Source organism: Pinus tabuliformis, chromosome 9, assembly GCF_031772625.1.
Source record: "Pinus tabuliformis cultivar Carrire ecotype Pingquan chromosome 9, CPIR1, whole genome shotgun sequence".
NCBI lineage: Eukaryota > Viridiplantae > Streptophyta > Pinopsida > Pinales > Pinaceae > Pinus > Pinus tabuliformis.
This window is the reverse complement of record NC_142307.1, coordinates 1,817,244,675-1,817,316,763: the sequence shown is the minus strand read 5'-3', so window position 1 is coordinate 1,817,316,763 and position 72,089 is coordinate 1,817,244,675. Positions and strand designations below refer to the sequence as shown.

Genomic DNA, 72,089 nt, shown 5'->3' with positions numbered 1-72,089 from the left:
ATTGCAAAACAGAAAATTATAATCAAGTACGAAGACATATGAAACTTCTTTTTTTGAGTGAAATTTCGAAGCTAGTACTAAATTTTGTTAGAAATTGTATGAGCCTAGTAGAAAATGGCTCCCTCTTGTAAAAGATAATGTAGAATATAAATAAAATATCTAGAAAAAATAAGTGAATTATTGACCAAGAATTCTTTAAAATAACTAAGAAAACTCCCTATACAAACTATCCAGTGTACATACCTTAATTTTGTTGGCATCAATCAACACCTTGGTAGGTCATTTTAATAATTTCTCGAGAAGAACCTTTTGTCCGTTTTGGTTCATGAGGAAGGCAATAGCCTATGCTATCTTAAAAACTTAGTTATCTCTAGGAGGTATAAGCATCTTCGTGAATAGAGAGTTATAGAGCTAGGGTTCTTGTGAGGTCTTGTGAGTCCTATACATATCTTCTTACTATTAAATTTATCAGCACATAAGGGAACCAACTCTAAAAATTAAAATACTTAAGGAATACAACCAATGTGTAGAATGGATGAAGTCTAGGCCTTATTAGTACTCTTCTCTTCTGGATAAATTTATGAATACCATCAGGAATCCATGTACCACTAGAAATTGTGATACTATCTCCCAAGTATATTAATAGTATCTTTAGAAAATTCCTCCCTTATTATGCTTGACATCTTTGTTTGGTACTTATAGAAATGTTCAATGAAAGTGTCGTTTTAACTGATTTTATTTGAATAAATGCAAGGAAAGGTGGTTCATTAATAACAGATACTAATTTAGTTTAGATATATAACAATATATTAGTAGAATACACACCTCATTTAATATAATAGAGATTTTTGGTCATGTGAAGTATGCACTGCCCTAAAAATTTATGATGTCTTGAGAATAGGTGGCATGAATATAACAAATTTTAAATGTAGGATAAGATTATCGGATAATGTCAAGCAAGTCCTCCCGGATGTCGATTTAAGAGGAATGGTTAAGTATGAAATGAATAATTATGGATCCATACTCAATAGATTCATGTATGCTTCATTATGAAGGGACATAAATAAGAAAATATTTCCCATGACCTACATAGAAATAAAAGTGGCTAAGTATAGAAAGGGGATATGAATTCTAGGTTACAGAAATGCAGGTGCAAATTGAAGAATACAAGATGTAGGTGCAGGATGACTTTGGGAAAAAGAGTCTACAACTAGCATAGATGAAAATGAATATCTATGGTAGATGTGTTGGGTATTGAATAATGTAGGCAACAACTATGTAAAAATGTCTTATGTAACCCACATATGTGAAAAATTGACTAAGTGCCTTAAAAGAAATAAATTTAGTTGTAGTAAGGGGTCAAAAAGATCAATGAATGTTGCTTAGCACCAATCAAAAAAGAAGGTATGAATTAAAGCACTTCAAAGAATTTTCTTCTAAAATTCCATACATGAATAAAGATTACAAGATCGACCAAGTTCAAAGCCATTTAATATTTATATTCATATTGGATTGAACCTAAAGGAATTAAGTAGAAAAGTTATTCATTATAAATTAATGTGAGATCAACCAAGAGATTATTCAGGCAAAGAAAAACTTAGATTGAAAAAATATTTTATAGTGCTTTGCATTGAAAAAATAAAAATAATAATAATTGTACTATGGTATTAAAGGAAAAACTTACTAAAGGTAGGATAGTTACTCATTTTGTTGCAAAAACATTCATGAGACCTAAAATGATTTGTGAGTTGCAACTTCGATAGCTCTATTTTAGGGTTAGACTAAGGAGTAATGAAGGAGATGCAACCATAAGTCTCATTGTGGAAATATCCTTGTAGACATTGGAAAAGAAAAAGCACGGAAGACAACTCTTGAGTAAGAAGCATACAAAGATGATGCAAGAATACATAGTACATGGACAAAGATAATGCAATGAAAAATGATGCAGTGGTAGTGAGAAGAAGTCGAACCTTGCAAGGACAATGGGAAGAAGTAAGTGAAGTCTTAACAAATACATTAAGGACTTAAATGGATGATTTAGTGGCTTGTGAAACTTACCATGTGCACAAAAATACACAAACAACAATTAGGTAATTGGGTGCATTAGGAGGTTTATCATGTGGCTTTTCATGCAGAGAGAGTAGTGTACATTACCCGACAATTAATGTAAATCATGATTAACCCACACAGTAATATCAAAAATTACATCATTGGTCGAGAAATAAGACCTCAATATTTATAACCAATAACATCAAAGAGAAATAAACGTTTTTCCTTTTATTTTGATTTAAGATCCCTAAAATAAACTTCAACTTAGTGATCAATCGATCACTTTACTACCCCAGACTAACAACAAGGGCTAATAATAAATAGCTATATGGTACATGGTGTTTTCGTTTGTAGTTTTAAAGTGATTAGCCTAATTGCAAGGACTAATAATAGATAGCTATTCGGTATCTGATATTTTTTAGTTGTAGTTTTAAATAAAATAACAAATTAAAAGAAAACGTGGAATAGTACATTACTAAATATCAATAATATTTGTATGGAAAATTAAATTTGAATCTAAAATTGTTGGTTATAATTAAAATTTTTAGTTAAAAAATATTTAATTAGTATTTATTAGTTATAAAATACTTATTTAATTAACTTTTATTAATTATACGATTTAGCCTTATTTAAATAAAAATTGTATTTTATTTGTATTAAATAAAATAGAAAATTAAAGGAATACGTGGAATAATACATTAATAAATATTTGTGTATGGAAACTTAAATTTGAATCTTAAAATTTTGGTTATAGTTAAAATTTTAAGTTAAAAATTTATTTAATTAATATTTATTAATTATAAAATAATTATTTAATTAATTTTTATTAATTATACAATTTGACATAATTTAATCAAAATTTGTATTATAATGTAAAAATATAAGAATCTTTACATTTTCTTAATGGTTGGTTAACTATGTGGATGATATCAATAAAATGTTTCTCATAATAAATTTATATGTTTGGATTTTATAAGCATTTGCATTATAATTTGATTTTACCATAACCATAATTTGCAACAAATTTTTATAATTAGTTTCCAAATTCAAGTTAAGTTTAATGTTTTCCTCTTAATGCTTTTGTGCTTAATACTAATTGTTATTCCAATTATATTGGAATAAATTTTGATGGGAAATTTTAAATTGTCATGGATAATTTTGATAGTTAAAAGCATATAAAAAAATTATCTTCACTTTTTTTAACCATAACTAAAAACATTGTATTGATAAAATATGTTTCTTTTAATGCAATGTTACATGAGCGTTACAAAAATTTTCTTGAAGGCCTACTAGAATTCAACTATTCAAAATATGAATAGTAATGACACGGTTGTAAAACAAAAAGAAATAAAAAAGAAAAAATGAAACTAAACTATAGATCCAAGTAGTATAAACACAACAAAATACCCCTAACGTCAAAAAAAATGAGGCTTCCCTGTGGTCATTACAAATAAATAAAGACACACGAGAGTCAATGTGTTCCATGTTAGGAGTAGTTCGAATCAGGCCTTCCATGAGAAAACCATAAGCATTTACAAAATCAATTACATATATATAAGATTGGGTACCAACTTCAATAACATGTTGTAGTTCTGTAATTTTCAATCAAAGGTTGTTTATCTCATCTTCGACCACTTGGAGATTGAACTTATGTTTGATTAAGATATACATAGTAGAAGTGATCCTAAAGACTAGCTGGTTGTGTACGAGTTGCAATTACAACATGGAAACCTCAAGATCTTAACTTCCTATTCTAAGGGAAGGGAAAAATTATTTATATCCATACTAGTAGAAGGGGAAGGATTCCCTAAAGCCTTGAGAAAGAGGTGCGTCCAGAGAGACATCTCAAACTAAGTAGTGAAGGGCAAAGACCATGTCTATAGAGAGCATAAAATGTCAAGTAACAAAATGAAAGGTCCATGATGGGAAGAGGTTATAATAGGTTGTTTTTACTATCCCTAGTGCTATAAGAAAAAACATCTCCACACCAATCAAATTTCTTTGTCCATGCCTGAAAATAGACTATGTAATACATACCAACCCTTTGCAAAATGCTTTGAACTCTATCCTTCCCTGCCAAAGCATTTTGGCAAAGGAAACTTCAATAGAAGAACAAACAGAAATTTAGTATACCATTAAATTTTACAAATATAATATATTATACCATTAAGTTAACAAAGGATATTGATGTCAAATTCCTACCCTATGCAAATATGAAGTTTGTTAGGGGAACAACAACCTCTAACTAGTATAAATTGTAAGATATTTTGGATACTTCAGTTTAATATGTCAATGAAATGGAGGGCCAAGTTACATCAGCGTTACAAAAATTTTCTTGAAGGCCTATTGGAATTCAGCTATTCAAATATGAATAGTGATGACACCATTGTAAAACCAAAAGAAATAAAAAACAAAAATGAAACTAAACTATAGATCCAAGTAGTATAAACACAACAAAATACCCCTAACAATAGAGAAAATGGGGCTTCCATGTAGTCATTACAAGACACGAGAGTCAATGTGTTCCATGTTAGGAGTAGTTGGAATTAGGCATTCCATGAGAAAATCATAAGCATTTACAAAATCAATTACATACATATAAGATTGGGTACCCACTTCAATGACATGTTGCAGTTCTCTAATTTTCAATCAATGGTTGTTTATCTCATGTTCGGCCACTTGGATATTCAACTTATGTTTGATTAAGATATACATAGTAGAAGTGATCCTAAAGACTGGTTGGTTGTGTACTAGTTGCAGTGACAACATGGAAACCTCGAGATCTTAACTTCATATTCTAAGGGAAGGAAAAATTTATTTATTTTCATACTAGTAGAAGGGCAACGGTTCCCTAAAGCCTTGACAAAGAGGTGCCTCCATAGAGACATCTCAAACTGAGCAGTGAAGACCAAAGACCATGTCTATAGAGAGTATAAAATGTCAAGAAACAAAATGAAAGGTCCATGATGGGAAGAGGTTATAATAGGCCTTTTCACTATCCCTAGTGCTATAAGAAAAAACATCTCCACACCAATCAAATTTCCTTGTCCATGCCTGAAAAGAGACTATGTAATAGATAACAACCCTTTGCAAAATGCTTTGAACTCTATCCTTCCATGCCAAAGCGTTTCGGCATAGGCAGCTTCAACAGAAAAACAAACAAAAATTTAGTATACCATAAAATTTTACAATTATAATATATTATACAATTAAATTAACAAAGGATATTGATTTCAAATTCTTACCCTATACAAATATGAAGTTTGTTAGGGAAACAACAACTTCCAACTAGTATAAATTGTAAGATATTTTGGATACTTCACTTTAATATGTCAATGAAATGGAGGGCCAAGTAAAATTATATCCAATATTATTAGGATACCTTGTAGCTAATACAAAGTTGGGGAGGAGGTGAAGGAATTCCCTCCCAATGACCACAATGTGGTCATTCGCCATAACTAACTATTTGATGTTGTAATTAGTCAATAATGTAATGAATTGAACATCTTTGTATTAAGTAATCCTTGTTGCATAAATGCCATCCCTTTGTAGTTGTATTCTCACAATTGTTGGACAAAGTGGTACTACTCAACAAAAGCATTTCACTGAGATAAGTAGATTTTGTCAAATATTTTTATGAATTCTCTTTAAAAGAATTAATTAAAAAATATTAAAATGACATATTTAAATTGTTAAATTTGTATAAATTGAGTGTCTCACAAATTATTTATAATTCCAAATCTATATATATTTAAATATATATATATTAAATAATAAAAAATAACAATTTGATTAAAAAAAAATCTTAAATTATTAAGGAAAAATTAAATTTCACTCATCATAATATATCATGTTAAAAGACACAGCCCATAAGCTCCATAAAAATGTGTAAATATATTTCCTAAAAACAGTAACATTGTGATAGAGGAGTAATTATTATAATATATCATGTTCAAAGACACAGCCAATAAGCTCCATAACAATGTGTATTTCCTGAAAACAGTAACATTGTGGTGAAGAAGTTATGAGCTTTATTCAAAAATTTTAAATGGAATTTTAAAATGTAAATTTTATGGTATCTAAGAAGTAAATAAATGAAAAATGGTCATTTTCAGTTTTTTAAGCAAAACTTGCGAGAATTGTGGGCTCCATATTTGCCGTTTATAAAGACTTTAGTTGTTTGAGAAGTCAATTGTGGAGTCCATATTTGCCGTTTATAAAGACTTTAGTAGTTGGAGAAGTCACTCGTGAAAGGAATTCTGGATTCTGAATTTGCCTTTTATAACGACTCTAGTTGGAGAAGGCAACTTTGGAGGCCATATTTTCCGTTTATATATATTTTAGTGGTTGGAGACGTCAACTTCGATTCGGTGGAGAGTGCCCTAATAAAAAAATGAGTTTTGTCAGACTTTTATTCTGTGCTCTTTTGACTTGTGCATTAAAGTTCCAATATTTGTATCCAGAAACATCGGTGTGTAATGGTTGACATAGAGATAGAGAGACTCTTTCCGAACATGACTTCCGTTTGAATATATTATTTATGTAGTAATTCGTCTTTTCAAATTTCAGTGAGCTTTTTCACAGTTTCTATCAGATTTGTAAACGAATTGTTGAAAGTCGAAGTTTAAATGACTGAATTGCAACGTGGAATTGCTCGACATTTCTAAATTACAAATTTTATTACTGAAATTGGGATTTTCATTATCAAATTTACCATATAAGCTGCATTAAAAAAATTAAAAAGTTCGTCCGAAATCTGGAGTTTTGAATATGGTTAAGACATCATGTAGCCGCAAACCTTGAACCTAGACAGAAATGATAAAAGCAGAAATTTGCGCATACAAACCGCCGATCAAAGCCTGCCAACTTCCAATCCAATCTTTACATAAAATCATCTGTACCAAACACAATACGCTCAGCCAATTCTTCCTGGTGTGAACACAAACTTGAAAAGCAGGCGCGCCTGCAATATGTTGGTCGTATAGAGTATAAATTGTCGAGCAACAAAATGAAAGGCCCAGGATGGGAAGAGGTTATAATAGCCGTGCTATAAGAAAAAACAGCTCCACAACAATCAAATTTATTTGTCTATACCTGAAAAGAGACTATGTAATAGGTAACAACCCTTTGCAAAATGCTTTGAATCTCTATCCTTCCTTGGCAAAGCATTTTGGCATAGGCAACTTCAACGGAAAAACAAACAGAAATTTGGTATATCATCAAATTGTAAAAATATAATTTATTATACTATTAAATTAACAAAGGATATTGATTTCAAATTTCTACCCTATTGAAATATAAAGTTTGTTAGGGAAACAACAACTTCCAACTAGTATAAATTGTAAGATAGTTTGGATACTTCAATTTAATATGTCAATGAAATGGAGGGCCAAGCAAAATTATATCCAATATTATTAGGATACCTAGTAGCTAATACAAATTTGGGGAGGATGTGAAGGAATTCCCTCCCAATGACCACAATGTGATCATTCACCATAACTAACTATTTGGTGTTGTAATTAGTCAATAACGTAATGAGTTGAACATCTTTGTATTAAGTAATCATTGTTGCATAAATGCCATACTTTTGTAGTTGAATTCTCACAATTGTTGGACAAAGTGGTATTAAGCAACAAAAAGCATTTCTATGTAGATTTGACCAAATATTTTTATGAGTTTTATTTTAAAAAATTAATTAAAAATTATTAAAATCACATATTTAAATTATTCAATTTATATAAATTAAGTGTCTCAAAATTTGTTTATAATTCCAAATCTATCTATATATATTAAATAACAGAAAAATAACAATCTGATAAAACAATTAATCTTAAATTATTAAAAAAACATAAATTTTAGCATAATATATCATGTTAAAAGAAAAAGATAAAAGATAATAAGCTGAATAAGGTGTAAATAGATTTCCAAGAACAATAACATTGTGATAAAGTTGTTATTATAATATATCATGTTCAAAGGCAAGGATGATGAACTCAATAACAATGTATAAATAGATTTCCTAAAACAGTAACATTGGTATAAAGAAGTAATTATTATAATATACCATATTCAAAGGCAGAGACAATAAGCTCCATAACAATGTGTAAATATACTTCCTGAAAACAGTAACATTGTGGTGAAGAAGTTATGAGCTTTATTCAAAAGTTTTAAATGGAATTTTAAAATGTAAATTTTATGGTATCTAAGAAGTAAATAAATAAAAAATGGTCATTTTCAGTTTTTTAAGAAAAACTTGCGAAACGGAATTGTGGGCTCCATATTTGCCGTTTATAAAGACTTTAGTTGTTTGAGAAGTCAATTGTGGAGTCCATATTTGCCGTTTATTAAGACTTTAGTAGTTGGAGAAGTCACTCGTGAAAGGAATTCTGGATTCTGAATTTGCCGTTTATAACGACTTTAGTTGGAGAAGGCCGTATTTTCCGTTTATATATATTTTAGTGGTTGGAGACGTCAACTTCGATTCGGTGGAGAGTGCCGTAATAAAACAATGAGTTTCGTCGGGCGTTTGTATTTTGACTTGTGGATTAAAGTTCCAATATTTGTATCCACAAACATCGGTGTGTAATAGTTGACATAGAGATAGAGATACTCTTTCGGAACATGACTTCCATTTGAATATATTATTTAGGTAGTAATTCGTCTTTTCAAATTTCAGTGAGCATTTTCACTCAGATTTAGGTAGTAATTCTATCAGATTTGTAAACGAATTGGTGAAAGTGGAAGTTTAAATGACTGAATTGTAACGTGGAATTTCTCGACATTTCTAAATTACAAATTTTATTACTAAAATTGGAATTTTCATTATCAAATTTAACATATAAGTTGCATAAAAAAAAAAAATTTAAAAAGTTTGTCGGAATCTGGAGTTCTGAATATGGTTAAGAGTCAAGACATCATGTAGCCGCAAACCTTGAACCTAGACAGAAATGATAAAAGCAGAAATTTGCGCATAGAAACCGCCAATCAAAGCCTGCCAACTTCCAATCCAATCTTTACATAAAATCATCTGTACCAAACACAATACGCTCAGCCAATTCTTCCTGGTGTGAACACAAACTTAAAAAGCAGGCGCGCCCGCAAGATGTTGGTCGTTCCTTTGTCGATACAATGGCCCACATCATACATGATCTCCGGAATCATGGATTGTCTTCTCAAACGGCCATAACTTTCTCATCATCTCCATCAACTTCCTACTCTCTTTGGCCGTTGTCTTGCCTATATAAACCCTCGACTCCTCTCTCCCTTACCATATCCTCATCCTCGGCCTTTCTATTGGATTTTGTAGAGATGGCAGGCACTATTCATCATCGTCTTCCTCTTTTCCTTCTCATCGCTTTTTACATGATCTGCTCATACGCTTACTCTGACATCCCACATCCTCCAACTGCTCATCCGCCCTTCCATCACGATGACAAGCCTTTTCCAGGACATAATCCTTCATTACCCCGACATCCTCCAACTGCTCACCCGCCCTTCCATCACAATGATAAGCCTTTTCCAGGGATTAATCCTTCGTTACCCCCACACTCACACGACAGGCCTTCTCCTATCCCTATTCATAAACCTCCGCGACACCACATGAAGCCACCTACTTCTCCCCCACATCCTCTGGATTTTGCCCACCCTTCATCACTGATTTCCAAAGCCCATCCTCCTCTGGTTGGGATACATCAGCCGGTACATGATGGACGCCACCCATCTCCACCGGGTAAACCCCATTATCCCATTAAGCCTCCCTCACACTCTCCCCACTTCTACAAATCTCCACCCCCTTATATTCGCCATGGTGGCATCCACACCGCCCCTCCTCCCGTTCATCACTAATACAGTAAGTTCTCTGGCTTCCTCTACTTCTACACACCAAACACTCATATCTCTCTCACGCATTCTGGAACTTTTATGTTGCATGGTATATCTAATGCTAACTTTTGTTTATTATATTGCAGGATGATGATAGAGACGCAGCGTGTGTACATTATATAGAATAAAATGGAGTGAATGTAGGTGCATGACATGCGGCTCGATTCTACTGAGATATATAGACATATTTGATAGACAGATCGTGGCATCCTTCCAGTGCTATGCTAAGATCAGATCAGACTGCAGATCTGTCTTAAATAATTATGCTAAAATATTATGTATAAATGGGAAAATTATATAGCATATAAGGTGTGGTAACTGCATTGTTATGATAGTTCAGTTTTTCATTTAATATATGAGTTATGCAATCGTTTCACAACATATCTCATGCGAAAGTGATCATCTTATATAAAGTGTGAGAGGGTAGATTTAACTTTAATATCAAATGATACCATGACTGGTTGATACTTGAACAGGCTGGTTTTACATTTAAGCGCTTACTACTTTTGGTGATTGCATTTATTTTTAATATATCATGTGTGCGATGTTAGGGTAATTTCGCTTCTCTCCTCCCGTCCTTTCCTTTTATCATATCCAAGCAAGATTGTGAATAATGTGATAAAAAAAAATACATATACACGTTTGAATCAACCTATGTTGAAAAGCGCTCAGTAATAACGTGTTTTTAAGTATGTGTCTCCATTCTTCATAACGTGTTTTTAAGTATGTGTCTCCATTCTTCATGCTTGTATTATTTATATTTATAGTTATGCTTAATATGCCTATGCAGAGTTCTATGTACATGAAAGGAAAGAGGGTAAATGGTTCTGCAATAGTTGAAAGAGCCCATTATTTGATATACTCGTTTGTATTATTTATATTTATGGTTATGCTTAATTATGTGTATCCAGAGTTATATGTACATGAAAGTAAAGAGAGTAACCGATTATGAAATAGTTGAAAGAGCCCATTATTTGATATACTCCTTTCTAGTAGCAACAGGCACATAGCTTCAACAAAATCTATGGATGTTGAAGACCTAAAAGTTTAAAGTTGTAAAGTAACTTAAATTTTTAAAGTAACCTTCCATTGCATTTCAAAAGTTCCTTACACCATAGCACTTACTATAATTCAATATCCATAGCACTTACCAGAATTCAATATTTCTCTAGTATAGGAAGAGGATTGTCAGATTAATGTCTAGTTAATTCCTCACGTTACTTATTTTATTTCTTTCCAGCATAAATTTGCAGTTACTTCTTTCATAAGGTTGCTTAGATTGTTTTTGCTGCATTTCCACTTAAAAGTCTGTTTTGAATATTAAATAATTTTTTTTTTTTTTTTTTTTTTTATATATTTAGCGTATAAATCTTTAAATTGGATATAAATAAGTGGGTTTATATAAATTGGATATAAATAAGTGGGTTTATATAAATAAATTATTTACGAAAGTAAATGTTGTAATATAGGTTAATCATTGTTTAATAAATTTAACGATATATAATAATTAGTTAGTACAGATCTATTTTAAGTATAGATTTACTATGAGCAAAGAGGGATCAAATATGTTCACTCAAAAAAATTTCAGAGTGCAAAATTTAATATGTACTTTTGTGTTGTTTAAATTGTATTTTTTAATGTTATATACAGTATATAGGGAACTTTCAAATGTTTTGATATTGACACCACTTCAAATGTTTTAATGGTAGGAGATTATTTTTTTCATGATATATACATAATTTTTAAAACAATATATAATATATAAATAGTTGGCACTAAAATATTTTACATAACATGTACATATTTTTTAAAATTATAAAGTTAACATTATTTTTGGATTTAGAGTGTATTTTATTTTTACTTTTAGAGGGACACAATTGAGCACATAAATATTTACACATCTCCTCGTACTAGGGTGTAGGATAAGCCTCCACACTCAATAAAATTTTATATATCGGCATAGATTCATTTTAAATACAGATCTAACATGAGCAGAGAGGGATCCTATTTCTTCACTTGCAATTTTTTTTTATGAATAGATATTATTTAAATATTTTGTATAGTTATTTAAATTTTATATATATATATATATATATTTTGGCTGACATAAACAAAATTTCTACTTGATGACGACAGACATCCTTACATGTCATATTGGGATGTAAAATGAGCCTCTCAGTTCAATAATATATGAGTAAATTTTCTTTAAAAAAATTATTTATCGAATAACAAAAAATAATATCATTTTACTAGTTAAAAACATTAAAAAACAATAATAATACAAAAAACTAAAACCCAGACAACAAATTCATATTATTAAAGATAACAAATTATTTATATTTATTTATATCTTACTCAAAAGCTAATGTAAAAAGCAACATTAGAATAGATATTCACATCACTATTGTTTCTAAAAGCTCATGCCTAGCATGCTAACTTTCTTCCACACAAACTAAGCAATAACATTTATTAATGAAGTCCCATAATATATATGGTTTTCCATTACTATTAAATTCTTTAAAATTATACATTGGAGACACAAAACATGTCTATAATATCGTTTCTAAGACTCATTCCCAACCTGCTAGCTTTTCTGTGCACATATTAAGCAATGACAATTATTAATGGATTTCTGTAGTATAATGGATTAATGCCATTGGACAAATACTCTAGGTCTACAATGACTCTTATTAGTCCTTTTCATGGGAAACATGGAATATTACAATCGATTTGTGTTGAAATCTGAGTCATACGTAGAATGAACACTGAAAGCGTTTGTTATTATTATTAACTAGTCAACGAATCTGAGACCTTATTTGCGCTTTTCTCGAGCAGAAGAGGTTCATAACTTAGGTTTAAAATACATTTGAATTTCAGAATTCCTGTCAATCTGGACTAATGTTAGAAGAGGTTCATAACTTAGGTTTAAAATACATTTGAATTTCAGAATTCCTATCAATCTGGACTAATGTTAGCGTTTTTGTAGCATTAGGTAGCTAAAATTAAATACCTTAGTTCTTAGGTGGTTCTTCAGTGGAGGGTAATCCAAAACTTCTGACCTCTGGGACACGCAACTTCACTAGGTCTGGCAAAAATCTTCTAAACCCTGGTACACGCGCCTTCCTTCCTGTTCTTCTACTAAACGACTTCCTATTTTTCTTCACATGTTTCTTTCACTGCTTCAAAAAATCCTATATCAGAGCCTGCCAGGAGTCGACCTTCATCAGAGTTTTGCGGATTTCAGAAACAAGTCAAACGTTGAATGGTTATGATCACTGAATGTTAAAGCCCGAGTCCATCATGTTGTTGTTCACATTGAATAAAAACGATATCACTCTTTGTGAGAAATTGGTTTTGCATGCATATCATTGACCAGTAAGTCATATTAGTAAGTTATTTTTGAAAGAATATGAGTAACCAATAAATCATTTTAGTAGGTTGTTTACTACTGTGATTTACTAGCATTTTGTAATAATACTCTAGTTTACTACCAACACTCGAAACACTTGGCTCGTGAGGGAACATGTTGGATTCTCTAGTTTTTTCGCTACTTTCTTAGTTTCATAGTTCTGAGTTAAGTTTTGCTAAGCAAAGAGAAGAGAGTCTCAATCCTTCTGTAAACCTTAATTTCATCGGTTTCACGTAGCCTTGATTGAAAACAGATGTTTAAAAAAATATATATGTAAGAGTCACTTAATTTACCTTACCTCACCCTTGTTCGAGTTGTTCGAGAAAAGGACCAATGACCCTCGTTTTGTTATGTTCTATTTGACTTCCACTAAAGAGAAACCTCATTTTGTTCTGTTTTATTTGACTTCCAGTGTAAAGAACTTGGTTGTGAAAGCAAGAAGGACAAAGGATTTATAGTATTGTCCTAGTTTGACCTTAGTTAATCAATGGTTAGACTCAAACTAGGTTCATCTCCATTAGTAATCTATTTAAGATAGAGAATCATTCTTCTTCTCTCACGACCAAATTAGTATAGCCACTTTGGGAGGAAAATAACCAACCATATTTAGATTATACTCACATATACAAGAATATACTTTAGATATACTCATAAATGAATAGATGAGTGAATCCCCCTTCCAAACGTAGCCCTGGGGAAACACCAGTCCCACCAGGCCAACCAGTTCCAAATCATGAACAAATATTTCACTGTGAATAGGCCTATCCTTTCAATAATGTTAAAGCACCTAGCCTTAACAACGATGCCCAACCAATGAATCACATCATGCGGATAATAGAAAAACTTCAATGAATGCCAATTTTGATTACAAAAATTCCATTTGAGTACTGACAATGAGTTTTCTGTCTCATGTTCGATTAGGGATATGTCGGTCAGGAAAATCCTCCCACACCATCAGTCGCATGAAACCTAAAATAATAGCTTCCAAAAATAGATTATGGATTCACACTCATTCACAATTTATTATTTTCTCATGGAGGCACTCAGAAAGAGGCGTAGGAAAACTAAGGACCTAGACACTTCGGTATGTGTCGGATCGGTGAGAATTTCTAGTGCTGGCTGGGCTGGTAAAGCTAGCGGAGAGTTACCCTTCCTTATCCCTCCCTTCCAAGTGAGAAAGAGGAAATGGTCTCTATTATGACTAAGAAGAACAAAGAAAAAATGATGGACTCTACTAGGAGTAAAAATAAGACAAGCGACAGTTGTAAATGACACTTGTAATCCATGCAAGTGTGTTGGCGTTTGCAATTTCAGCTACAATTAAAAAATAATTCCAGAGTTTTGAACATTGTTTAATTCCACCAACCATTATAATTTTTATTTTTGGCCAAGTGTCTATCTTAAGAACTCAGTGCAAGTGTAAGGTTAATTTTTAGAACATGTACCTCTCCTCTACTAATGAGGATGGAAGAACCGACATATATCAGATTAATGCTTTTTTCTAGGATTCAACACATAGTTCTTCCAAGGCATTGTTTATGTACGTACATGCATGAGAGAGAAGATATTTGAACACACCTAAGAAATTTCTATGATCTAGTAGGTTTGTTGCTTACATTTCAGGCTTAGGACTTCACTTCTATTAATTTTTCTGCCATAATAGGATTTGTTGTTGTCATTTACATAAAGACCATCATCTTGGCATAGACAGGAAAGGGTTCACATTAAACTAATAAATTGATGCCCCTAAGTATCAGTCAAAGTGAATGTAAAGCCTCGTATCAAAGCACCAAGGTGAAGGATGCAACTTCCTATTTTTCTTCACTGTAGACCCAAGGTGACGATGGGTAATATTGGTTCATGTTTTTCAAATAAAATTAGATTGATTGGATTTCCCAAATTGTAGAAAAGGCTAAAGATTTCCAAAATTGCAAGGTAGCATTAAGTTCAATTTAGGAGAAACCCTCCTTAGTATGCTTTGTTAGGTACTCGAGTATTGATGTATCCTTAGCAGAGCTAATATTCTCATAAGTTACCCAACATTTCCTTAGAAACCATAGCAACTAGTGGAGAGTTGGACAATCTTAGGGTAATGAGGAGGGTTTGTAAACCATCGACTTGGTTTTGTAGACTATTGATTTTTTTGCATTACAATTAAACAAGATAAGGTCTTTCCCATGATTCAAATATATCTACATATATGTTCTCTGATAATTTTGATTTGTCCTTAAAGTGTGCTTCTCTTGTACTGTTATAAACACCCTAGAAATTGTAATCCTCAAAAAAGTTTCTTCCTAAATAAGGTATTTATTTTTGAGTGATTTTTTCTTTACAGTCTTTGTTTCTTTATTCCTAGCTAATAGTCCCCTACAAAGAATGAAAGCTCAACATGCCCATGACTTTTATAGATGGCTTCACTGAATGTCATTGCTAACCCCTCCAATGACACTACCCATCCTTGACGCAATGGTCAGTCATCGTAGTAGTTAGGTTGGAGCATTTTCAATAATTCGAACAATCATTATAGAAAACACCTTAATACCATAATTTTGGAGCAACATAAGACAACCTTGGTTTTTGAGCTTGGACGATATTTTCATTGAATAAATTCATTTCATGTGGATGAAGAATGTGGAATATATATTTTATCAAACTGTTTTGGTAGATCTCTCTTGATTTGTTCTGTTGTCAATTTAATCCATTTTTTTTCAATGAATATAACAGAAAGTTTCTTAAGAAACTACTCAATGATTTGGTCAAATGATGTTTGTTTCTATCTCTAACTATGGTAGAATAAAAATGAAACAACTGATTTAGAAAAATGTTAAATGACAAGAAGGAACAACAAGATTCTGTTTGTACTTATTATTGTGTCCAATTTCTTTGTTTTTGTGATATGTGTTTGTAGTGCTTCCATAGCTACAACTGCAATCATTACCTTTGTAGAGTCACATGCATGCTAAGAAATGGATTTCCATTTTTGTGTTATGAAAGCAATCCTTTTTCTATTCATTTATTGTTTGTCACACTAATACTTTCCATGTGTTTGTGTAAAGAGAGTAAAGAAAAGAGAGGAGGTTCAACTCCATTGTTTTAATTCGAAACATTGTTAATGTAATTTCTAGTTTTGATTTATATGCTTGATTATTAATGATTTTTAATCATCCAATTGCATGCTCATTGCTTCCTCTATTTTTTTATTAACTAAAAATGGTTGTTTATAAAAGACTAGTTGTAGTGTCAAATCTCTATATATTCATCATATAGAGGGTTTGGATGGTTTACCAGCACAAGATATCCTTTAATGGGATTGTGAGATGTACAATTTAGCCTTTTGATTTAGGGGTAGAACAATAGCTCACGTGAACCAATAGATTGACAAGTTCCTGAAATCAAATTTTATATACTTTATACAATTTGTATACTCCTGGATTTGAATTTGCACCTTATCGTGATTTTTGTTTTGTATGATAAATAAGCCTAGAAAGCCTTGATCTTAGACTAATTCTAATTAACATCCCTAAATATTCTCCCTAGGATTAAACTAGAGCTTATCTGGTCACACAAGCCTAGACTTTCCCTCTTGTACTTACAATTCCCCTTCAACACCTTATGCTACTAACAGGTCTTCACAGTTGGTATGATTTTTTTGGCAATATTCTTTGTAAGAGAATTAAGAAATCAAAAATTAATGGAAGCTTGCCAGAGAAAGAGGCCTAGAGGGACCACCTTCCCATGTGCTAGCATAATTCCGAGGCGAAAATACTCAATTTGGGAAACATTTTCAAGAAATGATGCATCAACAAACTATAAGCCCTCAAAGACTAACCAAGAAATAATTAACCTTACATAGGAAGGCTAAGGCAAGTCGAAAAATATGTGGCAGTGGAGAATGTCGATCCCTTATAACTAGTGCCACATAAGAGAGGCTTTTGTTGCAACTGGATCTGTTGGTACTAGCTCTCGATCTCAAATTGGTTTCTACCACAATGCATCCTTTTAAGCTCGCATTGAAATCGTCCAACGCCCTTCTAAGGATTTATACTTTGGCCATAATGAAAAAAGACATTATTATATTTGTAAAAATAACAAACATAGCAACAAAGGGACATTATAAACATTTTGCATAACGAAAACATACTACCACCAAACGCACTCTTTGGTCAAATCCATGGTAGCCTGAATTGTTTGGTTCTTTTTGGTATAAGGTGTTTGAAAGAGTCAAATGTTTTCTCCACACCATTGATAATAGTGTAGTTAACATACAATGCTTACTCATTTGCAGTGGGAGCATGTTCATATTCTTAAAAAACAATTTAGCTTTCAGATACTGCCAAAATTTTACTACATAAACCTCTATTTTCACTCCTCCTCTTTCATTTTATGGAAGTGTAGGCATCAGTACTTAAATATTTGTTGATCTTAGAAATATTGCACTAATTTGAATTTCCATGTTTAATTCTATATTGTAGTAATATGTTGTTGACCTTGTAATCCTCGGCTAGTGATTCTTTATGAATGTAACACTGATTAAATTTGATTTCCTAGTAATGATTATTGCTTCCCTTGCTCTTAATGGTGGAATGATTATTTGAAGACACTGAAAGCAAACAAGATACTTATTCAGATATGTATCAGAACAACTAGAAATTCAAGGCATGAACACACCTTACAAATAGTGCCACAACACATTTTTCAGTTTCCATTTTTTCCCATTAAACATTTAATCATCTTCACCAGTCCTTAGTGTACAAAAATAGAAACCATACAATTTCTTGCTTCAATATTCTATCCAAGCAATCACATCTAAATTTCATCCTTGTGTTTTGAAATTTGGTTTGGTGTAATGAAAACCCTTATCCACTAGTCTTGCATGTAACCATGCAGACAAAATACAAAGCAACTTACCCTCATTTTGGAACTTGCAGCAACGTTTCATTGAATAATTGCATTTCAGGTGGCTAAAGAATGTGGAATACACATTTTTTCAAACTATTTTTGTAGATATCTCTTAATTCGTTATGTTTTCAATTTAATCCTTTCTTTTTCGATGAATATAACATAAATTTTATCAAGCAAGTCCCCAGTGATAAGTAGGTACTCAGTGATTTGGTCAAATGAGAAAAAATTTAATTTTTTGTCCATCTCAAAGTCTATTTTATTGTTTCTCCATGTCCTCCAAGAGTTGTTGATTTAAGTGAGAGCCAAGCAACATGTATTGATGTATCACTGCAAATATCATAATTATTCTACGTTCATAAAATCTACAGTGATCCTCCACCAAGGAAAATTTGAGGGGCTAATATTTGCAAGTGGGCTAATTTTCCATGTTTTTTCAAAAAAAAAGAATCGTTAATTTACATTTTTACTAAATATTACTCACCCAAATTTTATAGGATAAAATTATTTTGCCTTTAAAATCGCAACAATTTTAAATAGAGATTATATTAAATTATTAGAAACTTGAATACTTTTACAAAAACATTGCCAAACATTTTACAAAATGCATCTCATGTACTAGTGAGATTTGCCAAGGTTTTGAAACTTTAAAATAAATTTCCATTCTTAAAATTTTCCGCGTCGTCCACTGTCCAAGCTAACTAAATGCATTTTGTATAATCCCTCACAAAGGATTTGTATTGTTGGGCTAGGTTAACCAGGTTTGTTGTTACCATGATTAGTTTATGTGATTAGGGACAAGTTGGACTTTACATGTACTAGGATTCAGCACATAGTTCTTTGAACAAACCAAAGAAATTACGATGATCTAGTAGGTTTTATGCTTACACTTCAAGCTTAGGAATTCATTTCTATCATTTTTTCCCCATAATAGGATTTGATGCTAACTGTCAGAGCCACTCCACACTTTCTATAAAGAATATTAGGGAAACGAATAGATGGTGAAACATGTAATCTAGATACGTTGATCTTTGAGATTTTTTTTGAGTCCAGCTTTTGGTTGTTCGCAATGGCATGTATTGTACTTGAAAATTTTGTAGCCAGTGATTTATGTTCTTGGATTTTTTGGCTGTTCATGTTTGACATCTACTAGAGCATACACATGAAGGTGAAATTTTGTAAATGTATTCAAGTTTCCCTTGAGATGCACCAAGTAATGTTGCCAGTAGTGATCGTGTCATGGATTCTAGCCCTTAAAGCTTGAGCTCAACATAGCGAACTAAGGTGAAGGCAATGTGTTGTAAGTAGAGTTCGAGAAAAAAAACTGTGCTTGAGCTCAACTAAGTCACTTCAAGTATGAGAGGGACTTGCTACATTGCATCTTATCTTGTTAAATATGGACACGCTATTATATTTCATTTCTTGGGGCATGTTCCGCTAAAGTTGATAAATGGAAGATATAATTGATGAAGGATTAATAACTTTTGTGTGATTATCTTGCAACAATTAATTTTAAATAGTTTTAAAAAATAAGAGTAAAAATAAATTTTAATAAAAATTTTAAAATAGATAAATGAAAAATACATGATATATATATGATATTATAAACTATTACTTAGACAAATTTATATATAAATTTCTATTTTGATATTAATATTAAAAATAAGTATTAGTCTATAGGGCGGATGGTCACAAAGTTTTCTATTACGACACTTTGTGGTGTAAAAGTCATAGGTTTTTAACCTAGTGGGAAAAAATTTATCCATATTAAGGGGCGGTGTGACCCAGGCTGGGTGTGATCCTTGCATGATATATATATATATATATATATAATCAAATCCTCCAATTTGAAGATTCCAAATCTCTATCTTTGTAAATTTTGCAAGCAATTGACTTAAAATTGTATTGAGAAATTTAGTGGTTAGCACTCAACTAGAAAAGAGTTTTTCTAATTATGTTTGCGAAATCCATCTTAAATAAATGGTGTGCTTCATAAAAAAATGACATATTTCAGAATTTTTTTTGGGTTGTGTTATATTCTTTCCACGACTAGTCCACGTAGTTAACTGGGGGGTTAGGGGGGGCGCTGGAGCCCCACTTTGTTGCGCCAATTGTGTAGGGAGGGGGGGTCACAGGGTATTTGAGGCGTACCAGTAACCCCACTTTATGGGGTCCGAGGGAGCACCACTGAAAATTTTGGTTTTGGACCCTATGTTAGGTTGGGCAGACCCACCTATGGTTTTGTGCATGATTTTCGCACATGTTTTTTGGACGCGGTGGTTTTAGGTCCATGGTATTGGATGCTTCGGCATGTATAAATATGTATCATAACATTGAAAGGAATATAATGAATAATCAAGCTAGTAGTCCCGGTTTTGGGATCCAGGGGAAAATTTCTATGTATATGTGTTTTATGTGTTATGCTCTCGCATTGTTTATTTTCTGTGTTTTAGAATTCGTATGTAGGTAATTTCTATATGGGGTTAAAACCTACATTTGCTATTAGAGTTGTTTTTGATTCAAGGGGTGCCTTATTGCTGAGGGGTTTCGCTCGAGCTTGTGGTAGACCCTGTTTAGTGGGAGATCTGCAAGATCGATTCTATTGGTGAAAGAAGATGCCGAGCAGTGGAAAGATAGAGATCGAGAAATTTAATGGTCATAGTTTTGAGTTGTGGAAACTCAAGATGGAGGATCTGTTGGTGGATAAAGATCAGTGGATCACGATAAATCCAGGTACTAAACCAACGGGAGTGTCCAATGAAGAATGGAAGAAGTTGGATCAGAATGCAAAGAGCATAATACGATTGTGTTTCTTAGATTCAGTATTGTTGAATGTATCAGGGGAAGCTACGACGAAGGCTTTGTGGGACAAGTTAGGGACTTTGTACCAATCTAAGTCTTTGGTGAATAAATTGTTCCTACGGAAAAAGCTGTATAATCGAGGATAAAATATGGAGACTCAGTGACAGAGCATCTGAATGCATTTAATACTGTGGTAAGTCAGTTAGCATCTGTTGATATTAAAACTTCAAATGAAAATAAGTGCATCAGTTTGTTGTGTTCTCTACCAAATTCATGGGATAGTCTGGTTATTGCAATAGGTAGTAATGCAATTGCCTTGTAGTTTGATGAAATAGCCTCATCCTTGCTGACAGAGGAGATGAGACAAAAAAATATGGAGAGCCAGAATGGTGATGCCTTCTCTGTACGAGGATGGTCCCCAAATAGAAACAAGAATAAGTCATCGAGTGGGAGATCTAAATCTAGAGGGAGATCTAAATCTTCGGGATAACCTGTAAAGGTGTTGTGCTAGAAATGCGGAAAGGAACCACACTACAAAAGGGACTGTAAATCTAAAGCTCCTGACAAAGGAAAGGGATTTGATGATCCTCCTTATGCAAAGGCGAAAACCACCTCAGATGAAGGTGGGGATGTGTACTTGGCTTCTTCAAGAACACATGTAGATCATGAGGCATGGTAGATTGACTTAGGTGCATCCTTTCACTTCACTCCCGATAGAGAATGGTTCTGCAAGTATGAGAAATCTGATGGTGGTGATGTCTTCTTGGGGGAAAATAGGAAGGCTAGAATTGTTGGTCATGGAAAAGTAAAGTTGAAGTTGCAAGGTCGAAGGGTTAGAACACTTCTGGGTGTTCTGCATTGGCGGGAAATCTGATTTCTCTAAGAAAGTTGGATTATGCAGATGTTAAAACAGTGTTCCAGAACAATACCTGCAAAATGGTTCGGGGAGCACTGTTATTGATGCAGGGAGTTCGGATTGGAACACTGTACAAGCTGCAAGGTAGCGCTGTTGTTGATGGGTGCAACAGTTCTGTGGTTCCTGAAAGTGGAGCAGAAAATGTAGTGGTCTCTGGAGAGAAGACCATGTTGTGGCATCAAAGGCTTGGAAATATTGGAGAAAAGGGCCTTTGAATACTTCATGGTAAAGGTATGGTAGATGGTATGAGTAATAGCTCTCTAGATTTTGATTTCTGTGAAAATTGTGTGTATGGGAAGCAAAATCAGGTGAGTTTCCCCTCTGGTAGTAAGAGGGTGAAATAGATATTAGAACTTGGGCATAATGGTGTGTTTGGACCTGTGAAGGTTCCATCACTTGGTAAGTCTGTGTACTATGTATCATTTATAGATGACTTCTCAAGGAATACATGGATATATTTCCTTAAGAATAAATCTGAAGCCTTTGATAGGTTTAAAGAATTTAAGGCTGTTGGGGAAAATCAGACAGAGAAGAAGATAAAGGTGCTGAGGATAGATAACGGTGGAGAGTTTTGCAGCAAGGAATTTGAAGAATTCTGTAAGAAGTGTGGTATAGCACGGTAGAAGACTACTCCATATACACCTCAGAAAAATGGAGTTGCAGAAAGAATGAATAAGACGTTGATGGAAAGGGCAAGAAGAATGCTCAGGGGTGCCGGGTTAGGATAGCTTTCTGGGCAAAGGCGGTGGATACTGCATGTTACCTAGTTAATAGCTCACCTTCATCACCATTGGAGGATAAGACTCCACAAGAGGTATGGACTGGAAAGAAACCCTCTCTTTCACATCTGAGGGTATTTGGATGTGATTCATATGTACATGTTCCAATGGAGAAACGAACCAATTTGGATAGTAAATCTGAAAAGTGAACCTTTATTGGGTATAAGGATGGTTTAAAGGGTTATAAGCTTTGGAACCCAGCAACAAGGAAGGTTGTGTACAACCAAGATGTGGTGTTCAGACAGGTGAAAGATGTTATTAAACATGAAGTCTAATGAAAGGAACCCGAGAAGATAGATTTTGAGCTAAAGGAGGAAGAATTAGACTCTACGGCAGAGGAGGAATCAAAAGATGAAGAGCCACAAACTCCGGGTGTAAGAAGATTAGTTCGAGAAAGAAGGCAGCCAGAAAGGTATAGTCCATCTACTTTCTATTCAATTTTTTTTTTATCTATTACTGATGATGATCCCAAAATTATGAAGGAAGCAATAGATTCAGAGGATGGAAAACTCTAGAAAGAGGCCAAGGTTGATGAAATGGCATCTTTGCACAAAAATGAGGCTTGGGATCAAGTGGAGTTTCCGACTGGAAGGAAACCCATTGGCAACAAATGGGTGTTCAAGAAGAATACAAATGTAGAAGGAAAGGTGGAGAAATACAAAGCTCGGTTGGTAGCAAAAGGTTATTCCAAGGTGCCGGGAATTGATATTGGTGATATTTTTTCTCCTATTGCCAAGGTAACTTCTATTAGATTAATTTTATCTATTGTTGTTGCTTTTGATTTTGAGGTACAACAGATGGATGTGAAGACAACATTCCATCACGGGGATCTCGAAGAGGAAATCTACATGAAGCAACCTGAAGGCTTTGTGGTGAAGGGTAGGAAAGAACTAGTATGCAAGATAAAGAAGTTTTTGTAAGGGTTAAAATAGTCACCAAGGATGTGGTATCAGAAATTTGATACATTTATACGAGGACTTGGCTTCACCAGAAGCAATACAGATCATTATTTGTATTTTAAATTAATTGGTGACCATGTTATTTATCTAGTCTTCTATGTGGATGATATGTTGCTGGTTGGAAATGGCAAAGAAATTATCCAGGATTTGAAGATGCAATTGTCCTCCAAATTCGACATGAAAGATATTGGTGCTCCAAACAATCTTTCGGGCATGGAAATTAAAATAGAATGGGCAAAGAGGAAGGTCTCGTTAAACCACAGGAAGTATGTCGAGACAATACTACAGAGGTTTAATATGCAGGATAGTAAACCGGTGAAGGTTCCTATTCCTATAGGTGTGAGGTTATCCGCTGAAAAATGCCCCAAGACACAAGAAGAGGAAAAGGACATGTCCCATGTTCCAAATGCAAGTGTAGTCGGTAGCCTGATGTATGTAATGCTCTATACTAGACCAGACATTACACATCTAGTGGGAGTATCAAGCAGGTTTATGTCAAAACCAGGAAAGGAGCATTGGACAGCAGTGAAGCGGGTTTTCAGGTATTCGAGTGGCAATAGTGATTATGGTTTGTGCTACTAAGGAAGACTAGGATTGGATAGAGTGTTGGATATTCATGGCTTTGTTGATGTAGACTGGGTTGGAGATCTAGACCAGAGAAGATCTACAAGTGGGTATGTGTTTAACCTATTTGGACGTGCAGTCAGTTGGATGAGTAAGAAACAATCTGTAGTGGCACTATCGGCTATAAAGGCAGAATACATCGCAACCATTCATGCAAGCAAGGAAGTAGTTTAGTTGCAGAGATTGTGTTCAAGTATGGGGTTAGTACAGGGAGCTATAAGGATAGACTGTGACAGCCAATGTGCAATTTTCTTGGCAAAGGACCCCGCATATCATTCAAAGACAAAGCACAATGATGTTCAGTATCATTTTGTGAGGGATATGATAGAATACCAAAAGGTGTTGTTGGTAATGGTGGACACTTTGAAGAATATTACAAATGCATTGACAAAATCTGTGAGCTCTGAGAAGTTCTCTTGGTGTAGAGAAACAATGGGCATTGTAGGGCTGGAAAAATGACTAAGCTCTCTTGTGGCCCCCTGTGGAAAGAAAAAAACAACTCGGAGAATTTTGGGGTGTGTTATATTCTTTCCACGACTATCCCACGTACTTAACCAGGTGGTTAGAGGAGGGGCGGAACCCCCCTTCGTTGCACCAATTATGTAGCGAGGGGGTGGTCACAGGAGGTTTGAGGCATACCCATAACCCCACTTTATGGGGTTCGAGGCAGCGCCATGGAAAATTTTGGTTTTGGACCCTATGTTAGGTTAGGAAGACCCACCTATGGTTTTGTGCATGATTTTCGCACATGCTTTTTGGACGCGATGGTTTTCTGTCCATGGTATTGGATGTTTCGGCATGTATAAATATGTATTATAACATTGAAAGGAATATAATGAAAAATCAAGCTGGTAGTCCTGGTTTTGGGATCCAGGGGAAAATCTCTATGTATATGTGTTTTATGTGTTATGCTATCTCATTGTTTATTTTCTGTGTTTTAGAATTCGTATGCAAGTAATTTCTCTACGGGGTTAAAACCTACAATTTTCAGAAACATTTCATATACTTTGGCAAAATGATGCATAAGACGACCACGAATTGTAACAATAACATCTAGACTTTTCACTAGTTGTTCAAATTTAGTTTCCAACATGGAGAAAAATAATTTGAAAGTATGAAAGGGAAAAAAATTAACAAACTTAAGCATTAAGGATTAACACCAATGTAAAGAAAAAAAACATTAGAGGAAATTCCAGCCTAGAAGTACCCATGAAATTTTATTGTACATAATATGAAAACCAATCAAAATCCTTTAAATTTAAAAAGAGGCAAATGTAAATATTTTGGAAAAAAATAGAAAAAAAAAAACTCTTTTTTTTTTTTTAATTTTACTTTTGGCTTATGTCCTTATAGCTTTATTCAAATATCAAGTGTAGATAGTCATTGGATGAAAAAATAAATTCCATGTCTAACAAGTACCCATTATGCGTACTTTTGAGAATACCCGCATTGATAAAAATTGAAGACACATTAAAAAAATGAGTTGAACATGTTTTTTTAATAGATCCTCAATTTTTATCAATGTAGGTATTTTCAAAAGTATTCATAATGGGTACTCATTGGATGGATAATTTAATTACACATCCAACGAGTGTATACACTTGAAGTTTGAGTAAACGTATAAGGAGATTAGAAAAAAATACAATAAAAATATGTAGTTTTATTCTTTTCCCTCAAAAATTCATAACTCTTGTTCTATTATTTAATTATTTTTCCTTATAAGGCTACTTTTAGGTTGAAATTTCCTCTAATACAATCACTACAATTTATACAAAATTATACGAAAACTTTTAAACTATTACCACAACTAAAATTCATCACTAACTTGTGATATACATTTCATCACTGAATAACTATGACCCTATATTTCCTCCCTGAGAGTTACAATCTCTTAGAATAACTAGAATTCATCATTGAATTGTGTTATAATTTTCATAACTGAATAATTATGACCATGTATTTCCTCCTCAAGAGTTACAAATACAAATAAGGAGACAAAGTATATACACCATTAAGTTAACAATTTGTAGACCATGTATTTACTTCCTCGAGAGTTACAAATACAAATAAGGAGACAAAGTATATACACCATTAAATTAACAATTTGTAGACCATGTATTTACTTCAGGAGAGTTACAAGTACAAATGAGGAGACAAAGTATATATGCCATTAAGTTAACAATGTGTAATATACCTCTATATTAGTAAAAACCTAAGCTCACAAATTTCAATCTATAACTCAAAATCCAACACTACTTACTGGACAAATAAGATTTTAGATTGCATTATTCATTTCAATGGTTTTTCATCCAAGAGCACACTTACTGGACAAATAAGATTTTAAACCACATTATTCATTTCACTATTTTTTTATCCATGAGCTTCATTTGTTTTTCCATAGCAATCTAGAGTTACTATTTTCATACCTTCCACCAATTTTATGGGAGCATTGACCCATCTGATAATAGAAATATGAAAATGTTTGCATTGTTGGTCACTATGTCAGATATCGTGGAAACCATTACAAAAATAATTTCGATAGGGACATGAAATGCAAAATGAATATCACCCCATGGGGTAACTGATTAGATTTTTTAATGAAAAATAAAGTTATAATATTCTTTAATGAAAAATACAATTATTTACAAAGCATGAGGAGGAGGTGGCATTTATCGTGTGGTTGATAAAGATGTTTATTAAAAATAATATTTTAGCAAAAACCAAATAGTAAATATTATGTACTAATGATCAATTGCATCATAATCTAATATCAACAAATGCACCCAATATGAGTTTATGGGTTTTTTTCTCGTTAAGTGATGACACAAGAGAATCTCCTCTAAATAATGCACATTCTTCACATTATGAGCATCAATAATTTCCTGCATCCACACTTGGAAATATAAAAAATGTTTCGGGAAATACTTAACATTGCAATGCTTTCTATAATATCCCTAGAACCAGGTATTTACACTTTGAATTCAAGAAAAGATTATTAATTTAGTGTGATTTGAATGGTTTGTTTGAGGAATTAGTTACTTATCTACATATTTACAAGTGGCATTCATAAAAATATTATTAACTTAGAGTGATTTGAATGGTTTCCACTAGGAATTAGTTAGAAAACTGATTGTAACACACATGAAAATAAAATACATCTAAATTAAACCCATTTAAATACATCTAATAACCGAATTGAATCTCTTCACCAGGTCTAGCCTTTTTGCTACACTTCTATGGCATACTTTTCGGACTTTTTCTCTGCACTTGATGTTACAGCCAGCCAATTTCAAAAGTTATTGTCTAGTCTTTCCAAGTTGGTCTCTTCTAGTTAAATCCGACGAAAACAGTGAACACAATTTCACATTTTCTTATAATGAATACAGTGCCTCTCTATGATTGACTGGTGATCACGGTCTGATTTTGTCGACGATTTTTTCCAGTGGATTGTAATGAGGTTGTTAATGACCATATTTCACTTGATTGCAGTTGTTTGACCTTTAACATGCATGCTATCATGTTGCCCTGCATGTCACCAAAGAGTCCAAATTCCCCAAACTAAGAGAGAGCCATTCGTCAGCATGAAAGTGTATAGCGAATGGATGTTGGTGTATACTAGAGCGAAGATACATATGGCCAAAAGGTTAGTCAAGTATATTTAATTCGAGGTGTGTTTTACCTATATTAAATTCTAGGAAAAACTCTTTATGAACTATTGTGCGCAAAAGATAAGGAATGTTCTTGTGCTCAAAGATAATAACCATTGGTCTAATTTCTTTTGGAAAAGGAATATATATTTTCATGCATGAAAATAATAGCTATAGTGTTAGATTTATTGAAAATAAATGTGTTGATATGCATGAAAATAATAGCTACTGTGTTAGGTTTCTTGAAAATAAATTTGTGACAATGCCACAAGTAGTGTCAAAATCAGTGTCACAATGGTACATTGCATTACTATTTATTTCTTTTTTGATAAGTAAGAGATGAACCTTCTATTAATCTGATCAAATTACAAAATATACAGAGTGCCCCAAACAGCAGGGGCAGAAAAAAACCAGGGATCGAAGCTTACAAGATTCTTACAAACAGCACAACGCAGTTCTTACTGCATCCACTAGACGAATCCGATGGCGACAATAAAAGGTCCACTAAACAAAATGGGTTCGAAACGCTTAAGCAACAGGCAGGAGCCCAGCCTGGCCATTGAAAACATAGCCCCAATCCAATGGAAAACAAGCAAAGGGACCCACAACGGGACCCATAATCGGGCAACCAACACAACCAATCCCAGCCATTGAAAGCAAGGTCCCGATCCAACGACTGGCGGGGATATCGCATGAATGAGAAGCACGGAGGTTAACCGCGTGATGAGAGCGGTTTTCTCTCACCTCTCATTGCCACGTGTTACCTCCTGAGTGGAATTGCATGCATCTTCCATAAAACTAGACACCATCCATGTCCCGCACGATATCCAAATAAGGTTTTGGGGTTTTGTGTCCATGGTTTCGCAGAAAGCCCAGGGCCCATATAGGGACCCACCATGGACCCCACTGCCCCTTGAAAAACAGACCTGATCTCAAGTCTAAACTGGGTCCAAAAAATAGAAACAGGTCCAGAGCCTTGAGGCAACAAACTCGATCCATCTCAGCCATTGAATACATAATCCCGATCCAACGGTCATCGGGTATATTGCACAGACGAGAAGCGCGGATATTAACCACGCGATGTGAGTAGTTTTCTCTCACCTCTCGACGCCACGTGCTACCCACTGAGTGGAATCACATGCGCCTACCAAAATACCAGATACCATATAAGTCCCACGTGAAATACCATTTAAGGTATTACATTCATGGTTTCGCGAAAAAACTAGAACATTCCCGCAAACCTTGCTGAGCCTTTCGCCTGGAGTCACCAACAGAAACTCGTTGAGCCAGATACACCCAGGTAGTCCATTCTGTGTCATTGTCCGACTTGAAAGCTTCGTCATTCATCTAAAAGTGAACAAAGTTGTGGAGAGCAACCATATGCCCAAATCGTGGACGAATTAGGTGATATCATCCTCACTCTTGTCTCCCGAATCCCTTCGATCAGTGTTGTTCATCCATAAATCCCAATATTTGGCTGCCAAGATGAAATAGTCCTCTCACAGTTTCCCTTCAGGTAACAACTCCCATGCATGTCGAGAATCCCTGTCCTTATTGGCCACACCTTCATTGGCCAACCGATCTGCAAGCATATTTGCCTTCCTTCTAACATGAACAAATCTAATCATTTTAAGGGTCTGCAAGTGAGAGTGGATGCGATGAACAACCTATAGCATCTTCTAGTGCTTCGACAGTTTATCTAGAGAAGTTCCATTGTGAATATTCTTGGCTGCTCTGATGATCAAATCCGAATTTGCTTCAATGATAATATTCTCTAAATTTGCCTCCACCAGGATGTCCAAGCATTTATCTAATGCCAAAAGTTCAGCCATGTTATTGATACCCTTTTCCAAGTGACCATGGGAGATGTATTTTATGTGCCCCTGAGGATCTCTTAAAGTACCCCCAAAGTCAGATTCCCCTTGATTGCCCTTATAATCTCCATCAATGTTTACTTTACAGAAGCCCTGAGGAGGGGCCTGCCATCTACTGGCCCTTGTGTTAATTGTTCTCACTTCCTTCCTTATTCCTTGAGGATTGATGGATTGAAGACCCAAATTAAGAATAATAATCTCCTTATGAGGCAGAGGAGGATTTGTGGGACTTTACCTCAAAAGGCTCTTAACTGTTTCTTTAAGCTTTTTTAGAAATTGATTGATTATGTGTTGTGGCTCGCTAGCTTTATTTATGAAGATCTGCCTATTGCGCTCTTTCCAAACATTCCAAATGAAAAAGCCTGCTACTAGCATCCAAGCTTTGTTGATGATCTCATTCTCTAAGAAGTTCTTCCTCCAATTTTACAGAGCATTGGATATGTTGAGACCGTCCTTGTCGGTTTGTCTGAAGCTTGAGGACACCCAGGACCACACCGTAGCAGAAAAAGAGTAGAGGTTGAGCAGGTGTTCAATCGTGTCCTCATGTGAGCCACATAGATGACATTTGGAAGGGCCACTAAAGCCTTTCTTTAGGAGGGTTTCCCAAGTTAGGTTCTTTCTTTGGTGCACAAGCCAGATAAATAACTTTATTTTCATCCAGTGAGGAGGTTTCCAAAGCTCCTTCCAGACTTTGTCAACATTTACAAAGTTGAATCCTGTGATTTCTTGTTTTGCCTCTTTCAGGTTAATGTTACCTTCGTTATTCTTCCCCCATCTTAATTGGTCGTGTGAGGAGGAAACCAGAATTCATCTATGCTTTAAGTCCATGATGAGAGTCTCTGCCATGTCCTTCAAAGGACTCTCATCAGTGTAACTTGGTTCCTTCCACTTCCTCCATTTTTCATTGCTCCTTCCCTGATCCCAGAAATCTTTTACCTATAATAGACCTTTGTTGTTTATGTCTCTTTTGAGGGCTGCCAGGTCAATCCTATTAAGGTTGGGTTCCTGTTGCCAGCTGTCCTCCCAGAATCGAGCTCGGTCCCCTGTGTGAATTTCCCAAAAACAATGATGCTGAACAATGCTTTTGTTCTCCCAAGCAAGGTTCCATATGTGTGAGCCCCTGATTTTTCCTGTCATTCTAATAAGATCCTTTTCCTGCCAGTGCTTGGTGTATTTTTGTTTCCAAAGCTTGGCCCAGGGGGCATTCAGCTCCTTGATCCATCATCACCAAATCTTTTCTCCCGAAACTTTATTAAGAGTTTCCGGATCATGTAGCCCGAAGCCACCATGGCTTTTGGGCTTGCAGAGCTTGTCCCAGGCAACTAAAGCCCGAATTTTTTTCTCTTCCCCTCTACCCCACAAAAATTCCCTTTGAATTTTCCTTACCTACTGCTTAATACCTTGAGGAGTAGGGATAGTTGCAAACATGAAAATGGGGATGGCTTGCAAGACCACCTGTGTGAGCACAAGTTTTCATGCTAGGTTTAAGGATATGCATGTCCATTTTCTGATTTTTTCCTGAAGTCTATTTAAAATTGGTTCCCATATTTTCTTGGTGAGGTTTATCAGTAAGAGGAATGCCAAGATATTTGAAGGCAAATGTTCCTTTTGAAAACCAAGAATCCTGGTAATGTTTCTCTGTATAGCAATATTAGTGTTAAAGAAAAAAACTTTGGACTTGTTTAGGCTTACCTCTTTACCAACTGCCATAGCAAATTCGTTTAAGATATCTTTTATTTTCCTTGCTTCATTGACTGTGGGTGTGCCCTGCAGCATAGTATCGTCCAGAAATTGTTGATGAGTGTTAGCCTCTCCATCCAAGATGAGCTTGATCCCCTGAATTTGTCCTTCAACAATTGCCATTTTGATTACCCTGCCTAGCCCTTCCATCATGAGGAGAAAGAGGAAAGGGGAGAGCGGATCACGTTGTCTGTGCCCTCTGGAAGGTGAGAAGGTATTTGAAGGAGCTCCATTAAGTAGAACGGAAAAAATGGTTGTGGTGACTAGTGCCATAACCCATCTTATCCAATTTTGGTCAAAGCCATATGCTTTAAGAGTATCTCTGATATAAGACCAGTTGAGTTTGTCATAGGCTTTCACAATGTCCAACTGAATAATCATGCCTGCTTGCTTGTTTCTTTTGAGAAAGTGTACCACCTCATGTGCTTGGATGATGTTGTTGAGAATTTGTCGTCCCTCCACATAGCCTATTTTCTCTTCCGAGATGAGGGAAGGTAGTAGGGGCTTGATTCTATTGGCTATCACTTTGGAGATGATTTTGTACACCACATTACATAAGGCTGTGGGTCTAAATCCATCCGGAGTCATAGCATTTTCCTTTTTGGGGATTAAAGCTATGAAGGAAGCATTCAGTGCTTTCAGAACCTTTTTGTTTTTTCTTGAGTCCTCCACAACCTCGAGGATGTCCTATTTGACTGTATCCCAACATGCTTTGAAGAAATCAACATTGAATCCATCCGGGCCTGGTGCTTTTCCACTTTTCATTTCCTTGATCACCTCACTGACCTCCTCTTCCGAGACTGGCCTATTGAGATTATGATTGTCCTCTCTAGTGACCAACTTGGGAATATACTGGGTGAGCTAATCAATGAACCTAGATATATCCTCCATTGGCTCCTTTGCAATATTAGGGAAGTGTTGTACTAGATTTGATTCCATGTCCTTGTGGGAGACAAGCTCAACACCCTGAGAATCCTTAATCTTTGTGATTCTATTATGTGCCCTGTGGGCCATAGTGGACTTGTGGAAGAACTTAGTATTTCATTCTCCCTCTTCGATCCATTCAATCCTGGATTTCTCTCTCTAGAAAATTTCCTCTTGTAAGCATCGATCCTCCCATTCTTCCTACAAAGAGTTGGTTAACTTTTACGTCTCTTCATTGAAGCCCTTTGTGATATTGATCTTATTGATATCCTAGGGTTTCTATTCAGTCTCAATTCTAGCCTCGAGGATATCACCAAATTCCTTTTTGTTCCAAGCTTTAAGTTTGGAATTAATATATTTCAGTCTATGCTGGAGCATGTACATTTTAGTACCCTGAATATTCATATCCTCTTTCCACCATTTGTCAATGTTACTAGTGAATTTGGTGTGTGAGAGCCAGGCATTCTCGAATCTGAAGGGCATGTTCCTCGTAGTGCCCATAAAGGTAGCTTCTAGTTGAATTGGCCAATGATCCGAACCCCCAAAGGGAAGAATGGACGCTGTGATGGTTGGTCCTGTGACGAGGAGATCCTTAGAAACGATGAATCTATCAAGTTTTGAAGCCACTTGAGAAGCCCCTCCCCTTTCGTTATTCCACCTGAAGGTTCCATTTATTGTCTCAGTGTCCACTAGTCCCATTTCCATGATGAAATCTTGGAAGGCTTCAGATTTTCTTCCTAGCTGTCTTATGCCTCCTTTTTTTTCCGAAAGAGATCTTATCATATTGAAATCACCTGCAACTATCCAAGGTATATTGGTATATCATGCTCTTAGATCTTCCAGGGAGGTACGAAGCTTGAGTTTATCTGCTTGCTTTTGAGGTCCATAAACATTTGTTATCATGTAGATCTCTTTATCACCTACAGGACTGCACACCAAAGATAGATAGTTCTTAGATGCTTCAGCATCTAGGATTCCAAAATTCTGTGGATCCCACAACGTGAGAATCCCACTTGCCGAGTTATTTCCCTTAACTTATAAATACTCATACTTGATTAACCATTTATTGTGAATTTTTCTTATTGAACATTTGATCTCCTAAATAAAGACCATATCTGGTTTTTCTTCTTTTATTCTGTTACTCAGATTCGTTTGTTTCTTTCTACTACCTAAACCTCTAATGTTCCAAGTTGTGAGCTTCATTAAGAAAGGTTTGGTGAAGGAGTAATTGGTAAGATCTTTCATCTTACCTGAATTAATCAGTAGTTTTCCACATTCGTTTAGCAGTTCATTATGCCTTTTCCTTCCTCTTTTCCTTCTTGAGTTCTTTGGAGATTGTGATTATAGGTTCTCCATGATTTTGACCCCACTCTGCTCCTGGCTTTTGTGGTTTCTCTTAACACCAGTTCCCTTCAATTATGCCCTCCATAGAAAGAGCTACTAAACTCGATCATAGTCTTCTTTTGGTAAGGATTCCACTCCTTTGTTCCTGCCTTGTTCCAGAAATAGTTCTAGATCCAAATTTTCCATGTCTAGAATCTTGTGTAGTTCATGGTCCTTTGTTCCTACCTCACTTGGAGTCATCTCATAGTCTTTACTGATCTCCATGCCACATAGTAGATCCTCCTTCTACTGGTTTTTTACTGTGATATCTTCCATTTCAACTTCCATTTTCCTGCTCCTTAGCTGTGTTCTTCCTGTCCTGGACTATCTTCACATTCTCCTCTACTTCCTCTAGGATTTTGAAACTATTGTGTCTTGCATTTCTGTCTTCACTGCTTTTCTTGTGTGGTCATTTACCCCCTTTCCCTTTGGCCTCAACCTTGGTAAGACCTTCGTGATCTCTATCCAAAGAGGTTTTCCCATTGCCTTCCATACTGTTTGTTGGGTAGTCTCTAAATAGATGGCCATGTTCGTGACATTTGCAACACCTAAAATGTATGTGCTCATAGTCCACCGTTTGTACCCAATCGGGCAAAGGAGGTATATTTACCTTTGAGAGTTGCCTCTGAGATCTTCAAAAAATTCCATAGCTTTTTGCCTATGGTTTTCAAAGATTCTGGTAGCCAGTAATCCAGAGGTAGTGAGTATAGTATGATCCAAACTAGTATGGATGTAAATGTTTCACGTTCCAGGACAAAGTTCATCATCCATGGTCGCATGTAGAGTCCTACCGCAGCATAGAAATACGGCCCCCCTTTAAACACTCTATCTTTGTCCTCTAGGTTTGCGAACTCCATCGTGAAGAAGCCCTTAGAATCCAAATGTAAATGTATTTCTCCCTTTGTCTTCCAGTGGCTTCTAATCCAGATGTGTAATGCCCTTTCCATTGGCCATAGACCCATGAACTTGTAGATAATCGCATGTTCTTTCATATGGTCCCTGTGCGCTTGTATCGCTGGATCACTCAATATGACCCGAGGAATGATGGTCGATTTGGGTTTGCAAACTCCCTTGGTTCTTGTGGAAGTCTCTTTTCCGCTACCACCTCCCTTATCCATTTCTTTACATGTTTCCTGTTGATTCGCTTCCTGACCCTGGGGTTCGTTTCTTCCAACTGTCTCCTTGCCTTTTACTTCTGAAATCTTTTCCAATGGTTTTTTGAAAAGCTTCCCTCCTGCTTCCTTCCCTCTTTCTGTGACTACTTGACTGTAGGAGGGAGCGGCGCTCCCCCTACGTGTCTCACCATGGAACCCTAATGCGAAACCGTAGCGTCAACTTCGATACTCATTCAGGTTCTGCTACAAAATCCAATCGAAAAAATCTGCTTCATATTCATTTTCACTATCAGAAATATGTTGATATTTCACTTTCACTTTTAGAGTAATAAATCATCACATTACTATTTATTTCATATCACATTGTGACATTGAATTAATTAGCCTTTAATATTCTCGTTTATAATATTAGGTGTCACCCTAGCATTTAATATTTGTTTCTTGTGTTTATAAACCCTTGTTTTTATTAATCCTTTGAGATTATATTATTAATAAACACTTGGATTTACTAATCCCTCCAGTTTATAATATTAATAATCTGTTGGGTTTATAATTTTAATAATTCGTTGTCTTAATTAATCGCTTAGATTTATAATATTAATTCCTAGAATTTACTAATCACTTGGTTTTACGACATTAATAATCCCTTGTGTTTATAATATTAATAATCCGTTCAATTTATTAATCCCTTGGGTTTATTAATCGTTTGGGTTTATAATATTAATAATCCATTTGGTTTATCAATCCTTTGGGTTTATAATATTAATAATCCATTGGGTTTATCAATCCTTTGGGTTTATAATATTAATTCCATAGGTTTATTAATTCTTTGGGATTATATTATTGATCATCCCTACGGTTTATTAAATCTTTTTGTTTAAAATATTAATAATCCCTTAGGTTTATTAATCATGTATGCTTGATCATGGATAAGTATCGTTGCAATGCGACAAGCAGTGTCACAATCATTGTGAGAATGATTCATCACAATATAATTTATTTGATTTCACATTGTGACATTGAATAAATTAGCCTTTAATATTCTCGTTTATAATATTAGGTTTCATCATAGCGTTTAATATTAATTTCTTGGGTCTTTAAACCCTTGGGTTTATTAATCCTTTCGGGTTATAATATTAATAAACACTTGGCCTTATTAATCCCTTGGGTTTATTAATCCATTGAGTTTTTAATATTAATCCATTGGGTTTACTGATCCCTTGGGTTTATAATACTAATAATTCGTTGGGTTTATTAATTATTTTGGTTTAAATTATGTATCACTTTGGTTTACTAATTTGTTGGGTATATAATATTAATCCATTGGGTCAATGTAGTGTTTTTACGAAGCATCATGATGGAGTTCTTCTACATTTTCTTAAGAGGCTAAGTATTAGACAAAGTTTTATCGGAACTAAAAAATGGAACAATAGGTGGACACTTAGTGAGAGAGTTGACCACACAAAAAATCTTAAAAGCTAGATATTATTAGTCAACATTGTTCAAAGATTCATTTTATTATGCCAAGTGTTAAGTATATTAAAGGTGTGCATAATAATCAAAGAACCTATGATAATCTAAGATCCTTTTCAAAAATGGGGATTGGACATAATCAATGAGATTTATCTTTACTCTTTCAAACGACATCAATATATCCTAACTACCACACACTAATTCATTCAATCGATTGAAGTTTTTCCACTAATAAATAACTAGATCATCATCCACTTTCTGTAACAACAAATCGTCACTATGTTTGGAGTCTCAACCTCTCTTTTTCTTATAATGCTACTTATTTTTCCTCTTTAAAGTTAACAAAGGTCACTTTGGACAAAGGTATTATATTGAGACACTATGTTAACTACTATCCTCGTGGCATCAAAATAGTCAAATCTAGTAATAAAAAATTGATCTACATCCTGAAATAAACTAAATTTTATCAACAAAGAAACTAGCACAATTCATTACTCAACACCCTATGGGTTGATCATGTGGCCCCAAAATCCTATTTAGAAACATCCCTTTATATTTGATAGAAAAGAAGCCATATTTCTGCCAAACATTTGTTTTCCTCTTTATTACTCTTAGGATTCTCTAGGTAAACATTGCCAATTATGAAAAGACAAATCAAATCTCTCCTAGAACCAAAAAAAGAAAAGAGATAAGCCAAAAGACAGTTCTCCACACACCATCAAACTATTAAAAAATTGTTTAATAACAAGTTTGTGAGTGAGAAAAATTTTGAAATAGGAAAACTTATACTTAAATGGGATAAACTACATGAATAAAAAGGTAGACATGCCAAATTTTAGAAATGCTAGCTCGATCCATATATTATCACAAAAAAAATCGCTCTTGGAACATATATATTGCAACAACTAGAAGGGGTAACAGAGTCCCTCCCAGTCAATGGCCAAGTCCTCTAAAGATAATCTCTCTAACTTGATCCAAACTTAAACAGGAATGTAACAAATTACAAATATAATCATAAGCACAGAGATGCAGCAGAAGAAAACTTCATTTCATTAATAGAAAAATATTGAACTATGCTTACAAACAGAATGGAAATAAGATAGATCAGGCAATGGTAGCTTATCTCTTAAAAGAGATGTGGTGGCTACATGCCTCTGAACTAGGTTAAAAAGAGGCTCAAAGGCATTTTATTATTGAACAATAAGAGAAAACCCTAAACAACCAAAACCCTAACCCGAGGAGATGTAACACCAAGAGTTTATGGGCCCCATTGAGATTAGTTGGGCAACCGACTTCCCGAGGTCGTAACTTGGTCATATTATCTTCGTTTCATGTGTATGATACCTAGTTGGAAATATCTCTCTGAGGATTATAGGTACCGATGCAATTTCCAAATGGATTTTTTGGGAAGTTTTGCCAAAAAAACGTCGTTTAGGGCCTCAAAATGGCTCTGTAAGTTCAGGACCAGAAAAAACTACCAAAAATAGTAAACTCTGCTACAATTAAGGAAACAGATGAAACTGATTGGGGGTTATAGGTGGAATAGGTGGTTGTCCGCCAATATCCACCTGGATCATTCCTCCCCCCTTAGGAAGCAATGGTCCCCATTGCATGCAAGGCCTCCCTGGTGAACCACTTGCCCTGGTGAAGGAGTTGGCATGCTTTGACAACTCGATATAGTTGTATCCTCTATTGGCAAGTGTTCTTGATTTGTGTATCCATGATTTGATTATTTGTGGCTCGTTCCATGTAGTCCGGGTTCAGCTACATTGGTGTGAGTTGTTATGCAATATTAGATGTGTCCAACAATGGTGGAAAGCATAGTCGAAGGAAATCTACAGTGAAGACTCAGTGCATAACAAGGAACGGTATGATATTGAGCTTGAAGGGATTGTAACGGACGACCTTGGTGATGGTGTATGACCCATATCGGAGCGAGCGAAGCTTGTGGTGGTGTCCAGCAAGGCGTTCCTTCTGCAAATGAAGTCAAACTTTGTCACCTACCTCGAACTTATGTGGCACTCGATGTTGATCATGGTGCTGCTTGTACTTAGCGTTGGCTCTGTCCAATATATCATAGACGTGTTGGCGGATGTGTTGCATGTGCTCAATGAAGTTGTTAGCCCTTTCAACTTTAGATTGCACGTGAGCCAAACCTATTTGAGTGGCTGCAAATGGTATGGCCACATCAGTGGGGAATAATGGCTGAAATCCTAACCCTACCTGAAAGGGGTTATGGTCCATTGAGTTGTGGAGAGATCTGTTGTAGTTATGTTGGACATAGGGGAGACATTCATCCCATGTGTTTGGATGCTTCAAGTTCTACATACGTATAATGTGTACGATCATCCTGTTGACAACATCTGTTTGCCCATCAGTTTGGGGAAGGAAAGTCATGGACTTAGTAAGTTTCGTATCCAGCATCGATTAGAGACTTGACCAAAATGCACTCAGGAAACTATTGTCCCGATCTGAGATAATGGACTACTGGTTCCCAAAGTGCACCCACACTCGCTCAAATAAGAGCTTAGCAGTGGTCTCTATTGTGATACTCTTCTTGCAGGCCACCATGATAGCCATCTTAGAGAATTTATCGATGACCATGAAAACGAAATCGTTGTCATACTTAGTAGAATGAAGGCCCAACAAATAATCCATGGAGACAAATTCCCAAGGCCGACTAGGAGTAGGTAGAGGAGTATACAGGCCTTGCTTTTTGATGGTTGGTTTGGCAATGGCACAGGCGGCATGGGATCTAATGTACTTCCCAACATCCTGATGCAGTTTCGGCCAATAAAAATACTTCTACAATACCACCACTATTTTCTCTACTCTGAAATGTCCAACGACCCGACTGTCGTGTGCCTCCCAAATAATCTTGGAATGCTCAGTGGAAGGAACACATATGTTTCCCATGTGGCATAACAATGCATCTTAAAGGTGAAAATTTGGAACTTGCTTCCCTTCTAGGAGTGTTTGGTATATGTTGCCAAATTCTGGATCACTCTTGTAAAGATGTGAGCACCCTGATGTCTCGTGCCCACAGGAATTGAGAACAATGATTAGGGCCATGACCAGTGGTTGATTGAGACAATCAGCGACATTATTGGTGCTGCCCTTCTTATACTTAATTTTCAAATGGAATAGTTGTAGATAGATGGACCATTTCTAATGGTGATCATTCTACAACTTCCCTTGTGTCTGTATGAACTGTAGAGGTTGTTGGTTTGTGTGGATAATTGTTTCTTTCCCCATAATGTAATGCTTGCAATGACGGCATACCTACAAAATGGAATAAATATCTTTGTTGTAAGTGGGGTACTTTCATACTGTGTCTGAAAGTGTCTCACTGTGGTAAGCCACCGGATGCCCATGTTGAGTAAGAATTGCACCAATAGCATAGTCAGAGGCATCATTCTCAATATCAAATGGTTGTTGCAGGTCTGGTAATGTGAGCACTGGTGCATAACAGAGGCAATTCCTCAACTCAGAGAATGCTGGTTGTTGGGTTTTCGACCAAAATAACTTTGTTTTGCTTCGCCCTTAGTGACTTGACTTAATGGCCAAGTGATATGAGAGAACCCCAACAAGAACCTACGGTAGAAACCCTCACTAAAAATCTTTATAAGTTAACTTATTCTTATTAAGTCGATTCTTATTAGTATCTACCAAAGCAAGACTCAATTTATTTGTTGATTACTATTAGTTTAGCATTGACCAATGCAACTTATAACATTTCTTATAAGTATCTACCAAGGCAAGAGTCGATTTATTTGTTGATTACTATTAGCTTAGCATTGACCAATGCAACTTATAATGTTTACAAATAAATAGTTAATTTTCAATATTATAGAAAAATTAATTTTCAAACATTTGATTGGACAATATTTTGAAGCTCTACAATGTCATGTCGATAATTACTTCCAATTTTTTTGCCATAATTTTTGCATGCAAATGTAATATTTATGCCATGATTTTTAGACGTTTGTGAAGTGATTTTTCATAAATCCTTGAAAGTAACTTATATTCACATAAATAATATATTTAAGCAAGTATTTTCATTAAACACCCACCAAAATATCTGCAAGTCCTTGTCGTATGAATAGGTGTCGTATGAAGTGACTTACAACTTTTGGAGCATTGGTATTGATAAGCCATGGTATTGTGGCAAAGCCTATTTATAGTCGTATGAAGTGAGTTACATCTTTTGGAGGATTGGTATTGATAAGCCATGGTATTGTGGCAAAGCGTATTTATAGATCTAAAATTTCCATGATTAAGAATGTTTTTTATGTTTTCTTTAAATATATGTATGTTTATCGTATGTTTTAATTACTTTTACAAATTATTATTATTATTATTATTTTTAATCTTTTATCATTAAATTATTTTTTATGATTTTTTTAATTTTAATAATATGAAATTTGTTATAAACAAAATATTTTAATATTTATTACATACTTATTTGTATTTACTAGTAATTTAATTTATATGAGTATGTTAATTATTTAAAATTTATTCTTAATTTTTAATTTTAAAAATAATTATTTATTTAAAATCTTCGCATTAACCATATAAATTTTAATAGACAAATCAATATTTTAATAAATATTAACTGAAAATTAACATGTATGGCCATATAATTTTATTAATAAAATAATATGTAGATAATTAATGTAAAATAAATCCTCGTATCATACTCACTTCATGCAACTCATAAAATATTAGATAAGGTAATCGTAGTTTTATTATAACCCTGTGCAAAAATAACTCTTAGAGTGCATTCCCACGTAATTATTGTTATGTAGTCTGATCGATAAGATACTGATAGCTGCAAAGTCGTTTTCTATATACTCTGCGAGTTTAAAATCCCTGTAGTACAAGCTGTCCCGAAATTCCATTACTTAAATACCACTTCGCTATATGATATTTTTGTTTGTAGCTTTATATGGAATACTACGTTAAAGACAAATATAATACGTTGGGAGGAAACATGGAAACACGGAATACTAGGTTGGCAAGAAACATGGAAGCAAGACTACGTTGGGAGGAAACATGGAATACTACGTTAAAGACCAATATAAAAGAGATGATAACACCGTGTAAGTGGGTTATTTAAAATCATTTGTTTGTCTCTTTATGAGTTTAATTTTTATAAAATTTAAGAGAAAATTGTTAAATCACAAGTTTAAGTTATAAACTCTCTATAATATAAATATTTTAATAGTTTTTCAAAAATATTGAATCTATATATATAGTTAAAAAACAAAACTCAATTCAAATAATAAATATCAAAATTCTCCGCTCAAAACAAAACTCACCTAATTCAAATAATAAATATCAAGGTTTGACAGTAAATTTGCCAGAATCTCGGCTCAAAACAAAACTCTCGCTAGACCATGTCTGTTTTAAGCTGAAAGATAATTTCAAGAAGTTTGTATAACCAAAGCTTCAAAAATATTTTAGGAAACTTAGCATGGAATTTAGTAACAATTTTCTATATATATATAAAAGTAAGTTTTAAATAAAGTATCTGTCCTTTTCAATATTCATAAAACACTATCATTTTCAACATTTTGAGCAAAGTTTCTGAAACGGAATTGGGGAGTCCATAGTGGTTGAGGAAGTCAATCGAATCACGCAAAGTGAATTTCCGTCTATATAGACCTGCGGGACCGAGAAAGTCCATTTGGGTTTGGTTAGCATAACAGAGAAAAACCTGACTGCGCGCCTCTCTAACTTTATAATTCTTGAACAATTTCACTTTCTTCCCACTAATGACTTATGTAAAAATCTCAATCTTTATGGACACGTCGGCGTGTAAAACTTAACATAGAGACAGCGATACTGTTTTCGAACATCACTTTTTTTTCATTTAGGTAGTAAACAATCTTTATATATGGCTGAGCTTTTCACAGACTATCATAAGTTTTGATTACCTAAAAATTTGTAATGTGGAATTAATGAGAATAGGGTTTAGGAATCAATCTACACTATTAACATTATACACATTACAAAATTTTATTATTAAAATTGTCGTTTTCATTACCAAATTTTATCATATAATCCTACACAAATCGATCTCTCTACTTCCATTAACGTCAAATCAAGGAAGAGAAAACCATTTGTTTGGCGGGACTCGGGAGTCTCAAATATAGTTAACATAGTGATCATATATGTGGCTCATTGACATTGGAAATGAATATATTAGCCCTCATCAGTGCAAACCTTGAACCTAGACACATGATAAAGCAGAAATTTGCGCGAACAAACCGCCAATCAAATTCTGCCAACTTCCAATCCTATCTGTATATAAAATCATCTCTACCGAATTTGTTCCTTTCGTGGATCCAATGGCCCACGTCAGAATACATGATCTCCAGCCTCATGGATTGTATTGTCAGATAGCCATAACTTTTTCATCATCTCCAACAACTCCCAACTCTAATGAGCAGTTGTGCCGTTTATATAAACCCACGGCTCCTCTCTTCCTTGCAATATTCTCATCCCATGCATTTCATAGAGATGGAAAGGGATATTTATCATCTCCTCCCTCTTTTCCTCCTCATCGATTTTTCCATAATATGCTCATGCGCTTACTCTGACATCCCACACCCTCCCTCTGCTGACCCGCCTTTCCATCACAATGGTAAGCCTTTACCAGGGCATAATCCTTCGTTACCCCCACAGTCACACAACAAGCATTCTCGTATCCCTATCTGTAAAACCCTGCAACACCACATGGAGCTACCTACTTCTCCCCACATCCTCTGGATTTTGCCTACCGTTCATCGCTGATTTCCAAAGCCCATCCTCCACTAGTTGAGAAGCATCAACCCCCCCAAGTCGAGAAGCATCAGCCCCCCCAAATCGGTACATGATGGACGCCACCCTTCCCCGACGGGTAAATCCTATTGTCCCATTAAACTTCCCTCAGACTCTTCCCACTTGTACAAATCTCCACCCTCTCATATTCGCCATGGTGACATCAACACCGCCCCTTCTCCCATTCATTCATCACTAATACAATAAGTTCTATGGGCTCCTCTACTTCTACACACCCAACAATCATATCTTTGTCATGCATTCTGCAAATTTTATTGCATGGTATATCTAATGCAAAACTTTTTTTTATTGTATTGCATGTTGGGGATTTTTCTGGTAAAATCCTAAAAACAAACAATTCAAACACACAGAGGCAATGCTTCCTTTACTCTAGGATCTTTTTGTGCACAGGGAAGCTTTTAAAAAAAATGACTCAAGAACAGAGTATTACACCACCATTAAAGGATTTCTATTTATTAAAATATATGCCTGATACATATTCTTCCTCTTTGTTGAGAGGGATTCACCAAAAAAAAATATTCAGTAAAACTCTGTCTCTTTTACAAAATGATTTTCATTCACTGCTGTAAAATAAATTTACATAGATTTACTGTTGTAAAAGAGCTTTTACATTTACCACTTCTTGTTTCCAATGCTATGCATATCACAAAATAAAATTACAAAGAAATACAAAAACTCTCATACTTCTTCTACGCACATATTCTCTTGCAAAAATCAACAAAGTTCAACTCCTGAAAAATACATGCGCTCCACCATCTTCTTTATGCATTGTTGTGCATTAATACATAGTTTTCTTTTTGCTGCACCTTCGTTTTATGATGCCCAACAAAAACATTACAACCCACGAGCTCTTTTCATTTTGCTCATTCTATCTAAAATGAACACACTAAACATATACAAAAGGATTTAAAAAAAAAAACATGGTTGAATTGCCCATACCTCCAAAATGAACACACTAAACATATACAAAAGGATTTTTTTTAAAAAACATGGTTGACTTGCCCATACCTCCAGCATAAAAGAAACATTAAGTGTCATAAAAAAACCATAAATATCTACCTACGCATATGACAATTCATTAATAAAAGGTATGGTCAACGAGACTTAAGTTTTACTCCACGCCATGTAATTAATGCTGGTCGTATGCAACTTGGAACAATCGACGGCGGAGATCGATGGAGCTGATCGAACGACGGAGGAGAATATCGGGAGCCACTTTAATGTTGAACTCTACCTCCCGAAATGTTACCTATGATGACGTAGAGGGAGGAACACGTGCCCAAATTTGATTGCATCGGGCTCAAATATACAGATATAGCCTTCACGCAAAAGCGGTCCGATATCCCTCAAGCGGTTTGTGGTTTTGCTGCGCGGTTTGGACCTTGGTACGGCTGCGTTGAAGTTACATATTCAACACTCCCCTTTAATTTCAACTGCTGGACATTCAGTCATACCCAGATACTTTCTCAAAAATTCAAAGCTTTTCTGATCCAATGGCTTTGTCAAGATGTCTGCAACCTGTTCCTGAGTCCTGCAATGTTCTAAGACAATTTCTCCATTGTTCACCAATTCTCTGATGTAGTGAAACCTTGTATCAATGTGTTTCGTTCTCTTATGAAACACTGAATTCTTTGACAATGCAATAGCTGAGCTATTGTCACAAAAAATTACTGTCGCTTTTGCCTGCTCTTGGCCTAAGCTCCTCAACATTCTTCTCATCCACACTGCTTGACATGCTGCTGCTGTAGCTGCCACATATTCAACCTCTGTTGTAGACAATGCTACAATGGACTGCTTCTTAGAAGCCCATGAAATGGCTCCTGAACTCATATGAAAAACATAACCGTAAGTGTTTTTCTGATCATCTACACTTCCAGCCCAATCACTATCAGTGTATCCAATTAAATCTGAATGTTCTGAGACATTATATAAAATTCCAAACGTTTTTGTACCTTTGACATACCTCAAAATTTTTTTTGCTGCCTGCCAATGTGCCTCCTTTGGCCTCTCCATGAATCTGGAAATTAAACTAATAGCATACATAATGTCAGGCCTAGTAGCTGTTAAATACATAAGGCTGCCAACAATACTCTTGTACAAACTAGGATCAAAATCCTTGTTGTTGTCCTCTCTGCTAAGTCTTAATCCCATTACTGTGGGAGTGATCCCTGCTTTGCATTCTTGCATGTTAAATCTGCCCAACACTTGATTTACATATCTAGCTTGTGAGATAAAAATTCCTTTTTCATTTTGATCTACTTCTATGCCTAAGAAGTATCTCAAGAAACCCATGTCAGTCATTTCAAATTCCTCTTTCATGACTGATTTAAAATTCTTAATGAGCTGATCATCATTACTTGTGAAAATAACATCATCAACATATAAGACGACAATTAAAATTTTACCATCTTTTTCTTTGATGTAGACGGTGGGTTCTCCCTCACACTTGTCGAATTCATTATCCAATAGATAAGAATCTATTCTGCTGTACCATGCTCTTGGCGCTTGCTTCAGCCCATAAAGAGCTTTCTTCAATTTGCACACTTTGTGCTCTTCACCTTTTTTCTCATAGCCTAGAGGCTGTTCAACATAAACCTCTTCCTTTAACACTCCATTTAGGAATGCTGACTTCACGTCCATTTGGTAGACTTTCCATTTGTTTTGAGCTGCTATGGACAGCACTGCTCTCACGGTTTCCATTCTTGCAACCGGTGCGAAAGTCTCCTCATAATCTCTTCCATACTGCTGTTTGTACCCTTTAACAACCAACCTTGCCTTGTGTCTTTCTATTTTACCTTCAGCATTGCTCTTAGTCTTGTAGACCCATTTGACTCCAATGACTTCTTTGCCTTTTGGTAGCTCAACCAAATCCCATGTTTTGTTTCTCTCTATGGCATTCATCTCCTCATCCATAGCTTCTATCCATTTCCTATCTTTAATTGCATCCTCGAAATGAATCATCAACATGACAATACAAGGCAAATAAGGAATTCATTCCTTCATTATCAATATCACTTAGATTTCTAAATTTCTTACCTCTTTCATTTGGTGTGCAAGTGCTTGAAGACGCACTTGAATTTCCTCCTTGTTGTGTGCTTGGAGAAGCACTCTTATTTATCCTCAATGGTGTCCCATGCTGTCCTTGTGTTGGCGCTGATGTTTGGGGATCCATTTCAGCCATCTCCTCATCATCTTCATCATGAGACAAACAGTTTTTAACATTCATTGTTTTCTCTATGCTTCCATCCCAAGCTTCCTCCTCAATGAATTGAACATCTCTGCTGACAAAAAACTTCTTGGTGGATGGAATATACAACCTGTAAGCTTTGGATTCCTCACTGTATCCAATGAAGATAAATTTCTCCCCTTTGCTGTCCAACTTCCTCCTTAGCTGATCTGGAATGTGTGCATAAGCCACACATCCAAAAACTCTCATGTGGGTGACACCTTGCTTTCTCCCACTCCATGCTTCTTCTGGCACTCTGTTCAACACTGCTTTTGTAGGACACTTGTTGAAAATATACACAGCACAATTTACAGCTCCAGCCCAATAATCATTTGGTAAATTCTTTGCCTTCAGCATGCTCCTCGCCATATCCATGATGGTCTTATTCTTCCTTTCAGCAACTCCATTTTGTTGTGGGGTGTACCTAGCTGTAAACTGTTTATGAATTCCATTTTCTCTACAGAATCTTAGGAATTCCTTGGAGATATACTCACCTCCTCTATCAGTTCTCAAAACTTTAATGTGCAGCCCGCTTTGGTTTTCCACAAGTGCCTTGAAATTTCTAAATTTTTCAAACTCTTCACTTTTGTTTTTAAGGAAATATACGCAAGTTTTTCTTGTAAAATCAACAATGAATGTTAGGAAATATTGGATGCCTGCTAATGATGGAGCTTGCATTGGTCCACATAAATCTGAGTGGATGATTTCTAAGGGTGTCTTTGCCCTTATGCTTTTACCTGATGGAAAACTTTCTCTATGTTGTTTCCCCAAAATGCGACCTTCACAAAGGCTGTTCGGTTTCTCTATCAATGGTAGTCCTCTTACCATTCCTTTCCTACTCAACAAATTTAGACCTCCAAAATTGAGATGTCCAAATCTCAAGTGCCACAACCAATTTTCATCCTTTGGCACGCTTTGGAAAGCGTCTTGGGTAACTGCTGCAATTTCATTTTTGTTTTTCAAATCTGCCCTTATCCTAAGAGGGAACATCCTGTTCCTTGTCATTTTTACTTCAGCAATGCATCGTTTGCTGGGTGCTATATCCATGATGGTGCACACATCATTCACAAAGAAAACATTGTACCCCTTTTGAACAAGCTGTCCAATACTCAAGAGGTTACATCTCATTCCAGGGACATAGTAGACATCTACTATGGTTTTCTTTTCTCCTTGCTTTGTAAATATTTTTACCTCTCCTTTTCCCATAACAGAAATTTTGCTATCAGATCCTAGTGTGACTTCTGATTTCATATTCTGATCTAGAGCAGAAAAGAGGGCTATGTTTCCTGTCATATGGTTGCTGCAACCTGAGTCTAAAAACCATATGTCTTCACTGTTTGTTTCAGCCATGTTACAAGCTAACAACACATTATTTTGGCTGATGTTTTCTCTAGTGACGTTTGCATTTTGTCTATTACACATATCATGTTGCTTCTTCCTACATTCACTGGCATAATGCCCATATTTTTTACAATAATAGCATTGGACATTGGATTTTTCATACCTTTGTCCTTGAGCATGATGTTGTCCTCTTTGTTGGTTGCTGCCTTGGCCTTGGTTCTGATTTGGATTGTTGCCTCTTCCTTGAGCATTTGCTGGGTTGTTCCTTCCACCTATGTTTTGACTTCTACCTCTTCCTCTCTTGTTTCCTCTGCCTTGACCTCTTCCTCTTCCAAAGGACATCTGGGTCTTGAAGGCTTGCTCTAGAGATGAGTTTTCATTTCTACTCAACCTCTGCTCATGTGTTATCAGTGATGTATGAAGCTCATCAACTGAAAAGTTTGAGAGATCCTTTGTCTCTTCAATGGTGGTGACAATCGCATCAAACTTTGAGGGTAAGACCCTCAATATTTTCTCCACAATCCTCCTTTCTTCAATGGTTTCTCCATGAGTCCTCATCTGTGTGACCAAACCAATCACATGTGTGAAGAATGAGTCAATATTATCTGACTCCTTCATGCTCAGATTCTCAAAATCTTTTCTGAGAAATTGTAGTTTTGTTGTCTTCACTCTCTCCATGCCTTGTTAGGCTGCCTTGAGGGTTTTCCATGCTTCATTTGTTGTCTTAGCTGCTGCTAACCTTGGAAACACACTCTGGTCTACTGCTAGATACAACAACACACGGGTTTTTGAATCCTTCTTCTTATTGCTCTTCAGCAGAACTCTCTATGCTGGAGTCAATCTATTAAACTCAGTTTCATCTGCTGGTTCTTCAAAACCATCTTCAACTATTTCCCATAAATCTTGAGAGGCAAACAGGGTTGTCATAGTTATTGCCCAATAGTCATAGTTTTTCCCATTAAATTGTGGGAGTTGGGTGTTAAACATACCCATCCCAGTGCTTGTGTTGGCCATTCCTTGCATTCTGATCTATGTCTCTAAATCCTTGATTGTGTGTTTAAAACAACTGACTGCTTCTTCAGCAACACAAAAAAAACTTTGTGAAATACCTGAATCCTTTGCCTGAGACTTCACTTTGCTGGAGAAGATTTACTGCTGCAACAAAAGACTCCTCCTTTCAGCATCTTGAACACTTTCAAAGAGCCTAAGCCTGCTTTGATACCACTGTTGGGGATTTTATGGTAAAATCCCAAAAACAAACAATTCAAACACATAGAGGAAATGCTCTGTTTCCTTTACTCCAGGATTTTTTGTGCACAGGGAAGCTTTTTAAAAAAATGACTGAAGAACAGAGTATTACACCACCATAAAAGGATTTCTATTCATTAAAATATATGCATGATACATATTCTTCCTCTTTGCTGAGAGGGATTCACGAAAAAAAAATATTCAGTAAAACTCTGTCTCTTTTACAAAATGATTTTCATTCACTGCTGTAAAATAAATTTACATAGATTTACTACTATAAAAGAGCTTTTACATTTACCACTTCTTGTTTCCAACTGTTGTGCATATCACAATATAAAATTACAAAGAAATACAAAAACTCTCATACTTCTTCTACGCACTGCTGTGCGATATTCTCTTGCAAAAATCAACAAAGTTCAACTCCTGAAAAATACATGCGCTCCACCATCTTCTTTATGCACTCCTGTGCATTAATACATAGTTTTCTTTTTGCTGCACCTTCGTTTTACAATGCCCAACAAAAACATTACAACCCGCGAGCTCTTTTCATTTTGCCCGTTCTATCTAAAATGAACACACTAAACATATACAAAAGGATTTTTTTTAAAAAACATGGTTGACTTGCTCATACCTCCAGCATAAAAGAAACATTAAGTGCCGTAAAAAAAACATAAATATCTACCTACGCATATGACAATTCATTAATAAAAGGTATGGTCAACGAGACTTAAGTTTTACTCCATGCCATATAATTAATGATGTTCGTATGCAACTTGGAACAATCGACAGCGGAGATCGATGGAGCTGATCGAACGGGGGAGGAGAATATCGAGAGCCACTTTAATGTTGAACTTTACCTCCCGAAATGTTACGTATGATGACGTAGAGGGAGGAACACATGCCCAAATTTGATTGCATCGGGCTCAAATATACGGATACAGCCTTCATGCAAAAGCGGTCCGATATCCCTCAAGCGGTTTGTGGTTTTGCTGCGCGGTTTGGACGTTGGTACGGTTGCGTTGAAATTACATATTCAACATTGCAGGAGGACGACAGAGACGCAGCGGAATAAAATGAAGTGAATGCAGGTGCATCACACGCAACTCGATCCTACTGAGATATATAGACATATCTAATAGATACATCGTGGCATCCTTCCAGTGCTATGCAATGATTAGATCACACTACAAGATCTGTCTTAAATAATTATGCTAAAATAATTATGAATAAATGGGAAATTTATATAACATATTAGGTGGGGTAACTTCTTTGTTATCGTCGTTCAATTTTTCATTTAATATATCAGCTCTCCGATCTGCGTATTGCTTATACGCAAAGTTGTTCATGTTCATCACTTCGATGCGAATTATATAATTCTTTGCTAAAAATGTTGAAGACAATCCACGCAATTGATTCACACCATGTCTCATGCAAAAGTGATGATCTTTGTAAAATGTGAGAGAGGGTAAATAGACATTAATATCAAATGAAATTGTCACTGGTTTATACTTGAGCAAGCTGGTTTACATAAATTTTTAATATATTATGTGTGCGGTATTAAGGTCATTTTACTTCCCTCTTCCCATATTTAACCTTCATAATATTTTGCATATTTTCCTTTCATAATATCGAAGCAAGATGGTGATTAATGTGAAAAAATCCATCTCTACGTTTGAATCAACCTATTTTGAAACATGCTAAGTAATGTTTTAATGTATATGTGTCTCCATTGTTCATGCTTGATACCCATGCCTCATCAAATTTCGCGTTATTAGTACTTGTTACACGAACATTATAGCTATCGATATATCTTTGACTTTCTATCCATTATTTTCATTAAAAAGCACATTGTTTTTTTGTCTTTAACCAAAATATTTATTTTATATAGAAGTTCCAAGATATTAATTTATCTCTCAATTTTTTTAGTTAAAATAATTATATCCTAACTTCTGCATGACAAAGATGTAATCCGTCTTTTTTTCATGAAATAAAATAACAATGAGCTCAATGCATTCTTGTAAAACCCCATACACACCCTCTCTAAAAGGTTCATAGTCATGGTACTAGGAAGTATCATTCATGCATTATTGTAAAACCCCATACACACCCTATCTACAAGGCTCATAGCCATGGTACTAGGAAGTATCATTCATGATCATCTCAGCGCAAAGCAAAGAAGGGCCATAAGGATTAAGGTTTCATTGTCTTAGCTTGTCAATGTAGTGCTTTTTACGAAGCATCATGATGGAGTTCTCTTGCATTTCTTCAAGAGGCTAAGTCCTAGATATTAGTCAACATTGTTCAAAGATTCATATTATTATGCCATCAAGTGTCAAGTATGTTAAGCATGTGTTTAATGTGAAAGAAAACATGTAGTTTCCCTATAATTTATGATAATTTATGATAATTGGAGAGATTTTTAACAATGGGGTTGGATATAATCAAATAAGTTTATTTTTAGTCTTTCAAACAACATCAATATATCCTAAATACCACATACTAGTTCATTCAATGGAGTGAAGTTTTTTCACTAATCAATGACTAGATCATCATCTAGTTTCTCTAACAACAACTCATCACTATCTTTGGAGTGCCAACCTATTTTTTCTTCGATAATGCTACTTATTTTTCCTCTTTAAAGTTAACCAAGTTCACTTTGGACAAAGGTATTATATTGACACATTATGTTAACTACTACCATCATGGAAACCAAATAGCCAATCTAGTAATAAAAAATGATCTACATCCTGAAATAAACAATAGTTTATCAATAAAGAAACTAGTACAATTCCTTACCGAAGACCCTATGGGTAGATCATGTGACCCCAAAACCCTTTTTAGTAGCATCGCTTTATATTTTATAGAAAAGAAGCCATATTTATGCCGAACATCTTTCTTGCACTTTACTACTTTTAGGATTCTCTACGTCAACATTGCCAATTATGCAAAGACAAATCAAAAGTCTCCTCAAACAAAAAAGGAAAAGAGATAAATCCAAAAAAGAGTTCTCCACACACCAACAAACTATTAAAAAATGGTTTGATAACAAGTTTGCGAGTGAGAAAAATTTTGAAATAGGTGAACTTGTACTAAAATGGGATAAGGTACATGAACAAAATGGTAGACACAAAAAATTTTAGCAATGCTAGCTCGACCCACATAGTATCACAAAAAAATTGGCCTTCGAACATATAGATTGCAACAACTAGAGGGGGTAGCAGAGTCCCTCCCAGTCAATGGCCAAATTCTACAAATGTAATCTTCCTAAGTACATCATAAGCAACTATCGTGTACATAAATAAATTTACTCCCTTTTTTTTCTATCTTAGTTATGTTTCTTTCAAGCACCATATTTTTTCATCCTTAAATTTTTGTTTTTGTTTGTTTGGCCAAATAAAACAGTTTATTTTGATAGAATCCCTCAACAATCTTTTCCCAGGAAATTCTCTTCATGTTTGGCACACTCCTTCATAAAAACTATGGCATGGGTTGAAACCATGGATCTCCATATGAACTTTAGGACTAAGGTACAGCCATTCCAAGTCTTGATCACACTTTCAAGGGATGTTGTGACTAATACCACATGGGGAACTCCATAGGAAAAGTGAGTTGCGCTGAGTGGAATCTAATCTCATCTAACCTAGATAGTTAGTTGATCTTCATAAATGGACTTATTTGGGTCTAGGTATGGTATTTCTTCTAACCTGAAGCTTATGAAATTCTCAAAATTGATATTAAAGGAGAATTAACAATACATAGGAAAATAATCAAGTCTCAACACAAGAATCATCCCACCTCTACTATTAAGGTATGAATATGATCCTGCATCCACCTTTTGACCTGTAAACAATAAAGAAAAGCAATTATTTATAGCTACAAAAGAAGTTAAATGCTTGAGAAAGGCTTCCTCAATAGGTTGTACATGTAGGTACCTTTGTAGGGATATGAACGCTCATTAGAAATGAAATAATACCTTTGATTCCAGGGTGTCTTCTTCGATGTTATGGATGCTTGATGAAAATGGAGAAACACAAATGATTCAAAATGACAACCTCGTCTTTTTGTGTCCTGAAAATTTGCATACTCTACAAGTTCAAAGAAACTGTGGATGGGAGGCGAGTTGGTGGCTAATAAATTCCTTTTGGTCTTTCTCTTTATGATGTAATCATCATTCAAGCAAAATGGGGAAGACAGGTAACTCAACATCTCCCAATCTCAATAATGGTATCCATGTTGTTACACCAGATCTCCTAGACATTCCATAGTCAATTCAGAGAAATCAAGTAGAAATTCAAGGTTTTTCCAATGCATCACCAATTATTTTGTTAGCATCAGCAAATCCCTTTGATTTCATTTTCAAGTGTTTCCATGCTCAAAATAAAAGAAAACTACAAAGAACAAATAATAAAGGTTTTGGAAAAGCATAGAAATACTTTCGCATGGGACTATAATAACATGAAATGGATCCATCCGCATGTGTTCACTCACCACATCCATATCAAGGAGGACTCCAAGCCCATCTGAAAACTACAACAAGGAATGAATTTTTCTTTGTGGGACATATTCAAAAAAGAGTTGCAAAACTTACTTTCAACTAATTTCATTTACCCCATTTCTAAGAGTCAATGAGTCTCCCCTATTTTCATTGTTCCTATAAAGGATGGACAGTAGAGTATTTGGGTTGATTACAAAGAACTCGAAAAAACCACCCACACACATCAATTCCCATTATCATTCATCAACTAGGTACTAGATACATTGTCAAGGGCCATGTTAGTATGAGGTTTTGAACATGTTACCCTTTCATGAATACCAATAAATTCACATCATCGATACCAAAAAGAACTATAGACTAGATTGACAAGCATCACACTAACCATGAAAGCATCTTCATGAAGCATGTCAAAAATACATGGTATAATAAATATATCCATCACAATATGACATAGGATCATAAGCATACAAGTCACAATGTGACACATCATGAGAACAAAATGATCATGATCATATAGATATATATATATATATATATATATATATATATATAGAGAGAGAGAGAGAGAGAGAGAGAGAGAGAGAATTTCAATACATTGGGGTGTTATCAACCATTAAAAATAATAACAAAAATGATGGGGAGCATCCTAATAATGAGTTCTTCCCATGGTACATATACAACAACTATAGAGGAGGTATTGTTAGAGCACCACCTTGTCTCCCACTACTACCAATAGGGGGATGTCGTGTCCCCTCATGTCCAAGGACCAAAATTAGCCATACTGTCAACACTGCCACTACTGACATTCGTAAAGCTTTCCACCAGTTATGATGTGGCATAACAATAACATCTATAATATCCTCATCAAGCATGCCCCATCCATCCTCGATGACACCCTTCGAAAAAATCACCATCCTTTGGCACGCATCCATGTTCCTCACCTCAGGGGCCACTACTTACTCCCACAAAATGCATTTCTCCTCATATATATTTTCCTAAGCCTCCCCAACCTTGGGGGGGGCATCAACCCTTAGGCTAAAATGACAATGTTTTTGACGTGTCTAGAGCCCCTCTAGCTCCCCTCATCATGGCATACTCACCCAATCTACACTAGTCCTCATGCATGCTCTATGATGCAAGGATCATCTCACACTATCGATATCTCCCAACCGTGAGGTCCCATGTTTACTAACACAACAAAACTTGGCATCAGCATCATCATATAAAAATAAGCTTAAAAAAAATAATGCAAATATAAAATATTGTAACTCATACCTAAGGGCCCCCATCTCTCTCCTAAGGGAAGACCCATATCCGAGTTGTCGTGGAAATCCCTTCCCTTATAGGGGAACTCCAAACAAATATGTGACATTAATATCCATCATGAAAAAATAGTATTTGCCTAGCAGTGCCATACCTCTCCCCCCACATCCCACGGTATCATTATTTCTCCCCCACATCATGATTTGGGGAAAAAGGGGAGGTGTCAAATTTTCTTTGATACAAGGCCAAAATAGAAGAAGTCGCTTAAAGAAGAAACTCATCCCAAAAGTGAAATCTCGTAGCTAACCCCCCATTGTTTGAGTCATCTAAGAAAATAGGCTCCCATGCGGTAGGTGATACCAATCACAAAGGTTCCCCTATGCACCTAGTTTAATGCTCCTATCTAATGACCCATAATTCTATGTGAGGTCGTCATTTTAAATATCCTTGCAATGATGATAGTGGTGACATGAAGCCCCACAGCCTGGATCGATGAAATCTGAACAACCACACTCTCCACAAGATGGGTCGTACACCACTGACCAACTCACTCCTTCAATATCATGACTAATTGTGGTGGATCAATAGGTACCTCATGTCCCTGTAGCTTCATTCTAGTAAAAAGATATATATATATATCCAATCTAGCCAATCTAGGGAGGTCAATCACTTATATGTCAAACACTCCATGATGGACCTACCACGAGCTCATTGAAAATTGTAGAAGCTCCTCCTGTGACTGAATTAGGTGGTAGTTAAATTACTTGAGTAACCCCCATTGAGCCAAGTCTACCCTCACCTATGAACTATCTATGTCCACAACCCTATCTTTTACATAGTCTCACTCTTCTCAATGGAAAACTATTGGCATTAATAGTAACAATTCTAATGGGAAGATTTATAAATTATTTCCTTCTTTTCTTCACTAAAGGAATGCACCTAGTACTTGTACTATCACCACACTTCTTCCTGGAAAAACTTGTCACAAACATAGACTGCAAGCATCAAAGGATTCCCTTCAAATCAAAATAGGTAAAAACTAAAATTATTATAGTGTTTGAAAATTCCCTTTCTTTCCAAGAGGGTCTGAGATTAAAAGGATAATTTTCTAGCTCAAGAATAACCAACATTTTTTTACATTCTACAAGGAAATAATTACGTATGGGATAAAAGTGAATCTGAGTTTTATGCTTCTATAGTGATGGGTACTAGAACCATGTTGGGTCAAAACTGAAATTTGAAATCTATAACCTTAGCAAGCCACTGAACACATTGCAAAACAAAAAAGCATAATTAAGTACGAAGACATATAAAACTTCTTTTTTTGAGTGAAATTTCGCAGCTAGTACCAAATTTTGTTAGAAATTGTATGAGCCTAGTAGATAATGGCTCCCTCTTGTAAAAGATAATGTAGAATATAAATAAAATATCTAGAAAAAATAAGTGGATTCTTGTCAAGGAATTCTTGCAAATAACTAAGAAAACTCCCTATACAAACTATCGAGTGTACATACCCTAATTTTGTTGGCATCAATCAACACCTTGGTAGGTCATTTTAATAATTTCTCGAGAAGAACCTTTTGTCCATTTTGGTTCGTGAGGGATACAACAACCTATGCTATCTTAAAAACTTAGTTATCTCTAGGAGGTAGAAGCATCTTCGTGAATGGAGAGTTATAGAGCTAGGGTTCTTGTGAGGTCTTGTGAGTCCTATATGTATCTTCTTACTATTGAAATTTTCAGCACATAACGGAGCCAACTCTAAAAATTAAAATAATTAAGGAATACAACCAATGTGTAGAATGGATGAAGTCTAGGCCTTATTAGTACTCTTCTCTTCTGGATAAATCTACGAATACCATCAGGAATCCATGTAACACTGGAAATTGTGATACTATCTCCCAAGTATATTAATAGTATCTTTAGAAAATTCCTCCCTTATTATGTTTGACATCTTTGTTTGGTACTTATAGAAATGTTCAATGAATGAATTAATTGACATCGAGCTTATTAGAAACTTTGGTAGTTTTAAATGTCTTATTAACTTATTTTATTTGAATAAATGCAAGGAAAGGTGGTTCATTAATAATAGATACTAATTTAGTTGAGATATATAACAATATATTAGTAGAATACACACCTCATTTAATATAATAGAGATCTTTGGTCATGTGAAGTATGCACTACCCTAAAAATTTATTATGTCTTGAGAATAGGTGGCATGAATATAACAAATTTTAAATGTAGGATAAGATTATCGGATAATGTCAAGCAAGGCCTCCCGGATGTCGATTTAAGAGGAATGGTTAAGTATGAAATGAATAAGTATGGATCCATACTCAATAGATTCATGTATGCTTCGTTATGAAGGGACATAAATAAGAAAATATTTCACATGACCTACATAGAAACAAAAGTGGCAAAGTATAGAAAGGGGATGTGAATTCTAGGTTACAGAAATGCAGGTGCAAATTGAAGAATAGAAGGTGCAGGTGCAGGATGACTTTGGGAAAAAGAGTCTACAACTAGCATAAGCATAGATGAAAATGAATATCTATGGTAGATGTGTTCGGTATTGAATAATGTAGGCAACAACTATGTAAAAATGTCTTATGTAACCCATATATGTGAAAAATTGACTAAGTGATCTAAAAGAAATAAATTTAGTTGTAGTAAGGGTCAAAAAGGATAGAATAGAATTGATCAACGAATGTTGGTTAACACCAACCAACAAATAAGGTATGAATTAGAGCCCTTCAAATAATTTTATACTTAAATTACATATATGAATAAGGTTTACAATATCGACCAAGTTCAAAGTCATTTAATATTTATATTCATATTGGATTTAACCTAAAAGAATTAAGTAGAAAAGTTATTCATTATAAATTAATGTGATATAAACTGAGAGATTATTCAGACAAAGAAAATCTTAGATTGAAAAATATTTTATAGTTCTTTGCATTGGAAAATAAAGATAAGAATAATTGTGCTATGGTATTAAAGGAGAAACTTATTAAAGGTAGGATAGTTACTGGTTTATGTTGCAAAAACATTCATGGGACCTAAACTGATTTGTGAGTTGCAATTTTTTAGGGCTATTTCATGTTTAAATTGAGGTTTGATGAAGGAGATGCAACCATAGGTGTCGTTGTGGATATATCCATATAAACATTGGAGAAGAAAAATCACTAAAGACGAGTCTTGAGTAAAAAGCATACAAAAATAGTGCAAAAATAAATGATACATGGACAAACATAATGCAATAAAAAATGATGCAGTAGTAGTGAGAAGAAATAGGCCCTTGTAAGGACAATGAGAAAAGGTAAGTGAAAGCTTAACCAATACATTAAGGACTTAAATGGATGATTTAGTGGCTTGTGCAACTTATCATGTGCACAAAAATACACAAACAACGATTAAGTGCATTAATAGGTTTATCATGTAGTTTTTCATGCAGAGAGTGTAGTGTACATTACTCGACAATTAATGTAAATCATAATTAACCCACGCACTATTATCAAAGATTACATCATTAGTCAGGAAATAAGACCTAAATATTTATAACCAATAGCATCAAAAGAAAATCAGAGTTTTCCTTTTGTTTTGATTTAAGATCCCTAAAATAAACTTCAACTTAGTGATCAAACAATCACTTTAATACCCTAGACTAACAACAAGGACTAATAATAACTATCTATATGGTACATGGTGTTTTCGTTTGTAGTTTTATAGTGATTAAACGACCAATATATTACTCTTGACTAATTGCAAGAACTAATAATACATAGCTATACAGTACCTGGTGTATTTAGTTGTAGCTTTAAATAAAATAGCAAATTAAAGGAAAACGTGGAATAATACATTAATAAATATCAATAACATTTGTATGGAAACAAAAATTTGAATCTTAAAATTTTGGTTATAATTAAAATTTTAAGTTCAAAAAATATTTAATTAATATTTATTAACTATAAAATAATTATTTAATTAATTTTTATTAATTATACAATTTAATATAATTTAATCAAAAATTGTATTGGAATGTAAAATTATAAGAATCTTTATATTTTTTTAATAGTTGGTTTATTATCGGGATGATATTATTAAAATGTTTCTTATAATAAATTTATCTATCTGGATTTTATAAGAATTTGTATTATAATTTAATTTTATAATGACAATATTTTGCAACAAATTTTTATAATTAACTTCGAAATTCAAGTTAAGCTTAATGCTTTTGTGCTTAATACTAGTTGTTATTCTAGTTATATGGGAATAAACTTTGATAGACATTTTTAAATTGTCATGGATAGTTTTGATACCTAAAAACATATAAAAAACTATCTTCATTTTTTTAACCATAACTAAAAACATTGTATTATAAAATATGTTCCTTTTAATGAAATGTTACGCCAACGTTACAAAATTTTCTTGAAGACCTATTGGAATTCAAATATTCAAAATCTGAATAGTAATGACACAGTTGTAAAACCAAAAGAAATAAAAAAAACAAAAATGAAACTAAACTATAGATCCAAGTAGTATAAACACAACTAAATACCCCTAACAATAGAGAAAATGGAGCTTCCATGTAGTCATTACAATTAATTAGGACACACTAGAGTCAATGTGTTCCATGTTAGGAGTAGTTGGAATTAGGCCTTCCATGAGAAAACCATAAGCATTTACAAAATCAATTACATATACAAAAGATTGGGTACCAACTTCAATGACATGTTGTAGTTAATTAATTTTCAATCAAAGGTTGTTTGTCTCATCTTCGGTCGCTTGAAGATTCAACTTATGTTTGATTAAGATATGCATAGTATAAGTGATCCTAGAGGCTTGTTGGTTGCGTACTAGTTACAGTTACAACGTGGAAACCTCGAGATCTTAACTTCCTATTATAAGGGAAGGGAAAAATTATTTATGTTCATACTAGTAGAAGGGGGAAGGTTCCCTAAAGCCTTGACAAAGAGGTGCCTCCAGAGAGACATCTCAAACTGACCAGTGAAGACCAAAGACCATGTCTTTAAAGAGTATAAATTGTCAAGCAACAAAATGAAAGGCCCATGATGGGAAGAGGTTATAATAGCCATTTTTTACTATCCCTAGTGCTATAAGAAAAAACAGCTCCACACCAATCAAATTTCTTTGTCCATACCTGAAAAGAGACCATGTAATAGGTACCAACCCTTTGCAAAATGCTTTGAACTACATCCTTCCCTGGCAAAGTGTTTTGGCATAGGCAACTTCAACAGAAAAACAAACAAAAAATTTCGTATACCATGAAATTGTAAAAATATAATTTATTATACCACTAAATTAACAAAGGATATTGATTTCAAATTCCTACCCTATTCAAATATGAAGTTTGTTGGGGAAACAACAACTTCCAACTAGTATAAATTGTAAGATAGTTTGGATATTTCAATTTAATATGTCAATGAAATGGAGGGCCAAGAAAAATTATATCCAATATTATTAGGATACCTAGTAGCTAATGCAAATTTGGGGGAGGATGTGAAGGAATTCCCTCCTGATGACCACAATGCGATCATTCACCATAACTAACTATTTGGTGTTGTAATTAGTCAATAACGTAATGAGTTGAACATCTTTGTATTAAGTAATCATTGTTGCATAAATGCCATACCTTTGTAGATGAATTCTCACAATTGTTGGACAAAGTGGTACTAGGCAACAAAAATCATTTCTATGTAGATTTGGCCAAATATTTTTATGAGTTCTGTTTAAAAAAATTAATTAAAAATTATTAAAATCACATATTTAAATTATTCAATTTATATAAATTAAGTGTCTCAAAATTTGTTTATAATTCCAAATCCACACACATATATATATATATATATATATATATATATATATATATAACAGAAAAATAAGAATATGATAAAAAAAATAATCTTAAATTATTATCATAATATATCATCTTAAAAGAAAAAGATAAAAAATAATAAGCTGAATAAGGTGTAAATAGATTTCCAAGAAGTTATTATTCTAATATATCATGTTCCAAGGCAAGGATGATGAACTCAATAACAATGTATAAATAGATTTCCTAAAAACAGCAACATTGTGATAAAGAAGTAATTATTATAATATATCATGTTCAAAGGCAGAGCCAATAAGCTCCATAACAAGGTGTAAATGTATTTCCTAAAAATAGTAATATTATGGTGAAGAAGTTATGAGCTTTAATCATCTTTCAAAAGTTTTAAATGGAATTTTAAAATGTAAATTTTATGGTATCTAAGCAGTATATAGATAAAAAATGGTCATTTTCAGTTCCTTAAGGAAAACTTGCGAAATGGAACTGTGGGCTCCGTTTTTGCCGTTTATAAAGACTTTAGTTGTTTGAGGAGTTAATTGTGGAGTCCATATTTGCCGTTTATAAAGACTTTAGTAGTTGGAGAAGTCTCTTGTGAACGGAATTGTGGATTTCATATTTGCCGTTTATAACGACTTTAGTTGGAGTCCATATTTTCCGTTTATATATATTTTAGTGGTTGGAGAAGTCAACTTCGATTCGGTGGAGAGTGCCGTAATAAAAAAAATGACTTTTGTCGGGCGTTTCCGAAAGCAAAACCAATTTTATTCTGTCCTCTTTTGACTTGTGGATTAAAGTTCCAATATTTGTATCCACAAACATCTGTGTGTAATAGTTGACATAGAGATAGAGATACTCTTTCGGAACATGACTTCCATTTGAATATATTATTTAAGTAGTAATTCGTCTTTTCAAATTTCAGTGAGCTTTTTGACAATTTCTATCAGATTTGTAAACGAATTGGTGAAAGTCGAAGTTTAAATGACTGAATCGTAACGTGGAATTTCTCGACATTTCTAAATTACAAATTTTATTACTAAAATTGGGATTTTCATTATCAAATTTACCATATAAGCTGCATAAAAAAAAATTTAAAAGTTCGTCTGAATCTAGAGTTCTGAATATGGTTAAGAGTCAGACATCATGTAGCCGCAAACCTTGAACCTAGACAGAAATGATAAAAGCAGAAATTTGCGCATAGAAACCGCCCATCAAAACCTGCCAACTTCCAATCCAATCTTTACATAAAATCATCTATACCGAACACAATACGCTCAGCCAATTCTTTCTGGTATGAACACAAACTTAAAAAGCAGGAGCGCCCGCAATACGTTGGTCGTTCCTTTGTCGATCCTTTGTCGATCCAATGGCCCACATCATACATGATCTCCGGAATCATGGATTGTCTTCTCAAGCGGCCATAACTTTCTCATTATCTCCATCAACTTCCTACTCTATTTGGCCGTTGTCTTGGCTATATAAACCCTCGACTCCTCTCTCCCTTACCATATCCTCATCCTTTGCCTTCCTATTGCATTTCGTAGAGATGGCAGGCACTATTCATCATCGTCTTCCTCTTTTCCTTCTCATCGCTTTTTCCATGATCTGCTCATACGCTTACTCTGACATCCCACATCCTCCAACTGCTCATCCGCCCTTCCATCAAGATGACAAGCCTTTTCCAGGACATAATCCTTCATTACCCCCACATCCTCCAACTGCTCACCCGCCCTTCCATCACAATGATAAGCCTTTTCCAGGGCATAATCCTTCGTTACCCCCACAATCACACGACAGGCCTTCTCCTATCCCTATTCATAAACCTCCGCGACACCACATGAAGCCACCTACTTCTCCCCCACATCCTCTGGATTTTTCCCACCCTTCATCACTGATTTCCAAAGCCCATCCTCCTCTGGTTGGGATACATCAGCCGGTACATGATGGACGCCACCCATCTCCACCGGGTAAACCCCATTATCCCATTAAGCCTCCCTCACACTCTCCCCACTTCTACAAATCTCCACCCCCTTATATTCGCCATGGTGGCATCCACACCGCCCCTCCTCCCATTCATCACTAATACAGTAAGTTCTCTGGGTTCCTCTACTTCTACACACCAAACACTCGTATCTCTCTCACGCATTCTGCAACTTTTATTTTGCATGGTATATCTAATGCAAACTTTTGTTTATTATATTGCAGGATGATGATAGAGACGCAGCGTGTGTACATTATATAGAATAAATTGGAGTGAATGTAGGTGCATGACATGCGGCTCGATTCTAATGAGATATATAGACATATTTGATAGACAGATCGTGGCATCCTTCCAGTGCTATGCTAAGATCAGATCAGACTGCAGATCTGTCTTAAATAATTATGCTAAAATATTATGTATAAATGGGAACAGATCTGTCTTAAATAATTATGCTAAAATATTATGTATAAATGGGAAACTTATATAGCATATAAGGTGTGGTAACTGCATAGCTATAAGGTGTGGTAACTGCATTGTTATGATCGTTCAGTTTTTCATTTAATATATGAGTTATGCAATATACCCACAATCGTTCATGTTATTCACTTCCGTGCAAATTATATCATGCATTGCTAAAACTGCTGAAGAGAATCCACGCAATCGTTTCACAACATATCTCATGCGAAAGTGATCATCTTATATAAAGTGTGAGAGGGTAGATTAACTTTAATATCAAGTGATACCATGACTGGTTGATACTTGAGCAGGCTGGTTTTACATTTAAGTGCTTACTATTTTTGGTGATTGCATTTATTTTTAATATATGATGTGTGCGGTGTTAGGGTCATTTCGCCTCTCTCCTCCCCTCCTTTCCTTTTATAATATCCAAGCAAGATTGTGAATAATGTGATAAAAAAAAAATACCATGTTTGAATCAACCTTGTTGAAAAGCGCTCAGGAATAATGTGTTTTTAAGTATGTGTCTCCATTCTTCATAACGTGTTTTTAAGTATGTGTCTCCATTTTTCATGCTAGTATTATTTATATTTATGGTTATGCTTAATATGCCTATGCAGAGTTCTATGTACATCAAAGGAAAGAGGGTAAATGGTTCTGGAATAGTTGAAAGAGCCCATTATTTGATATACTCGTTTGTATTATTTATATTTATGGTTATGCTTAATTATGTGTATGCAGAGTTATATGTACATGAAAGTAAAGAGGGTAACTGGTTATGAAATAGTTGAAAGAGCCCATTATTTGATATACTTCTTTCCAATAGCAACAGGCACATAGCTTCAACAAGTTCTATGGATGTTGAAGACTTAAAAAATCAAAGGTTTAAAGTAACCTAAATATTTAAAGTAGCCTTCCATTGCATTTCAAAAGTTCCTTACACCATAGCACTTATTGTAATTCAATATCCATAGCACTTACTATAATTCAATATTTCTCTAGTATAGGAAGAGGATTGTGAGATCATTAATGTCTAGTTAATTCCTCATGTCACTTATTTTATTTCTTTCCAGAAACTATGGCCATAAATTTGCAGTTACTTCTTTCATAAGGTTTCTTAAATTGTTTTTGTTGCATTTCCACTTAAAAAGTCTATTTTGAATATTAAATAAATTTTTTATTTTTATATTTAGCTTACAAATCATTAAATTGGATATAAATAAGTGGGTTTATATAAATAATTTATTTATGAAAGTAAATGTTGTAATATAGGTTAATCATTGTTTAATAAATTTAACGATATATAATAGTTAGTTAGTACATATCTATTTTAAGTATAGATTTAATATGAGCAAAGAGGGATCAAATATGTCCACTCACAATTTTCAGAGTGCAAAATTTAATATGTACTTTTGTGTTGTTTAAATTGTATTTTTGAATGCTATATACAGTATATACAGAACTTTCAAATGTTTTAATATTGACAACAACTACAAATGTTTTAATCATAGGAGGTTATTTTTTTCATGATATATACATAATTTTTAAAACAATATATAATATATAAATAGTTGGCATTAAAATATTTTACATAGCATGTACATATTTTTTAAAATTATAAAGTTAACATTATTTTTGGATTTAGAGTGTATTTTATTTTTATTTTTAGAGGGACACAATTGAGCACAGAAATATTTACACGTCTCCTCATACTAGGGTGTAGAATAAGCCTCTGGACTCAATAAAATTTTATATACCGGCATAGATTCATCTTAAATATAGATATAGCATGAGCAGAGAGGGATCCTATTTCTTCACGTGCAATTTTTTTTTATGAGCAGACAGTATTTAAATATTTTGTATAGTTATTTAAATTTTTTATTTTTATTTTTTTATTTTGGCTTACATAAGCAAAATTTCAACTTTGATGACAACGGACATCCTTGCATGTCATACTGGGCTATAAAATGAGCCTCTTGATTCAATAATATGAGTACATTTTCTTAAAATAAAAATTATTTATCGAATAACAAAAAATAATATCATTTTAATCGTTAAAAACATTAAAAAAACAGTGATACAAAAAACTAAAAACTAGACAACAAATTCATATTATTAAAAATAACAATTTATTTATATTTATTTATATCTTAGTCAAAAGCTAATGAAAAAAACAAGAAAATAATAGATATTCACATCACTATTGTTTCTAAAAAGTTTCTAAAAGCTCATGCTTAGCTTGCTAACTTTCTTCCACACAAACTAAGAAATAGCATTTATTAATGAAGTCCCATAATATATATGGTTTTCCATTACTATTAAATTCTTTAAAATTATACATTGGAGACATAAAACATGTCTATAATATCGTTTCTAAGACTCATTCCCAACATGATAGCTTTTCTTTGCACATATTAAGCAATGACATTTATTAATTGTTTTCTGTAGTATAATGGATTAATGCCATTGCGTTATCGGGAAAACTAGTGTCTATACAGAGCTGCTAGTCCCACTAAGGCTGGTAGCTACCTTAGAAACAAACACACTAAAAACTACTTTCATTTTCCTTTATGAGAAATAGATGAGAGAAGAATAAGGAGACCAACCTCTATCTTGCGCTTGGTTCCTTGCTCGTTTCCTCTCTCTTCTGATAGGTCTTTGCCACTCGCTTCCTTGCTTACCCAGCTTCAAAGAGTACCTGTAGAATCAAAGTAGCATAACACTGTCCAAGAACATAGATCTATTATCATAAACAATACAGGACCAGATGTATATTGAACACACAAATGGATAAATCATCAATCATACAAGAATGTGGAGGAAAACTTGAATAGCTTTATTGATAATCAAGAAAGAGTAAAGAGGATTACAACCAATTGTTCTGACCCAGCATAATCCTCTCAGCAAGAAAGACCTTCTTCACCTCATGAAAAGGTTAGATCACCCAACACTATGATATTGGACCAAGAAATGAACAACACTTCCTTACAAGATACAAAATTCCAGCCTCTGGATCTCTGGGATGAGGGATCCATATATAGATGTCTACAAGGGAGGTGAGTCAGCTTTTGAGATTTGATTAGTGTCTTCTCTCTGATAGTTCTTGATTCCACTTGGAGATTGATGATCTCTTACTCATCCCTGGTCGAATGCAGAGAGGCAAGTGTCACAGGAGAAGTTTCTGGAAGATTCCATGCTCCTCCACCTTGCGGATTGACCCTGCCATTTGTCCATTCTCGCCCATCGCACCCCATAGAAGGGTTTTTCAACATGCATCGCACCTACTCTGTGTATTCAGGTGGGATGCAATGCACTTTGACTATGGAGCAGGTGAAATGGTCTAGTTTTGACCAGTTCTGAGTAGTTTTTCATGGAGAACTTCTGGGAGATGTTGTAATCAGTTGACCTTTTTCTTTTAGGGGTTGGAACAACACCTTTAGGGACTTAGGATCCCTTAGTTTATGGACATTTTTGATTGGGGTTGCAGTGCCCAAAAATGTCTATAACAGTTTCCCCCTAAAGCATGAGGTCGTTAATCTTTTGATGTCGGGTGAAATGCTTTATCATGAGGATCCGAAGTTTTTTTGAGTTGGAAGGCAACCTGTAATAAGATACAATACAATACATTATCTTCATAATATTTTCATGATCTAGCTGAGGTGGGCATTCCCATGCTCAGCTTTATAAATTCATTTTCATGTACATAGGACAGACGATCGTCTGAGTGTAGACTGATGATTCTGGTAGAGCCATCATCCCTTAGATTGGATGATTATCTGTGCAGCAATGATGTACATTTGATGTTTTTATTTTCTTGAATATATATCGCAACCTGGATGGATGAAACTAGATCCGGGGTCTTCAATCTCGCTCGATCTTCACTCAAAGTACAAGTCAATCCACGTGAGAGATGTTATGGAGTCGAACATGGAAAGACATTGCCTGATTACCAGCCAATGATGTAAGCTTTTAACAGGCACGAGAGGAATCACCGATAATGATAATGATCCTCAAGGTACTGAAGTACAATTCACGTGGTGTGAATAAGGGACTTGGCGTCCAACACCACGCAAAATATTTCGGTCGAAGGCCTTTGATGTAAACCTATCACTAGAAGTGAGAAACTTGCCATTGAGGCATGCAAGCTTCAAAGTACTGAAAGGGTTGTTCCTAGATCGACTTCTTGGATAATGAGCTAAAGTCAACAAGAAGCGATCCGTCATAGGAGGGCCTTAGTGAATCCCACATCAATCACACGAAACGGAGCAAATGATTTTAATGGAGGTGAAAACGATCTGGTGATATAAGGTTCAGGGTGGCGGTCATGAAAGAATGGAGTGAAAATGTATTATAGTGGGTAAGACACAGGTGAATTCTCTGAGTGACTTCTCTTGAACATATCAGCGACACTGACAGATGGATTGGTAGCATTAACCCCAAATGTGGATGGTGTGATAGAACCATGGTGATGTGACCAGTGAATGGAACAGCCCAACCCGACTCGGATGCGGAGTGAAAGTGTCATGTTCAAGAGCGACTTGCTACCAACAAAGTTTCTTCAAGTTTTCTTCCCAATTTTTCCCCAGTCATTGCTGACCAGTACCTCTTTATTTTTGTCAAGCTTGAGGAGGATAACATATTCTTGTTCTATAATTTTCCCTTCGGGCAAACTCGTTCTTTTCTGTTATGGACAAGTTTGTCGCTATTAGGTATTAACGAGTTTAACAACAAAGATAACTTGGTCCTTTTAAATTTTAGAGAGTCTGAAAAGGGACGTAAAGGAAACTCCAAAAATCCTTTTTCTTCATATAATCCCTTAAGTCCGAAAAAGTATAAAATAATACAAAAGGGATGAATTCTCGGTAATTTTAACGAGCCGAACAAAATAAACACTTGATCTTTTTGTGTAATAATCCCTCAAGTCAAAAAAGATTAGAATCTAAAGGAGGGATAGCACTTTCGGTCGCTTTAACGAGCTGGAGAGGCCAATGGCTCGGTAATCTTTTCATATTTTATGAGTGAGTTGAAAAGAGCTTAAAGGAGACTCGTTTTTTAGGAACAAGTGATAGATTCGGGTAGCAGCTGATTCCGGGTAAGGTTTGGAATTTTCCAATCATGGCAGTGTCACAAGGATGACTAACAAGATCACTCTTCACAGTTGTTCCTCAAAAGGGGTAAACAATCAAGTGGAGATGAATGATCGGCCAATACAGAGTGGAGGTGATGATGAGAACACGACCAAGGATTCAAAGGCTGAAGTAATACATTCACGATGGTTATTTACCAGAAATTGGTTCATTTTTTAGTGAGCTTAAACGTTGGGGAAACACTTGCTCATATCTTATGTTTATTTTTTAACGAGCTTGAATTACGCGTTAAAACTGCTCGATCCAGTCGTATGATAAGGATGTCTCATCTAAGATGCCATTTTCAAGAAGCTTGCACCTTACAAAGCTTTGCTTCTCATCCTTTCTTTATGCAAGTTAGGAAACGACCAATCCTACGAGTTTAAAGGGTTAGAGGACCTATAAATTCAAAAACTTAATGGTCGCTCTTTGCTTGCATGCCAAAAGGTTTGCATGCCCCCAGGTATAGCGAAAAATTTCCAGGTTACCAAATATTGTTCCATCCATGTCACAGACAAAACACTTCCTCGGCGATGTCTACCGAAATAGACAAAGGTGAGTGGCGCAAACGCCTCCACTCACATAACTTTGACGAGGGAATCTTATTCCAGCCTAATCCCATTTTCCTAAATGGACGGGTGTGTCATACTAGTCATATATCCTCCATGGAAACCTACCCTATACCCAATATTTTCCTGCCGAAGCAGACCAGGGTGCATGCCCCCTGGGTTTCAGTCATGCCCTCCGAATCACTCGCGCTCATTAGGAGGACAGACTGGGGATTGATGAGACATTCCTTGTGTGAAAAGACCATTCAGGGTCGGTATATGACTATTTGCTATGTGTGAACCGGGAAATGAATGCTGGTCTATGAGCTTGATCACTCTTCCTTCGTGCGGAAAACAAATTACTCTAAAGAGTGAGGAGAGGATGGCTCCCATGCAATAAATTTAGTCTCGTCCAAGGAGTAGATTATAATCCATGGGTCCTTGGACTACCATTATGTTCATGTGAACGGTTTTCCTTCTCAATGTTATCTGCACATCGGGAAGGATCCCTAACGGTCGACTGGTTCCTTTGTCAAAGCCTGTTAGATTTCTCATCTCAGGCAAAAGCGATGGCGAACCAAGTGCTTTAAAAGTAGTTGAGGAAAGGATACTCACAGAATCCCGTTCATCTATGATGGTACTGTCCATGACCATTCTATATATTTGAGCAATGATTTGAAATGGTACACTAGCCGGTAGACAGGGTCTGCTTAGTAGATTCCAGTCAAAGGAAACAACCAAGTTGCTTGGAGGTGGGACCAAATAAACAGCCGGATACGACTCTGACGAACTTCCTTCCTACGGTAAAGGAACGGGTAGTCTTCCCCCATGTTCATCGGAGTCTGTGCTTACGAAGAGAATTTGAACGATGTCATTCTTGTTCTCTTCAGTGACTGTATCATCTGAAGATGGACCTTCTGAAGGCTAGACCGAGTCAACTTCCGCCTCAACCTTTTGACTTTCATCTGGTATGGATTCAGATGGCTTATCTTCAATGATGGACACCTCGCCAATCACAAGGGCGTGTCAGCCATATTTTCAACTAGTGACGGACTCGGCAAGAGTTTCTTATATCTAGAAGGAAGCCATAATGGTGAAACCAGACGGTCATCCAAAACTCTTTTAGCTTCATCTAATAAGGGACAACGATGGACGACATGATCGCCTTCACACAATTTACAAGGAAATTTACATTTTCCTTTTTGTCCAGGGGCTTCACTTTCACTAGTTAACGGTGTATGCTCAACATGATCGTCAGAGGTTGATGACACCGGATTGTGCAAACGAGGGGACCAGTCCCTTAAGATCTAAGGGATGCAAGGACAATCTCGATGATAGTGGTCTCCTTTGCAAATGACACATGGTGATTTAGGCCTGGTCGGTGCAGTGTGTGGATTTTCACTAGATGATGCTTGGTTTCCCCTTTTCGCCTTTGGCTCCTTCTTCTTCTTCTCTTTCTTCTTCTTCTCCTTCTTCTTCTCAATTACTTGATTTTGGGCTTTACCGGCTTCATCAAGAAAAGAGGAAGGAGGAGAGGAAGAATTGGACGAAGTAGAGGGTTGGGGGGTAACTCTAATATCGTTTAGTTGCTGACTTGTTTGTTCAGGAATCACGATGTTCTGAACGAAAAAAGTTGAGAAGAGCCATACAGGCAAGCCGATTATCAATCCTGGAAGAGACAATGCGGCCATATGGGGTGCACCAACATCTCCCCAAGAGGAGAAGGGACTATGATTTCCTCCAAGGGGAACTCCTTGGTTGGTGGACTCCATTTTTCTCAACTTAAGATCAACGTAGGAAAGGTGATGATTATTCCGTTTAAAATAAATTTTAGACACTTTGACACAACTTGGTTTTTCAATTTTTAAGAGTCGAGAAAAAACAAAATATGACTCTAGTCACCTTCGATTTTTAATGAGCCTGAAGTGACAAGTGCTCAGGTGGACCTTTTCCATTAAGGAGTCTGAAAAGGAACGAAAGGGACTGCTCTGGAAATCTAGATAGAGGGATTACCAAACCAATCACAAAACTGCAGGATACTTTTTACGGTACGACATTCAATCTTCCCGAATGTTGTGTTCAGTGCATTGCGATTGATAGGGCGGCAGACACGACTTCCTATGGATAAAGGATTAAGCCTATTGTGGTCTCCCAAAATATACTTGACGGTACGTGGGAGCACAAGTCCGTACTGGCACTTATCGTCTCAAAGTGGAGGAATCACCCAACCAACAGTGAAAACAACAGTTACCAGGATTTACGACGCCGGAATACATCTCTAGCCTAGACTTCTAAATGTTGTGCATTAGGTTCCAAAGCGTTTTAGATTCATTAAATTTATTTTATAGTTGATCTTGCTTAAGAAATTTTCCTTTCAGGTTCACCGCGTGATGTAGATGTACAATTCCTAAAATGCAATCTAAGATGATAAACAGTTGTTTAATCTTCTTTTTGCAATGAAAATCCTAGCTACTAAGGAAAGAGAGATGGCGTTCTTTCAACAAAGAGAAGAAAGCACACATTATATGCACTGTCCTAAATCAAACCAACAAACAGTCTAAATGAAAATGCACATGCATGTATTTGTTTTTAGCCTTCTTAATGTGTGAATGATAAAAAGAAATCTAAGCGCAAATCTGAATTATTTTTTCAAAGCGACAATTACTAATCAAGTTTCTTTTCAAAACAAAGTGAGGACAATGATGACACTTTGTTATTTTGAACTGAAAACTTGCTTTCGACACTTGAAAAACTACTAATTCAAATCAAATACAAGAGTAACAGTGTAATTGACTATCAAGAACAATCAGATTCTCTTCTATGACTGAAAACGACACTTGCGACACTTTCTAATCAAGAAAAGATAGTACAATTACGCTACTTCTTTGTAAAGGAGAACTAAAAATGACTCAAAAATACATAAAAACATTTACAGTTGTTTTCACAATGGAGGCGGAATAACAACAAGGAAAGGGGTTTCAAAAGAGGTGTACTGACTACAGGCAGCAAAATTCTTGAATAGAGCTAAAAAGAGTGAACATAGAAACCAAAATTTAGGAACAAGGCCTTGTCTAATCAGCGCATCTGTAACACAGTGAAACTGAAATGCGACGGACCTATTACACTCGGGAAGTGCGATGCATTTGAAGTTCACAGAACAGACAGTGTTCTGGGCAAGGGACTAGACTTTGATTGGATTCCGGGTCACAGTTTGCAGTTCAGTTTAGGGAT

The 72,089-nt window shown here is 35.1% G+C and overlaps 1 protein-coding gene across 1 annotated transcript; it reads right to left on the bottom strand.

The window, feature by feature from the left end:
- Positions 1 to 32,782: 32,782 nt before the first annotated feature.
- Positions 32,783 to 33,202, bottom strand: LOC149156047 (uncharacterized). Its single transcript, XM_089444618.1, has one exon. The coding sequence runs from the start codon at positions 33,200 to 33,202 to the stop codon at positions 32,783 to 32,785; it is 420 nt and encodes a 139-aa protein (XP_089300744.1).
- Between the last annotated feature and the right edge of the window lie 38,887 nt (positions 33,203 to 72,089).

Bases quoted from the DNA above. Each gene is read 5' to 3' on its own strand.
- LOC149156047 (XM_089444618.1), bottom strand. From the start codon at position 33,202: ATGGGACTAGTGGACACTGAGACAATAAATGGAACCTTCAGGTGGAAT.